The sequence below is a fragment of the Impatiens glandulifera genome, chromosome 8 (genome assembly GCF_907164915.1).
Source record: "Impatiens glandulifera chromosome 8, dImpGla2.1, whole genome shotgun sequence".
Classification (NCBI taxonomy): Eukaryota; Viridiplantae; Streptophyta; class Magnoliopsida; order Ericales; family Balsaminaceae; genus Impatiens; species Impatiens glandulifera.
This window is the reverse complement of record NC_061869.1, coordinates 12,848,915-12,915,767: the sequence shown is the minus strand read 5'-3', so window position 1 is coordinate 12,915,767 and position 66,853 is coordinate 12,848,915. Positions and strand designations below refer to the sequence as shown.

The window sequence follows — 66,853 nt, the reverse complement described above, 5'->3', positions numbered from 1 at the left end:
TTCTACGACCGCTTCCTTGTATATAATATGGGGACCGTCGAGGAAATATCCCAGACCGGTTTTAATCAGCCGGTCAATAACTTCCTTCGCCTCGGTCGTCCCATTCAGCCGGATTTCCTCGAAATCCACTTGAGAGTAGAGTTTGAACAACGCCGAATCACGACCCATGTTGAAGAGTTTGAGGATGAGAGAAAACGGCTTCAGAGAGTTTAGGAAGCTTAGAGAGAGAAAGTGAATCGCGTGAGAATGAAAGAAAAGTGACCGAAGGCCCCTTTTATAGGCACGGTTTGGAAGCCCAACCGTCCCATCATGAATGGGCGGGAATTTTCCCTCCAAGATGAAAGTGCGCCAAACTATGGGCGGTTAAGTATGAAAAGGTGGGCGGCAACTTTGAGCGGGAGATTTCCCTCCAAAACCCTTTGCCTATGTCATGGATGACGCATTCGTTTCTTTGAAACCGAATGATTGAGCGGTTTCTAAGTCCAAGCAGACATTTTTGATTGATCAAAGTGTTAACAGTTTTTAATCAGATTTTATGATACCGGATAAGAACGAGATTATTTTAAGATGTGAACCGGTTACTTAGATAAATGCGCAAAGAATAAAGAGAAACGGTCATTGAAACTAAGATGATATTTTATTCAAGAGACAGTACAGTGAGAAAACCGAAAGGATGATACGAAAGATAGGCACTTAAAAAGTAAGCACCATTCTGGAAAACTTCTCTTCCACCGCATCGGCATCAAGAATGTTTGAGGGGGAAGCCGGTGTACCCGGTCCAAACTCTGGCCGGTACTTGAGAATCAACTTGCTGATGTGAGGTGCATAACCGAGACCTTTCTTGGTCAGCACCATGTTCTTCAAGTTTTGAAAGAGGACCGCTGACCAATTGATGGTCGTTTTGTGGAAGATGTGGGTCATGATGTTGTAGGTGTTCTTTGAATACCGCTGATTTGGGGATTGACACAGAATGGACCGAGTGACAATCTCAAGAAGGAGCTGAGCACTACGACAGAGGCGGGTTTTTAACCCATAGGTTTCCACTGGATCAAGGGTTGCAGAGCAGAGTAATCCATAGTAGAATGCATCAAGTCCCTCCATAGTCAGGAAATCAAAGAACCCTTCTTTGGGCAGATTGAAAAGGATGGCAAATTCGGCTTCATCAAGCCAGAAGGTGTGGTCCCTTACCGTAGAGACAATGTAGTCGCCCCTGATGCAGGCACTTCTGAAAAATGCCTTGACATCCTCAATCAGTACATGACCGGATTCTTCGAGGAAGGTTTGAAGGTCGGTATCAATAAGGCATTCAAACATGTTTTTCTTTGGATGGTCATAGTCCCATTCTGCCATACATGAGTTGAAATCGATGCTTAGAAAGTTTCCCAAAGTTCGGCTCGGCATGATTATGGTATTGAGAGAGAGATTCAAGAAGAATACAAGTGATTTTGTGCTTTTGGATGTGATATAATGGGAGGAGGATGGCTCCTTATATAGGATCGGTTTTGGAGGGAAAATCTGAGCATTGATGGTCAGTTTTGTTTTATTAAGGAAGAGAATCTTTCCCTTTTCAAGATGCATGGGGAATCGGCAGATTGCGAGGCTCGAGGTAAGTGTTAGTTGGGAAGTGACCAGATTAGTTGGAAATTAAATGTGCGGGTGGTTGGGGGTTATCTCATTAATGGGGATTATCTCATTAAATGCATTTAACACATAACCGATATTGATTAGATAGAAACCGAAAATGATAGCGACAATGCCGAAAATGACATACAGAAATGATGAAGTTAAGAAAAACATAAGTAAAACCGAAGCAGACATGGATGAAACCGATATGATCAAAGTTGAGTTGATTAAGGATACATCCGGTACATGCTACAAAATGACCGGATGCAAGAAGGAGTGACTTAGCGAGCGCGGGAATTAACATCACGAGGGGGATTGAAGTTTCTCCTCCTCCATTCTCTTTCAAACTGTTCATAGAATGAATCAGTTGCTTCCCTTGTGAGCACCTGAGCATGGTTTAGACCTTCGCCGGGACAGGTCGGGACGCCAAGCTCCTCAAGAAGTCGGCTTACTTGGGGGATGAGGGCCACTGATCGGGTGCCGATTATCCAAATAAGGACGTCAAACAGCACCCTAGACCAGTTCACCGGCGCACCGGTGACAATGGCCGCCATCATGTTGAAGGCCGCCACGCAGTAAGTATTAGTGACATCTTTTCCTAAGATGCCCCTTCCTATTACATCGTTGAGTAGCTGATATTCAGCTCTCAAGTTGGCCTTGCTGCCGTGGTCATCCACCGGCTCATCCGACCGGGCTAGGTTGTGTGAGACCTCGGCCTTTAAGTTGGCCGGGGGATTGAGGTCTGTTAGCCCTTGTTTGGGCAAGCTGAAGCACCGGGCGAAATCTTGCTCGGTGAAGTCAAAGAGAATACCCCCCACTTTAGATTGAATGTGGGTGTCAAAGTGTGGTGTACCTCTGAACACTCTGGCATTTTGGAAAAACTCCAGAACAGACCCATGATAAATGGTGAGTTTATCATCAAGAAAGTATTGGAGGCCGGTATCCTCCAAGGATTTTATTATTTTATAGATGTCGTAATGATCGGTGTTGGAACACGATTCAAAATCAACCTGAAGAATGTTTGTGAACTGAGACATTTTTGCCTTAGTGATAGAGAGGGTGTTTTGTTTTTGTGAGTGTTTTGGTGAGTGAGTGCTTCCTTTAAATACTGGTTTTGGGGCTAACCTATTATCCGGGCATTAAATGAGATGATATGTATTAACCGCAGGATAAGAAACTTTGCATAAAATAGGCAGGTTTATAGTTCTAGGTGTCGGTCATAGGCCTGAACTGTGAAAGATATCAAAAGATCTTCACGTCTTTTTAGGCGCGACCTGTTTTACTTGGAAAGGGTAATGTTGCAGAGCAGATGTCCTTAACCTCTGATAACTATTCCTCTTCTGTTTAAAATTCAAATAATCTAGGGTAGCCTGCTTCCGAACCGGTCAGACATCAGTTGTTCATCCCGATGCGGTTATTTGGTGCATGCACCAAGTAGCCGGTCGGTTTACTCTATCTGATGAGCTGGGCGGTTCTTCCACAGACACCCCGAAGATTCGAAGTTCGACATCTTAGGAAGAGTTACCGGTTTGTCTGTCTGAACTGGTTTCCCTTTAAGCATCCTTTGGAAGGATTTGGCTAATGTCGGTTAAGCCGAGAGTAAGCCTGAATTGAGAAAACTTAGCTTCCTGCAGCGGCTTCGTGAAGATATCGGCTACTTGTTGATCGGTCGGTACGTATTCCAGCCGGATATGCTTCAGCGTGACATGCTCTCGGATGAAATGATGCCTTATGTCGATGTGCTTGGTTCTGGAGTGGAGAACCGGGTTGTAGGTAATCGCAATGGCACTTGTGTTGTCACAGAAGATCGGGGACTCTTCGGCTATGATACCGAAGTCCTTCAGCTGCTGTTGGATCCAGAGGAGTTGAGAGCAGCAGCTTCCGGCCGCCAGGTATTCAGCCTCCGCGGTTGACGTAGCCACCGATGTCTGTTTCTTGCTGTGCCATGACACCAGTCGGTCACCTAGGAACTGACATGTTCCACTGGTGCTTTTCCTGTCGATCTTGCATCCTGCATAATCTGCGTCTGAGTAGCTTGTTAGATTAAAGGATGAGTCTTTTGGGTACCACAGACCGACATCAGGAGTGCCTTTTAGATACTTCAGTATCCTCTTTGCGGCTGTGTAAAGAGATTGCTTTGGATTTGCTTGGAATCTTCCACACACACCAACTGCAAACAGGATGTCCGGTCTACTTGCTGTCAGATACAATAGGGAACCGATCATGCCCCGGTATGCAATCTGATCTACTGATTGGCCTTCATCATCTCTGTCCAGTTTAATGGATGAGCTCATTGGAGTGGCCGCCGAGGAGCATGTGTCCATACCGAATTTCTTTAGTAGCTCCTTGGTATATTTAGGTTGACTGATGAACGTTCCTTCTTTAAGTTGTTTAACCTGAAGACCTAGGAAGAAACTTAATTCTCCCATCATACTCATTTCAAATTTGTCAGTCATCATTTTTGAGAACTTGTCACAAAGCTTTGGATCGGTGGAACCGAAAATAATGTCATCTACATAAATTTGAACAAGTGGGATATGTTCTTTCTTTTCAAACTTAAACAAGGTTTTATCCACCGAACCGATGGTGAAATCATGCTCTAATAGAAATGCGGTTAGCGTATCATACCAGGCTCTAGGTGCTTGCTTTAGACCGTATAAAGCTTTGTTTAGCCGGTATACATGGTTTGGAAATGCAGCATTTTTGAAACCGGGTGGTTGTTCAACGTACACTTCTTCACGTAGATCACCGTTCAGAAATGCACTTTTAACATCCATTTGGAAAACCTTAAAGTTTTTGAAAGCCGCAAAAGCTAAAAAGATCCTAATGGCTTCAATTCTGGCTACAGGAGCAAATGACTCTTCAAAGTCAATGCCTTCTTCCTGTTTGTAACCTTGAGCCACTAATCTGGCTTTGTTCCTCGTGACCAAACCGTCCTCATTGAGTTTGTTTCTGAATACCCATCTTGTTCCTATGACCGATTGATCTTTCGGTCTGGGAACTAAGTACCAGACTTTACTACTCTCGAACTGGTTTAGCTCTTCTTGCATTCCCAAGATCCAATCCGGATCTGACAATGCTTCATCTATTCTTTTCGGTTCAATCTGGGATATGAAAGCAGAGTTAAAATATCCTTCCAGAAGTTGACTCCTAGTTCGAACGGGTTCTGAAGGGTCACCTATAATTTGCTCAGGAGGATGTTTACTGTTTCTTTTGAGATTCAGTTCAGGAGTGTCTACCAAGTTACCGTTTGTTTGATCAAGGCTAGACTTGTCGGTAGGCTGAACGAGATTGTCAGACCGACCGACTCCCTCGGATTGGACCGAAGTGTCAGCTTCCTGTTGTGGAACAGCTTGATCCGGCTGAGTATCAATGATACCCATTTGGTCATGGACAAACCGCCTGAAAACCGGAGTCTCATCTTCACTATCAGAATGAATATCGTTATTTTCCAGTCTGTTGTGTAGATCAAAGCATGAAGCAGTATTGCTTTCAACCAATTCATCGAAAACAACGTGAATTGTTTCCTCCATGGTTGCAGTTCTATTATTATATACTCTATATGCTTTACTTACTGACGAATATCCTAACATAATGCCGGTATCGGTCTTTGCATCAAAAGCGGTGAGTTGGGTTTTTCCATTTATAAGAATGTAACATTTACAACCGAAAATCCTGAGATACTTGAGTTTGGGAACTCTGTTAAAATAAACCTCATATGGTGTTTTGTTGTGAAATCTGTTTATCAGAGACCGATTTTGTGTATGGCATGCAGTGTTGATAGCCTCAGCCCAAAATTTCTGAGCAATGCCGGAGTCGGCTATCATGGACCGTGCGGCTTCCTTGAGAGTCCGGTTTCTTCTCTCGGTCAGGCCATTTTGTTGAGGAGTCCTAGCACTAGACAACTCGTGTCTAATGCCGGATTCATCAAGATATGCAGTCAATGTACTATTAGTGAATTCGGTACCTCGATCACTTCGAATGCTATTGATACGAGTTGATTTTTCATTTTGCAGCCTCTTAAGAAGTGTGATCAGGTTTGATACAGTTTCACGTTTAGATGGTAGAAATATTACCCATGTATATCTAGAATAATCATCAATAACTACCATGGTGTAAAGCATACCGCCTAGGCTAATGACCTGAATCGGTCCAAATAAATCCATGTGAAGAAGATCTAGGCATCGGCTTGATTGAATATTTCCATTACTCTTAAAAGATGACCTAGTTTGTTTACCCATCTGGCATGCTGAACAGACCTTATCCTGGTTAAATACTATATCAGGAATACCTTCAACTAGCTTTTTACCGCGAATGTAGTTTAAGGTTTTCATGTTTAGATGATTTAGTCTCTTATGCCACAGCCAGGTTTGATCAGTCTTAGCTATCATGCATATAGGATATTCTACTCTTGTTTTCCAGTCTACCTTGTAAATGTTACTTATTCTATTTCCGGTTAGTAGTACGATGCCTTGAGAGTCCTTAATTAAGCATGCATGTTTAAGGAATTCTACCGTGTATCCGGCATCACACATCTGACTAATACTGAGTAGATTAAAACGTAGGTTTTCAACTAGAAGTACATTATCAATAGTTAGATTACCATGGACAATCTTACCCTTGCCCACAGTTTTACCTTTTGAGTTGTCACCGAAGGTAATTAGAGCACCGGTTACTGATCTGATGTCGATTAGCAAATTGCTATTTCCGGTCATGTGCCTGGAGCAACCGCTGTCCAAGAACCATTCGGAGTTTCCTAGTCGTTTCTTTGGATCCTGCAAAATGTACATATTTACAACTGTTTGGTACCCACATTTACTTGGGTCCACGTGCGATTAGTCCCTTAGGTACCCAAACCTTGATAAACCGGACGGTCTTCTTTGCTAGGGTTTTAACTGTCCTTTTGACACTTGGTCTGGTGTATTTCGGCTTTCCTTCAAATGTCCTAAATGGTGGTGGTCTTTGGTTCGGTGATCTATAGTTTGACCTACGTGGTTCAGGAAAGTCTTTCTTATATTTGAGAATTTCGGCTTTTCTTTTCTCAAGGTCAAGCCATGAATCGGTTGGGCCAACATAATCGTATTTTAGCTTCTCTTCCCTATAATATGCGGTTTCCTCTTCTTCGGCTGTCCAGGTGCTCTTAAGAAATTTTATAAAGGGGAGATTTCCTTTTGTAAGCCTTGCTTTCTCTATGGGTTTTCGGTCTTTGGAGCTATTCCCTGTGTATCCTAGACCACGCTTACAACGAGGATGCCTATAGTGTTTATTCATATTCTTTACTATATCGATAGATCTCTTATAGGCGGCCATCGTATATTGAAATCGGGCATTCTCTTCCTTGGTTAGTTCTCTAGTCGGTTCACTAGGTTGTTCGATCTTAGGATCTAACTCGGTTTCTAGGGTGTGGGTATCATCAGATTGTATGACTTCCGGTTCGGTTATGATGGGTACCTCTGGTTCTATTGGGATAGGTACTATGGGATCGGTCTTGATGTTGAGGTGTTTAGGTAACATGGTCAATAGGTTCTTATATTCTTCTACCATGTCATTTAATGCTTCATATAGCTCGTCTTTAGTAAATTCATCATAGGGAGAGTCAAATACCTGTTCCTCATTGGCCATGAGGCACGTGAGTTCATCGTCACTGTCACTGCGAGCCCATAGACTTCCTCCATCGTCGGCTATTAGTGATTTCAGTACCTCACTTCCTTCACCGGTTTGTTGATAATTGTTTCTGTCATTTTGATAGTCCGGTTTCTGGGTATCCCTTCTTGGTTTCCTGCATTCCCACTTAAAGTGTTCCAAACAGTTACAGTTGTAGCATCTTACATTGGATTTGTCACCATAGTAGTTGTTTGTCGGTTGGCTCCTTTTCATGAACCTCCCAAACTTTTGTGCGAGCATGGCCATGGCGTCCTCAGTAAACTGTTCGGCTGTTCTGATAGGTGCGGGTGCAGGAACCGGTATCGGTGCAGGTGTAGGTACAGGAGCAGGTACAGCCGGTTCTGTAGATGTGATTAGTGCTCTGGTTGATGTTGAGGCCGAAACTTCCTCTTCGGTTCTAGATTTCATTTCGAACTCGTATGCCTTTAAATCTTCGAATACATCGTATAGTTTCATCTTACGTAGGCTCTTTGATTCCCTCATTACCATTGTCTTTATATCCCAAGCACTTGGGAGAGATCTCAAAGCTTTCATAACTACCTCTTTGCTCTCATACCTCTTGCCCAGAGTTGCTAGTTCATCTAACACACCAGTGAACCGGTCACTGTATTCCCTCATAGTTTCTCCTGGTTTCATTTTGATACTTTCGAACTTCTGTGTGGCCATCATTATTTTGTTCTCCCTTGTTCTTTCATTTCCTTCAAAGATCTGGATGACCGTGTTCCATGTCTCCTTCGCGGTCTTGCAATCTCTGATCTTGCAATAAGTGTTTCTGTCTACGCTGTTGGAGATCTGGTTTCTTGCATGGTTGTCCAGATTGTTTCTTCTCCTATCTTCAGCTGTCCATTCTTTTCTATCTTTATCAATGAATATCGGTCCTTCGGTTAGAATGGATTCCATTTCATCATCCAAGGTGACTAGGTGCAGGTGCATGCGTGCCTTCCAGTTGGCAAAGTCATCATCTTCTAGCATTGGAGGCCTATCCTGATACATGTTTGCTTGATTATTGAAACTAACTGCTCTGATACCAATTGTTAGGATCTAGGTCGCCGCTGGTGGACCGGGGGTTGGACCGGTTAGCGGTTCTCACTCGTAGGGTGGTGGTTAATCCGGTTAGAGATTAACACCGGGGTTTCAATACTACACAACCTGTCACAAATCCTTGAACTAGGTTCAAGCGCGGAAGAGATTTGCTTTCAGGTTGAAGCGGTACGCTTGTATGATAGGCGCTGTCGGTTTCGGATGATGAAGATTTGGAGATGGTGGGTCGATTTCGGTAATCTGGATATTCGGTATGGTTAGTATAGAGTCGGTTTGGAGCGGTATGGTTAAGTTAGTCGGTTATGTAATGAAGCCTGTAGAAAGTAAATAACACAACAGATTTTATGGATGTTCGGAGATAAAACTCCTACGTCACCCCTTCCTCTCGAAACCGCGAGAAGGATATTCACTAAGGAATACAAGTACAATCCGATCGAGACTTATTTCCTGCTAGATAATACTCTTACAATTCACACCGAAATTGTAGAACACACTTTAGCTTTCAACACTTAGGCTTTCTAGAATAGCACACTGTTATCACTTGTAGTAAATGCTCTTAGCTTTCGTTATCCCAATGTATGTCACTCGATGTCCCGCATTTACTCTTCTGCAACTGCCTCCTTTTATAGGTGAAATATGCCAACGGTCATATTTCACTGCCTTGAATCTGATTGGCTGATCAGAGGTGCAGTGATTCAGTGTCTCAGACCTGCGGTCGTCTCCTCAGACCTGATGGTCAATCTCAGACCTGGTATCCTGTCTCAGACCTGCCGGTCTGTAAGGCAAACCTGCCGGGTTTGTCTTTTACTTGATGTAGACACTGTCTGTTTGGACAGTTGTCTGTACTTTGAAGATTTCCTTTCTGCCTTATCCCGAAGTAGAAGGATCCGGTAGTACTGTTTTCTGCAGCCTACAGTCTTTTCTCAGACTTGCATGGATATGGAAGTATTCAGTCTGTTCCTTTGGTATCATTCTCAACAGATACCCAAATTGTCTTCTTGTACTGGTCGGCCGCTTGACTTGGCCGAATGTCTTTTGGTAGTGAAGTGACCGGACTTCTTCCGGTTATCTCTCTTATGGATGATCGGCTGTTTGATGAATCTGGTTTTAAGCTTTGGCTGATCCTTCCTTTGTGCGGTCACGTTCCGAATACTCTTGATCGGTTTGGTAGCTTGACCGGTTCGGTTTCTTCAGTTGGTTCTCTTGTTCATCCGGTCCGGTTCCTTGTTTCTGCATGGAAGGTTTGTTTAAGTTAGGTTTATTTGAACCGGTCTGAATTTATCTAACAGTCATGAGAAAAATACCCCCAATAAAGTATTTATACTCTAACTCGTTTTCATAACAGAAAATACTAACTCGTTTACCCGGAATTTAAAACCCACCCGCAATGGCAAGGAACACCTCAACACATATCACATTTAGTATCGGGTTTAAAGAAAGCCTTACATCAATGTGATGGATGGGAGGCATCAATCACCCACTTGAATGCTACTTCATCATAATTTTTAAGAGATTTCATTGTCTTGTTGTGCACATCTACATTCGCACTTCCAACAATTGTCCATAATATTTATTTTAACACCTTCCCTATATGTTTTTTTTTTGAAATTTCTATACAAATGTTGAACACAAAATCTATATCCAGCATTTGGTAATACCTTGGATAGGTCTTTTCTAAGTCCCTAATTTCATTTTCAAGTGTATTAGTATATTTATATAATATGTACATAAAATAATAATATAACCTTAAACATATTAGTTTCTTACCTTTTGTTGATCTGATATGAACATATACTGGAAAGAGTTAATTATTTATAGATCCTTTTCTAAAAGCTCCATAAACCATTTCCATTGAAAGGTTGCCTCTCGTTCTACAACTGCCCAAGCTATTGGCCACCATCCATTGTTAGGATCAACCCCAATTGTAGTCAACAATTGGCCTGTATATGGACCCTTTATATGACATCCATCCAATCCTATGATGGGACGACAATATCTAAATCCCTCCTTAAATGGGCCTAAACAACAATATAGGCGCATGAATATGCAGTTTCCATTTTTATTTCGAAAAGGAGTGAACTCAACCTCCATAGTTGAGTTTGGGTGAGTTCGCTTAATTTCTTCATAATAATTCCACACAAGTTTATATTGATCAGCTGCATTCCCTTTTATACTATTCACTACCATAGTTTTGGCTCTGTATGCTACAACTTTACTTATTTTGGAGTTATAATCTTCATCCACTGTCGGTCTTAATTCTCTAACCGAAATCTTAAGGTTTGCTTTGATTCTTTCCTCATATAGATTTGCCAAATATTTTGCAATGATGTTTTTATTTTTTTATGCATGATCACAATCTTTGTGGACATCATTTAGCATTTTAATTACCAAATTACTTGTTCCGCTATTCCTATTTATTGATGCAAAACACTCTCATTTATAAGATGGCTGACATTTAGCACGCACTCTATCTCTCATTGTAGGGAAATTTAATCGACTTACCCATGCATATAGAATAATTTCTAATAGCCTCTTTGAATTCCATAGAGTTACAAAATCGTTGCCCCAATTGAAATGATGGATTTCTCATGTTCCTTTCTGCATTGAAGTTAACATATGAAGGTCTTTGTGCTTCCTTCTCCTCATTAGATGATCCGAAATTGCTATAAAGTTCATCATTAACCATGTTTTCATCTAACACTTTAGTAAAAATGTGATCAAGCCCCACCTTATGCACATGTTCTTGATCAACATTTGGTTCCTTATTTTTCCTCGTATCATTCGTTTTTCTTATTTCACACTCTAGTGGACCACTACCCTGAACTTGAGTCACTGTTTCAGTTGGTTGGGTAAACCCTATTGCATCATCATTGCAATAAAATTATCCTTATGAAAAGTTATCACTATTTGCATCTTCATTACTTGTATCATCACCAGTTTCAAAATCACAATTTTCTTCATCATTCTCATCTTCCTCGTGTACTTCTTCTTGTGTAGTACTATTTGAGCTTGTGTACTCTTTCTTACTGAAATTGTTGCAATACCCCTTGAGCCTTGTGCACTCTTTCTTACTAAATTGTTGTAATACACTTTGAGCCTTGTGCACCCATTGTACTCCTTTTTACCACAATTGTTATAGTACGACTTTGGCCCATTTTCGTTCTTTTAACTAGAGTTGGTTCGGTTGAAAGTTCAATTTCAATCCAACAGTAAACCTCAATCAATCTTCCCTTGTTTACCCATGCACACATATTCATAACATCAACATCGTTTACAATGTTCCTTATGTTACATTTTAAAGGATCACCTGGTTCCATATACGAGAAGAACATATTATTGTTGTCATACCCTAGGTCTTTAGCCATTTTCTTAATCTCTTGGAAAGACAATTTATTAACATCACAATAATCAATGTAATTAACATCACCACCAGCGTATGATAACCCATCTCTTCTTCCTCCATGATAAAGTTTAATGCTGAAAAATTCAGATTCAAGTCCTCTAACCCAATATATGTACATTGAAATAGTATAGAAGTTAGAAGAATATATGAATATTATAAACTTAATATCAATGCATAATTAGAAAATGAGGGTTTTAATTAGAGAAAAATGTTTAAAATCTTATCAAGTATATTATATAAACTAGTAACTCTGTATTACTTAAACAAACAGTCTCAAGTTTAAGTGCACTTCCAACTGAAACAGTTTCAACATAAAACTGAAGTTGTCTATAAGTTACTACAGTAATAACTAGTTCAAATGACCTTTTACCTAATTAGAAGAATCATTATATCACATAAGAAATATACTATTTTCTTTCCTCTATAAATCTCTTTTCTTTAATAAAGATAAATATATAGCAAAAATTAGGTACAAATTAGATAGTTATAGCTAATACATGGAACAATATGTTTAAAAATAATATATCTTAAAGAAGAAAACTAAGAACTAGGTATACAACAACAAGTACTTAGCGTATACTCGATTGGAACTAAAATCGCAATTTCTAGGTCTATTCATCCAAGCCATTGTTATGATACTATGAACTTTATCTTATGTCTCTCTTTATCCCTCTAGCAGACACTTCTCTCACACCGATCGTAATTTAGGACTTCTCTACTTCTCTAGCAGACCCTTCTCTCTACAAATCTATGGAAAAGAAGAAAGGCAATATTAAGTAGGTAGGTGGTCGTAAAGAAGATGTAAAATCGAGAATGATGGTTGAAAATGAAGAGTCGTGATGATGATTGAAAATGAGGGTTTTAATTAAAGATGTTATGTTGTAACGGAAAAATTGACAGAAGGGCCTTTAGTGACCCTTTTTGATAGTTTGAGGGCCATTGGTGACATTTCAAAAAGTTTAAGGGGTAATTTGTTTTAAAAAGTAATTTGAGGGCTAAAGGTAAGCAATGGAAGTATTTTGAGGGCCACCCAAATAATTTTCCCTAATAGTTATAATTAATGCATTGTATGTGTTAGAATATATTATGTGGCCCAAGTCATCTAAATGTTCCAGCCCATTTAAAAGTTGCCTTAACTTGGGCGCTAAGATAAATCTTATATATATATATATATGTGTGTGTGTGTTATAACCCTGTATTATCAATTTTTTTAATACAATCTTCTTTTTGATATTCTTACATGGTATCAGAGCCGCTACCATCAGATCTTGATGTCATCCACCACAATCAAGTTTAGCTTCGATCATCGACGCACCAGTGTAGTCAGATTTTGATTTTGACTATTTTTTATTTTCAGATCTGATTTGATTTTTTGAATTATCTACTGCTTTTTGATTCGTTGAGTTGTCTGAGTTCTTTTCATATTTTTCCTTTATGTCTCTCAATATGGATCGTGTGGAGGCATATAGTATTACGGTTATGTTGTCAAGAGAAAACTATGATTTGTGGTCCGCATCTATGAAGAGTTTTTTAATTGGTAAGAAGTTGTGGCGATATGTCATTGATAACTTCACTGCACTAGTAAAACTTGTTGGATCTTCCTCTACTCCGCCGACTACAAAAGAAATTGACGATTATTGTGTGGCTATTGATGACTAGGATAGTAAGAATCATACTATTCTTACCTGGATTCGAAATACGTCATCTAGGAATATTCAAATCCAACTTCGACAAATGGATACCGCCAAGATGGCCTGAGATTATTTAAAAGATCGATTCCAGGCTACTAGAGGAATGTACCACTATCAATTGTTGAGTTCGTTACATGCACTAAAACATGAGACAGGATAATTCATAGACGATTTCTTCTCTACTATCTAGTCACTCTGGGATCGCATTGACGAGGTCGGCATTAATGAGAAACACTTTAGGGTCATTCAACTACTGATGAAGCTTGACCATGAGTACTAGTCTGTTCGTGGATCATTGTTTCATCGTCATCCACTACCTTCGTTAAACATAACTATGAAGGAGATCTCTTTTGAGGCTACTCGTCTTGCCATACTTCGATCTCCTACTATTGCATCTGTTATGATTGTTTCATCTTCTTTGCTCATATTTCCTCGTAAGAATGAGCAGAAAGATGCTCGATCAGATAAGTCTGCTAGATGTCGTCGTTGTCCGAATGTTGATCATGTGTACACTCATTGACCCAACATTAAGTGTCGTTATTGTCATCAAAAGGGTCATGTCCTTTAGAAATTCCCAAAACTAGGTCATTCATCTTTTTTAGTTGGTTCTTCCTCCTCCATAGTCGCCGCCAGAAATGATTTGCAGTGGACTCAGTCCACTACTTCCACCCTTATGGATATTCATAAACTACTCACTCAGGTTTTATCTATCAATCATTTGATAGACACCACATCAGGTAATCAATCATGGTTCATAGACTCATGGTGCAACTATGCACATCACACATACATGTCATGCCACTTCACCATCTCTCCAAGATATCTACTACATTCCTCGTTTAATATTAAACCTTATTTCTATTAGTTAGTTGGTTGAGCAGGGACTTACTATTACTTTTACATCTTTTGGTGTACATGTTCAGGATTCACAGACAAATCGGATTCTTGTGACGGGATGCAAGACGGGTCGCCTGTTTGAGTTTTTCTTCCCTTCAACCTTTTCCTTTAATTTCTGATGTTGTTTATCCTTCCTCCATTTATCAGTGGCATTTTAAACTCAGGCATGCTTCATTAAATAAACTCTGGTCTCTTGTTGCTAAAGGTTTTTTGGGTCCTATTCAATTTGAGTTATTTGATTATGTGCATTGTAATCTTGGCAAACAACTAGTACTTTCTTTTTTAAATAATCATTCTATTGTTGATAAACCTTTTTCTTTAGTTCACTCAGATATTTGGGGGCCTTCCCCTATTGGTACATTTCATGGTTATCGATATTTTGTGATATTTGTTGATGATTATTCATGTTTTACTTGAATTTATTTTTTAAAGAATCGTTCTGAACTTGCCTCTACTTATTCATTTTTGCGAAAATGATTCAAACACAATTCTCATGCCCTATTAAAACACTTTGTACCGACAATACTCTAGAATATAATGATTCTACCTTTCTCAATTTTCTTTCGGCCCAGGGTACTGTTATTCAACGCTCATATCCTTACACCTCACAACAAAATGGTAGGACTGAACGTAAACATAAACACATTATAGCTAATATTCGTGTCATGCTTCTTTCTGCTTTATGTCCAGATCGATTTTGAGGGGAAGCTGCTCTTACTACTGTTTATACAATCAGCCGAATGTCATATTCTGTACTTATGATGTCACTCCTTACCAAAAACTCTTTGGCCAGCCACCAAATTACTCCATTATTCGACCATTTGGTTGTGTCAGTTTTGTCCACCCCCCACATGAACGAAACAAATTGGAGCTTCGGAATCGTCTGTGTTGTTTTTTGGGATATGGGGTAGAGCATAAGGGCTATCGTTGTTAGGATCATGTGTTAAATCGGATTCGTATTTCTCGTCATGTCACCTTTTGGGAACATAAAATGTTCTCTTCTAAGTCCAAGTTTGTCACTCTTTTTTAGACTGATTCCACATTTTTTGTTTTAAATCCATCCTCTTCTTTTATAGGTTATGAGATCACACAAAATTCTATTGACACTATCGTTTCTCCCCCATCACCCCCAACTGACCCACATGTGTCTCTTGAACAAGTACTTGACCCACCTGCGTCTCTTGAACAAGTACCTAATCAAATAACTCAGGTCCCTGCTGTCACTGGTCGACATTCTACCCGGGTACGTTGTCCTCCTCATAATCTCCAAGATTACCATTGTTTCTTTATCATTCTAGTTAACCATAGGCCTAAGACCTTTTGTGAGGCAAATTATGATCCATTGTGGCGTGAGGCTATGTTAGAGGAACTGCAGGCTCTTGAGAAGACTTGGACTTGGGATATTGTTGATCTACCACCTGGCAAAAAATCTATTAGTTGTAAATGGATTTACAAGATTAAAACAAATTTTGATGGATCTGTTGAGCGCTACAAAGCTCGTCTTGTGGTCAGGGGTTTCTTACAGGAGTATGACATTGACTATGAAGAGACTTTTGCTCTCGTTGTCTGTTTGACTTCTGTTCGTTGTCTTTTGGCTATTATTGCTGATGCTCGTTGATGGTCTCTTCACTAGTTGAATGTAAAGAATATTTTTCTTCATGAAGATCTTTTTGAGGAGGTTTATATGAGTTCACTGCCGGGTTCAGACATTTCGGGGAAGGTATGTAAGCTACGTCGTGCTCTTTACGGTCTGAAACAAGCACGACGAGCTTGGTTTTCCAAGTTCAGCTCAGCACTTATTCAATATGGGTTTACTGCCTCTCCCTATGACTCTGTTTTATTCATTCGTCGCTCTTCATCTGAGATTATTATTCTATTATTATATGTTGATGATATGGTGATCACTAGCGATGATGCCTCTGGTATATCTGATTACAGACTTATCTTCATCAACATTTTGATATGAAGAGTCTTGGTAAACTGCGTTACTTTCTAGGTCTTGAGATTTCCGACACAGTAGATGGTATTTACTTGTCTCAGGCGAAGTATGCTTCTGACCTCATCTCCCGTGATGGCTTGGCTGATAGAGAAACTACCTTGACTCCATTTAAGGAAGATTATTGTTTTACTCCTCTCGATGAAACCCCTCTTAAAAACCCCACGCTCTATCGTTAGTTAGTTGGCTCCCTAATATATCTAACTATTACTTGCCCTGACATAGCTCTTGCAGTTCACATAGTTAGTCAATTCATTACTAGTCCTCATACAGCTCATCACTATACTGTGTTACGTATTCTTCGATATATTAAGGGTACTCTCTTACATGGTCTTCACTTCTCAGCTGATTCATCATTGGTACTCACTAGTTACTCAGATGTTGATTGGGCATGCGATCACACTGACCGACGCTCCAATACTGGTTATTGTTTCTTCTTGGGTGATTCTCTTGTTTCCCAGCGAAGCAAGAAACAGACTGTTGTTTCCCGTTCTAGCGCTGAGTTAGAGTATCGTGCGCTTGCTGATTCTACTTCTGAGCTTCTTTGGATTCGACGACTTCTCTCTGGTCTTGACGTTCCTCAACCGCCAGCCACTGATCTTCATTGTGTGAGTTAGAGTGCTATTCACATTTCTCGGAATGATGTGTTTCATGAGCGCACTAAACACATCAAGATCGATTTTTACTTTGTACGACAACATGTTAGTGCTGGTACTATACAATTACGATACGTGTCTACCGAACACCAGACTGCAGATGTCTTCACGAAATTGAATATATTATGTAGCCCAACCCATCTAAAGGTTTCAGTCCATCTAGTTGCTCTAACTTGGAAACTAAGATAAATCTTATATATTATAAGATTCTATTATCAATTTATTTAATACCATCTTCTTTTCTATCTTCTTATAAGAAAATATCAATAACTAGAAGAATGATTAATATGAAAAAATATGAAAAATAATATTATAATCAAAAATTAAACAACAATTTTTTTTATTGTTAGATAGAAATTAGTAGATTAAAGATAGAAAAGATTGAACTAGCTATAAGAAACATTTGTGAAATGTTTTGGTATTAAGTTGAATTACAATCTTGATTATTTTTATTATGCTATAAGTGATGATTTATTTATTTTATATTTGTTATGAAAATAAGTTTTTTTATAAATTCAATTTTTTTTGCACAAAGGGTTGGATTTATAAATTTTTGATATTAACTTTTTTTTTTTGTAACTAATTTATTGTTAATCCTATGTATTATTCATGAAATTGGATTTTTATAATTATTATTATATATATATATATATTAAGAATATACTATCAAGTATAAAAATTATGTCAATCCTATCAACCCTATCAATGGTGATCTCTTGTAATTCATTTATTTTTAATTATTTTTTTTTGTATGCAAGATTGTAGGTTGCAAAGAAAAGTCAAACCCAAAGTATCTTAGTTCGAATAAACTATTTCTCATATTTGTATTTGTTGATCTTGTATTTTTTTTGTATAAGAATTTGTTTTGAAGATTTAAGAAATGAAAACAATGTTTGGATTCTTTTAAAAATTAAAATTGGTTTACAAAAGAAGAGAGAAACCTTAAGAAAGAAGAGTAAAAGAAAAAAAGAAATAACTAATTCTCATGATTTCAGTTTATATATACAACACTTTCTTTTAGCAATTTCGTATACACATATAATAATTTTAGTCAATATATTTATATGAAAGCTAGGTATTTCTATTTTTAGAATGGAAAGGGTCATAAATTATCATTTTTGATTTCTTTATCAAATTATTTTGCTTATCTTGATTTGATATAATTAGAATAGCTTGATTTTATTGCCTACTAGTTTTTTTCTTCTTTCACTTTGTCCATTTTATCACTATTATAGTCAACATTAATTAGTATTATTTGCTTACAATCAATCAATTTTAATGTGTTAATTGGTCACATTCACCAGATTCAAACATTTGATTAGAACTTATTTAATTAATCACATTAACAAAGTCCTACAAGATTAAAATTGCAAATTGGCAAATAAAAATAAGATATAATCATTTAATTGATGTTAAGTAATTTTTTTTTATCTTTAATGTGAAAATCTTATTAGTCTAACTATATTTACTATAAAAAAAAACTATTAAAAAGTTTAGAAATTGAATTCCTATAAAATATATAAAAAGTAAAGTAGGCCATGCTTTTTATCATTAATTTGATTTTTTTAAGACACTTAATAATCTGTTAAATGGTTATTTTACAGATTTTGAAAATAATATAATTAATGTATTTTAAATTTTATAACAAAACAAATAACTTGTAAAACTCATCACAAAAGCTAAACAAAAAATTGTAAATTCATAAAATATAGTTTATTGAAATTATAAGAATACATTTTAAAAGAATATTAGTTATATATAGAATTAATATAAAAATATTTTTAAAAACAATCCTAAACAAATAACAAAAAAATATAATTATAAAAACAATTACATACATTTATTTAATAAATAATATATATTTTAAAATATAAATATAAATTCACTTTGAACAATATAAAATCAAAATAATTTATAAACTCTAAATTTAAAACCAAACGTGTTTAACTAAAACAAAATTGATAAACATCCTTTAAAATTAATTTTTTTTACAATAAACCCATTTGAAAAACAAAAACCAAAATGAAAAAAACTTTTGATTAAAACAAATAATTAGAACTTATTTAACACATAAATCAATTCATTAATCATATTATCCATTAAAATAATTCTAAAAAATTCAGTTTTTCATCTAATATAAATTAACTTTATTTCTGTAAAATCATTTAAAATCAAAATAATTTATAAACTAAAAAAATGTAAATCTTAAATTCAAAACCAGAAGGGTTTAACTAAAACAAAATTAATGAACATCCTTAAAATTATAAAATTTTACAATAAAAACATTTGAAGAAAAAAATCAAAATGAAACAAACTTTAGATTTATACAAATAACTATTTCACACATAAATAAATCCCTCCATTAATCAAATCATGAACTAAAATAATTCTATAAAAAACATTTTTTCATCTATCAAAATAAATAAGGTAATCTAAAAAGTAAAAAACAACATAAAACAAGGTCTGTCAATAACATAAAAACCAATTGTGCTCAATCAACATTGCCCCAACAACTTAGGGACTTACTATGCAAATGTAATCAGTAAATGTAGCACCAAAATATTAACCCTTGCCAATTGATTATAAATTCAAATCTATCTATGTCAAATTGAAACAAAAAAAAAAGAAATTCAAAATCTAAATTTTTTTAACCCTCCTAAAACCTTTCAACTCACTACTTTACAATATCCAAAAAAAAAAGTCACCATCAAAATATGGTCTCCTAAAAAAATTACCCAGACTCCACACTAACCGCTTGTTAAATCGTCATTTTCAGCCGTCTGACCATGTGAGGGTACCGACTTATGGAGCATAGATGTTCCTTTGAAGGTCAACATTGGCCAACACTTTTCCCTGTATTCAGCTAACTGCCAAAACATCAATGAGAACTAATTAGATTAAAGATAGACAACTACATTGAAATCAGATAGTTAAAATGTAAAATTTATTTTACTTGGTGAGGTGGTATTTTATCGAAATGAAACTTCTCTGTCCATATAGACATTGCTTCAGCAGCAGCAGGGAGAACCAATTTCTTTACATTCAAAGATGACAGCAGATTCTCAATGCAAGAGAATAGAACTTTGAAGTAGCCCTTAAATGATTTGGAGACAAAAAAGAGAAAGGTTAGGTAGAAGAAAAGAGCATATGGTTGAGAAATCTTAAAACTGATTGAAATAATATAAATTTCAATGATAATTTGCCTTACCTTGCCTTGATGGGCATTACTTGTTGCAACTAGGGGGAGTTCAGCAATTTCCTGGCCGAAAACTCTGAATATTCCAACAGATACAATCGTTGAGCTGCATCATTTAGAAAAAAAGTCATGTGATTGTGTTATTGAATAACAACAAACATATAATTGATCTCATCTGCATGTACATTTGAAAATAGAACTTAGACAGATATACAGATTTAGAAATTTATGACAGTTTCTCATCTAGATCTGGTTTCAAATACAAATCCAGAAATAGGAAGCATTCCAAATAAGCAACAGCATATTCATTTGGTCATCTGATTTCTAAGGCACTAACGATTCAAAACTGTCATAATAATTAGCAGCCAAATGGAAAAAAACTTAATTCATCTGTTGTGCCAAACAACCAACAATCATTCAATAAAGAGAGAAGCATTAAATAGAGAAATTCCAGAGATAGTAAGTGTTTCCAAATAAGCCCACAACGATTTGGTCATCTGATATTAAACTAATGACCTCTTCATTTGGTCATCTGATTTCAAAGGCACACAACGATTCAAAACTCACAATAATTAGCAGCCAAGTGGAAAAAAACCACTTAATTCAACGGTTGTTCCAAACAACGAACAACCAATTGATCAAACATTGAATAAAGAGAGACTAATTGAACGGAAAAATTACAGATAAACATAGCATACACATGGGGGAATGTTGAATAGTTAGTAGAATAACTACAGAAGTGTACGGTCACACGCCCAGTCCCAGGTATTTTATTTTTTCCTTCCTAAATCTAGCCCTAGAAAGACTAATTTAGCGCAGTGGTTTAGCGCAAGAACTCATGTCTGCGAGGACATGTGTTCGAATCTGCGTACACGGACTATTTTTAAATAAAAAAAGTCTAATCTAGTTATTAATCTGTTACTAACTTAGTTACTTGCTTTAAAATTTTTAATTTGTGAATGCCTAATACAGTAATTCCACAAGTTTCACAAACAAAATGAGAAAATGATGCATTAAATTAGATGCCTTTGTTAAGGAGCTGGAGGGATGAAAAGCAGTATTTAAGATGCCATAATAATATAGAACTTTAGGGAGACCCTTACTTGACTGTTAAGAGTGCACAATACATTCCTCCGAAGTCTTGGCCCCTAAAACTCCGCCTGTTTAATAAGAAAGAAACAGATCTTTATCTTACACACAACACAAAGAGACATTAATCAGCTGAAAATATGAACAATGTTATCAGGAAATCGACACCTACCCATAGACCATAGATGGAATAAAGTCTCGACCAGTCGCTTCATCAACAATTGGGTCAAAGGAATGCTGAAAAGAAGAAATAGTAATAATGTTAAGACAAGAAAATCAAATTGAAGAGTCAACTTAAAAAGTAGATTCCAACATTCATATACTAGTATACCCATTTGGAAACACTTATTATGTCTAAATCTAGATTTGTTAATAGATTTAGAAACAAAAATAAAGTTCTGAATGATTGCAAACATTTGTGTTTAAAAACAGATCCAGATACATAAAAAAGTGTTTCTAAATGAGAGTAAATGCAAATGCGAACATCTATTTTTCGCTATCGGCAATCGCCATAACTAGAAGGCTTAATAAGAGAAGAGACAACTATCAGACGTAGTACTTACATGGAAGATAGTCACAATTTTTGAAAGCAGTGATTTAGTTTCAGAAGAAGAAACTTTTCCACTAAGAATCCTCCATCTCACATCAAAATTAGTGAAACCATCTGGAGATTCATTCTCATGCTTTTTCTTCATGATGTCTAAAAGAGAATCTGGAATGTTCTTTTCTCCATGTGATGCGAAATTTTGTAGAATCGAGTGGACCCTATCACAATCAATAGAGCAGAACCACTTTCCCTCTGGCAATTCCTGAAACATTAGTGGGTATAAATTTTAATTCACAAGTACAGTAAAAGCATATGGCAGTAACAACAAAAGAAAATTACAAAGCTAACCTTTAGATCATCCATTTCATGCTCTTTCAAACACCCAATATGATATTCCTTTTCACACTGTGGAAGAAAAATAATTAAGTTTCTCAGGCTGTGTTTGGATGAGGGAAATTGGAATTTTAACTAGAATAGATTGTAATTCTTGAGATTTGTTTGATTTCTTTCTTCTTTTCTCTTACTTAATTTAAGTGAAATTTAAACTAAATACATATATATATACTCGTTTCAATTCCATAAGATTGAAGTTCTAAATCAATTCCTTCGTTTAAGTTCTTAAAAATAAACAACATAATTGGAATTTGCCACTCCAATACCAATTCACCTCTATCCAAACATTTTTTTTCTATTGATTTGAGCTCATAACAACCAAAGATGAAAAATGAGGGAAAGAGCATGAATAACCAACCTGGTCGCAAACAATGACTGTTCGGGGTCCAAATCCTGTTTTGCTAAAGTCATAGCCTCTACATACAAGTGAAAATTGATAAAATTGAGAAACTAAAAGGGGCAAAAGAGAGAGAAGATAAAGCAGCCGTTCAAAGTATTAGATCTAATTAACAACCTGCATAAAAGGCATGCAACAGACTCAGCTTCTTCTTCAGTTTTCACAATGCGAATGCACCTCTTTGTTATTTGATCAATCGGATCATCTCCAGCAACTCGGCCAGCTGCTACAGCATTTGCATTATGGCCCACATACTTCTCTCTTTGAAACATATTCTGGCAATAGTTACAGAACCATTTACCAGTAGGAACACTAGAAAGGGATGCACATTCTGCAGGATCAAAGAATGTGTGATTCAATTTGTCAAACTCCAATTAGTTTGATGTGGGTTATTTGTAGTTATTTCCAAATAAGCTAATCCAATCAGCAATTTACTTTTCAATCACATCATGCAAATCATTAAGCCAAAAAAAAGTATTTATTCATTTTATATTTATACCCCTCGTATCTTTTTACTGATATAACATAGTTCTTAATAACCTACATCAAACAGGGTTATTTGAAAGTAGTACAGTTTTTTCTCTCTCTCTGTCTACCCCGCGGAGCATAAGAAAAAGATGAATGAAATACAGATGCAATTAACTAATTAAGTGAGTGAGTGGACTATACCCATGTGGAAGGCCCTTGGACAACCATCACAAAACAAAAGATTTCCATCATCAGCACAAAAGATGCAAAGGCTATCATTATCCTCTTCTTCTTTATTACGACCATTTTGTAGTATAGATATTGCGAACTCATGAAGAGATACCCCATTTGATGTGTAAATGTTCTGGTATCTGAAAATTACATATATAGAGGGAGTTAGGAAACGGACAGTAAAATAGAAACAAAACTAATTGGATGAAATGGAGACTGACGGTTTTCTGCGTGTCGACCAACCTGCATGTGCTTCAAACTGAGAGGCGCTAATCTGCACTTACATATAAACATAAATAAATATGACACAAAGCTAGGTACATCAAAATTCCAACAGAAACACACATACCTCAGAACTGCAGCAACGACAAAATATTCCATGGCCTATTGTATATCCCTCCAGTAATTTCTGTTAACACAGATACATTTAGTCCAATAATTTGAATAAAAGGATCCAAAATTAAAATATAGGCAGAGATCAAACTGATAACCTGTCCACGAGAAAAATATGCCACTTCAGTTCCATTAGGCAATCCTCCTTCACCAAAAACAACCTTATGCATCCCCAAATCTCTACATAATATTAAAAAAGGGGCAGATACACTATTAGTTTGAATATCGCATGGTAATGTAAGAAGCACTTCAATTTGAGGAAATTATACTGAAACTGTACAAACTTTTTTGTTATTTTTCCCAGACTCTTCGCCACCGGAGGAGAGACACAGATGATTCTAGAGGAAGACTTTATAGATCCTTTCTGAGACCTGATAAAACAAGATAAAAACATATATTAAAGAGTTGAAAAGAAATGTATGTGGTTAATAAACAACTACGAGCTTGTTTGATATTGGGCTATTTGGGGAAAAAATTGGGTTATGAAATCAAAATCTTGTTTGATGAAAAAGTGGATAATTTGAGTTAAATTACTAAAATGTCTTTTTGCATTGAAAATTTAAACTGGATAAAAGTAAAACAAGGGTATTTTAGTATTTTTGTTGCTGAATTAAGTGATTTGATTGATCAAAATATTGTAATGTGAAAGAGGATTATTTAGAAATAATCCAAATAACCCAAGATCAAACAAGCTCTAATGGAAGGTACCAACTTTTTCATAATCTTCTTTTTAACTTTGTAAGCCGAAGATTTGCATGAAGATGCAGGTGTAGAGGACTTTGGACGACCTCGTTTTTTTGTGGAAGGCCTGCAAAAAACAACCTTAAGGAACAATAATAGAAAGTAGTAGTTGGTCTTATGCAACTAAGCAATGAATCCCAATTAATTCGCAAGCTTCCGCTATTGGCTAGACCATATACAAATAAAGTTGCGCACCAGTTTTGCCTTAAGCCAACATGATTGAAAACACAGACTGCTCATGCTCATTTCAGATATAAAAAGCAGAAAATGATCAAAATCCAGTGCAGACTATGAATGGATACCATGAAATCAATCACAAAGAAGGGTTGTCCATGTTGCTGACAGGTTCTAAATCAACCAGATGGATAACACCATTAATGCTGACAAGGTCAATTTAAAAGACTCTGACAATGTGATAAAATAAAATAAAACCACATTTGGCTCAAACATGTCATCCATAAAGAATTCTAGACTACAATCTAAAAATATAGAATATGTGATTTGTCCTAAATACAAAGCAGTAATAAATATATATATATATATATATATATATATATATTAAGGGTAAAATTGTAAAGATCCAAATAAAAAATGGATATAAAGTTCCCAAAAAATTTATACTGAATGAAGTTTTCACACTTTATTATTCCAAATGCAAAAATAAAAATGAAAAATATAAACACTTCCAATTTTCACTTTGGGGATTTTCCAATGTGATTGTGATGTGGATTTGACAAAATAAAACTTTTAAACTTACTCAACATGTCCGATATCTCAAACACATTAGCAGGATTACAATGCCAAACAAAAAAACTATGGTCAAATCAAGGAAGGCAGTAAGAAATTTGAGCATCAACATAGGTCAACCACATATAGCAGATCAAGATTATACATGGTTAGAAAAATGGATTATTCATTACCGCAAGTATTCTATCAACTGAATACTTCACAACCTTCTAAAATTAGTGAATTTAAATCTAGAGAATCAAAGCTAAGACAAGTTCAAAGTCATGAGATAGTACTAAAGCCAGATACAAAAGTATACCTAGCATTAGGGGTGTTTATAGGGGTTGCAGTTATCTCCAAGTTCTTTACATCAGCACATGAGTCACAACATTGCTTCTCTTGATCAGAAGATACTGGTATGCAAGAGCCTAGAAAATCAAGAAGAATCAAAATGATTAACTAATGATCACCTTAATCCCCCATGCAGCCTCACAAATAGACTCAATAGGAAAAGTTCACCTTTGCATATCATACAAAGCGTTGATTTCTTAACAGACTGATCGCCAATAATAGTTTGAATTGTATCTATCAAAACTTCAACAGAAGTATTTTGGCAAGCAAGTAACACATTATGCAAACTCATACCGCTGTCAAGACGTATGTATTGTTGTGGATTTCTGCTCTTATTACAAGCATGAATCTCAAATTGACAAGGTGAAATAACCTACATAACCACAACAGAAGTCAAATTATAGGGCAAAGTTATCTAGTGGAACTAACTGCATAAGGAACATAAAACTTTGGCCAACTTGTACACACAAATGACAGGAAACAATACTCACTGTTGAGCCCTGGCACAACCCACATAAGCAAGAGATGCCACCATCCTTAATCACTCCATGCAGGACATGTTCCTACAAATTAGAAAACACAAATTAAGCAAGGATAAGGAACAGTTTTCAAGCATAAATAAAAACATCAACTGTAAATTATATAACCGGGCCTCGTTAGCAAGATCCAGATCAGAGTACAAAACAAATCTAATTTGAATATGAAGCAAGAAATTATGAGAAAAATGAGAATTCTAGAAGTTTACACACAAACACATGAACTCAAGCTGGGATTTGACATTTCCTAAAATTCTTGAATTTTAACATAATAGCTATTTATAAATTGATCATCTAAAATTTATGGTTGACATCACTAGTTCTTTTTTAAAGGGTGAAAAGTGGCGAGTAGGGGTCAAACCCTCAAATTCCGCTTAAGAAGCATACACTCTAACTAGTAAAATACACACATTGGCATCACTAGATATTACACCATTCTTATCAACGGTAGAAAGTTAAGAACTGAATTTGAACTCTTCTTATCTCCTTGACATGAATCTTAACTACATATTAGTTTGTGTGATATATTTTGCTAACCTAACATGCATACACACATTGGCCCTACAAATATAAATCTTCTGACACCAGCTTATATGAAGGTTTCTACTTTTTAATTTGTTCCTCTCATGTTTCAATCAAGAAAAATCATATCCAATGCATAGACCTGATACCATGGTATCTCATCCCAGAAATCTTGAACTAGATAATCCAGAACTAGAGCAAATAAAAATGCTTATACCTGATACCATGGGTTGACAAATGTTTGATAAAGTTTATCAAATGTATAAAGATACAGGAGAGACAATTAAAGGAAAAATAAAAATGCATGAAGAGTTTCGAAAAAGAACCTCTATAGAACTGTAATAGAACACTTTGTACCCATCAAGCAAGCCTGTGGCCAAAAACTTTTTCAATGTCCAATAATTGCCTTGCATCGTAGGCATTTTGCTCTCAATCTTTGTCAATAGACCCTCCCCTAATGCAACATCCTCCTTTCTGTTAACCTTTATAACACCATCCACTGCACCATCCAGTGCATAATCAATGGCTATTGGCACAGAAACCAATCCCACATCCAGCTGCTCCACCTTCTGCTTCAGAGCTGATCTTGTGAACCTTTTTGGAGCCTTCACTACCACAACATTCTGGGCATCAGCATTCTGGGCCTCAACTTTCTCACCATTCATTAAGCACTGCAGACCTTCTCCTGCGGTTGCTTCAGCAGATGGACCTTTGATCTCTTCTCCAGAAATATCTTCAGATATTTCTTGGTGAAGTTCAGTACCGTCCCTTAGCCCTTCTTCCACTAAACCTTCGGCAGGAACATCTTTAATCTCATTCCCAACAATATCTTCAGATATTCCTTGGTGAAATATTGATTGTTCAGTAGTGTCCAGCAGATCCTCTGTTGCTGAACCTTCTTCACCAGACACCCCTATAATCTCATCCCCAAAAATATCATCTAATATACCTTGGTGAGATCTTGGTTGTTCAGTACTGTCTCTCAGCCCTTCTCCTGCTGAAGCTTCAACATACACACCTCTTATCTCATCCCCAGAAGGAGGTAACACAGTCGTGCATTCCATCACCTCCTGAGTAGTTGTTTCCATCGACCCACTTTCAATTTGATCCTGATTGGCAGTTTCAATTGATTCAACCCCACTTACCATGTCCTCCTCATTAGCAACTTTAGATCTTTTGTTTTTCCCATAATCAGCAGCACCATTACTCAAAGCGAGAACTTCCTTATTGTATCGAACATTCCCTGACTTCTCCCGAGAAGGAGTCATACTCACACGCTTAGGTTTCTTCCGCCGGTTTTCAGAAGAACCATTAAGTCTATTGCTTCTTCTTGTCCCCTTCGCCCTTTCCGATCCATTCTCAACAGGGGTTCCTCGCGTTCGACCGAGAGGACTATCAAACTGAGATTGAACTTGCAATGCGAAAGCTAACTCACGCTTCATGGTTGTCTCTGCTCGCATGCAGAACCGGGTAAGAGATCTTCCAGATATAGAACAGCCGCAGAGTATAACCCACAAACCCTAAATGGGTTATCGATATTCGCTGCGGCGTTCCTGTTTCTCTGACTACAACACCTATAGTCGGAATGGGTAAGTATATAATCAAACTATGAAGCGGAATTTGATAAGGAAAAAAAAAACCTAGGGTTTCCACATGATAAGATGAAATTGGGCCTAAGCGATTCCAAGAAAATTAGGGTTTTAAGGAGATTTTATTGAAGAATTGAGGAATCGAAGCGACGGCGAATGAAGGGATTCACATAATCAGTAGAAGAGCGAGAAGGGTTCGTCAATGTATATAGCAAGAACGTATTCATTCAAGTGTATATATAGTAGTTTTTTCTTTACTTTAAATTTAACTTTACAATAAACAAATAATATATATATAATAATATATTATTATTATTATTATATTTTTTCAAATAAACAAACAAAATATATTATATGTTAGACAAAACATTGAGATCATAATTGAACCATCTTCAAATCAATCCCACTTTTTATATATTTTATTTTAAAAAAAAGGATAATTTTCAAATTTATATTGATGAGTTTCAAAAAATTGTAATTATACTATTTTTTTTTAAATATGCAAGATAATAATTTAATAAGAAAATAAAACAATTATTATCTAGAAAGGATAAATCGGATAATAAGATTTAACTTAACTGACATCGGATTCGGATTACGTACGACAAATCATGTGCTCAATACGAATCAAATTTTGATTAGATAGTACAAATCAATACGAATTAAATTCTGATTAGATACGATAAATCAAGTGTTAAATACGAAACAAATTCTGATTAGATACAACAAATCAAGTGTTAAATACGAATTAAATTCTGATTAGATACGAAAAATCAAATGTTAAATACGAATCAAATTCTGATTAGATACGATAAATTAAGTGTTAAATACAAATCAAATTATGATTAGATACGACAAATATTACGTGTTAAATACGAATCAAATTATGATTAGATACGATAAATCAAGTGTTAAATACGAATTAAAGTTTGATATGATTAATGTACGACAATAATGAGTTTATCACGTCACATCATATTGAATAACACGTGGCCAAATTCGGGCATCCCTCAATAATTCTTGTTACACCATATCGAGTAACACATGGCCAAATTTGGGCATCTCTTAGCTTTGTATTTATTTTGTTCGAAAGAAACACAACATAGTTAAAAAGAGAAAAAACATGTTTTATAATTAAGTAGATTAAAATTTTATTCTTCAAAATTTGAGAATCAATTAAACTCCTTCCCTTTTTCGATTTGTTTGGTACAAATATAATGTAAAGTTTGTTATCTTGTCTTTACTCCTCAATATTATCAATAAGACATTCTTAAACAAAATTGCTTCTAATTGAAAATAAAAAATAAATATAAATGTATATTAGTAGTTGTTTTTGATGATTTACAAACAGTATAGAGACATTATTTATACAATAAGATCAACGTTGTTAAGAATCATAAATGTGATAGTTGAATAATTAAGAAGATGTTTGAGAAACCAATATAATAAATTTTATGTGGATTCTTCGACTTCTGTAGATAAATATGTTAGTTTAACATATTCATGTAAACATAACGAGGTGACACAATGTAAATTTGTCACGTAGAAAAACATTTTGTGAGAATAACAACAATTTCATCATGAGTAGAATTGAATGATGAGAGTCTTTAGAGCGACTCGTTCGCGAACAAAGTGGCAGTCGATTTCAATGTATCTAGTCCGGTCATGGAAGACCGGATTGACGAACAAGAATGCAATTTCAATGTTGTCACATCATAGATAGACTTGGACATTGAAAGTTGAAGTTCGCCGAGAAGATATTGTAACCAATAATTGAGTGGAGGATGAGCTAGAGCCCAAAATTCATACTTTAGTGCGAGAAATAACAACTAGCTATTGTTCCCAAAGATTAAATTATCAACAAAAATATGCAATAGTCAGTAGTGGATCGCTGATAATCAAGACAACTAGCCTAATCAACATTTGAGTAGGCAACGAGAGAAATGTGATACGACACGAATCAAGAGCCCATAATACGAGGTATTTCAAAGGTATCTTAAGATTCATTTAATTGCTCTCCAATCAATAGTGGTAGGGGAATGCATAAACTAACATTATGATTAACAATTAACAACAAATGAATACTTCTTTCTCTTATAAAACATGTTCGTCAAGGAATTTCAGAAATTAGGTCATACGGCTCACAAACTCAAATGGAGATATTTTATAGGGACAAAAGGCAGTTAATGAGGAAGCAGTAAATTTCTACAAAAAGCTGATTGGAACAAAAACGAGCACAATAATAGAGGACAGCCGAAGATTGCTTCAACATATTATGCAAAGGAAAATTAGTGAAGAAAGTGGTAACCAATTGATTACAAAAGTCAGTATGGAAGAAGTCAGAAAAGTTGTGTTTTCGATGAAAGAGGATAAAAGCTCATGGCCAGATGGTTTCAACGCGAACTTCTTCAAAGAAAACTGAGAAATAATGGGTAAAGATGTAAGCAAATGGGTTTTGGAATTCTTTTCAAAACAGGAAAATGTTGAAGCAATGGAACATCACAGTGTTGAATTTTATTCCTAAGAATTCAATTATGGAAAAAATTCAGGACTTTCGTCCTATTTCATGCTGCAATGTTATTTACAAAATTATTTCGCAACGTTTGAAAAAATAGCTATTGATAAGTTTGTGGGATTAGGGAAATCAACATTTATTCCTAAACGCTCTATTTCTCATAATATCCTACTCATGCAGAACTTATTGAATGGATATGGCAAGAAAAACATATCGCCATGTGTAGTTTTCAAAATTGACATTAGAAAAGCTTTTGACTCGATCAAATGGGGATCAATCCACGAATTCCTCCTTGCTGCAGGTTTTCCAATTATTTTTATTGATTGAATTATGCAATGTGTTTTCACTCCTCACTTTATTGTGAGCGTGAATGGTATTCATGGAGACTTTTTAAGGGTGAAAGGAGAGTAAGGCAAGGAAACCCTATATCTCCTTACCTATTCGTCTTAATAATAGAAATTCTTGACTGCATTTTTAAAATCTTTCTGAGAAGCCATCATTTCAAATTTCATCCGTACTGCAAAGAAGAAGCAATAACCCATATATGTTTTGTAGATGATCTATTTTTTGTGGTTTATGCGAATATTGAATCTGTTAGTATAATCAAAGAAGCTTTAACAATCTTTTCGAGTATTACAAGTTTATACATCAATGAGGACAAAAGTCAGGTTTTCCATGGAGGGGTTAATGAAGAAAAGAAAGAAAACATATTCAATATTATGGGAATCAAGGAAGGTGAACTACAGTGAAATACCTTGGAGTACCCCTATCATCAAAACAACTTTGATATAATCACTTTAGACAACTAATAAAAAAAGTTAGAAATTTTGTCTTGGGTTGGGCTACGAAAAGACTATCTTATGCAGGTAGAATTGAACTCGTTAAAAGAGTAATCTTTGAAATTATTGGCTACTGGGCACAACAGATAGTCATCCCAAAGAAAGTAATGACTGAACTCAATAGAATCATGAGAGATTACATCTGGGGAACACAAGGCAGAGGAGACAAAAAAAGTCAAATGGGAGAATGTTTGCACTATCATAAAAGAATGCGGACTAGGAATAAAAAGTTGTGCTGAATGGAATAATGCTCTCACCATCAGGAGCTTATGGGAGTTGGAGCAAAAATCGGAATCCCTATGGGTCAAATGGGTACATACAAGATTTATGAAAGAAGAATAGAGTATCTGGACACAAAGCATCAATGAAAGAATGACATGGTCATTGAAGATCCTAAAAACAAGAAAATGTGTCTTTCAAATGGTGAAAACCACAATTGGAAATGGAAGAGGGGTACTATTTTGGAATGATCATTGGCTGGATAATATTCTCATTATATTAAAAGAAGATATGCAAAGAAACAAAATTAGAAGAGAATACATCAAGTACTCATTGTGAGACGTCTATGAAGGTAAATGTGATTCACTTTTGAGGCGTATTCTAGAAGGTGATAGAATCCTAAACCTAATGAGGCAGAATAAACTCAATAAAAAAAATGATGAAATATGCTAGAAAATAGAAAGCAATGAGAAGTTCATTACAGAAAAGACATGGGAAATGGTTAGAACAAGAGGACAAGAGGTAGACTGACATAATGTGGTGTGGTCTCTAAAGATTATTCTCGTCACCAATTTATTCTTTGACTGGTATACAGGAAATGTTGACAACAAAAGACAGAATTCGAAAATACATAAACATTCTTGATATCAAGTGTGTCCTATGTTTGGGAGTTGAGGAAAGTATAAACCATTTATTTGGGGAATGCTCTTTTGTATTACAAATCTGGAGGAGGTATGCTGCAAATATGAACATCATCAACTTTCCAGGAACATTAGAAGAAATCCAAGAGTGGATGATGAATAAAGCAAAAAGAGATCATTCTATGTAAGTATGTTGAAATGTTACTTTGGAGCAATAATCTATATTATTTGGAAAGTAAGAAATTCAAGAACTCGCAGTGGAAGAAGTAGAACCGCTGAAGATATTTGGGGAGATATAACTTCAGATGGAAATGCATTCATTCAATCTTAGAGAGAAATCGAAAGGAATGAAGATAATAGAAAGCGTTGTCAAATATGAGATATTTCGTTTGAGAAAGTCACATGTAGAATCAAAGTAAAAACGCTATAAGCGCTAATTGATTATTGTTGTTGTTTGTAATTTAATTATTGTTTCATTGTCAAATCTACAAATTGTCTAGATCTGATATTAAATTTTTGTATTTTTTTTCCCTTCTTTTGAGTTTTTTTAATGAAATGACACTAAGATGTTTTCCAAAAAAAATTGAATGGATCAACAAGAGGGTCTGCATCATGTTTAGAGATAGAAGATCCAACAACTGTAATAAGAAGATGTTATGCATTGTACATATAAGTATGATTCAAGATGTTTGAGATGTAGTTAGTTTGGCTAAGATATAAGGCAACATGTGTGTTAAAGTGACCTCAATCCCAAGAAAATATTGAATATCTTCGATGTCTTAAGATTGAAACATGTTTTTGTAATTGAATTATAAAGGAGAAGATATGAGACGTAGAGTTAATCGTAAGGATGATGTCGTCCACATAAACAAAGAAGTAGGCATATATATTACCATTATGATACAAGATCAAAGATGTCTCTAATTTGGATTCAACAAATCAAATTGAAGATAATGCATTATGGAGAGTGGAGTGTCATGTACAAGGAGTTTGCTTGAGTCCATACATGTTTTTTTTATTTTATAGATAACACACATGATTCGATAGTTTTAGATGAGTGAAATCAAGGGTGGACCATAAATACATTTCAAGTAATGCACCATAGATATATGCATTGCTGACGTCGAGTTGGTGAATAGACTATTGATAGGTAACAACAAAGGAGAAAATTGTTCAGATGGTCGTGAGTTTGATAATTGGACTAAAAGTCTTTTCGTAGTCAATATTAGATTATTGTTGAAAGTATTTCGCAACTAGTCGTGCTTTGTGGCGTTCAATGGTTCAACAAGTTTTACGTTTTAGTTTAAAAACTTATTTGTATCCATAACATTTTAGTTTACTAACGATTTGAAAACAATTGGAGCATAACATGTTGTATCAATTGATAAGCTAGTATGAAAATGGAGGAAATAAATTATGAAACATATGTTGGTTATTTGTTTGTGCTCCCAACTATGTAATAAAAAAGTACAACCTATTTAGAAGTCCATTTGTATTAAATAGGAACATGATTGTCTTATTGAGCTGTCCTCGTCCTGCTATAAAAGTTGAAGGAAACAGGCTAATCTAAATACATCCAAAAGACATCTAAGTATAAACTTATAGAGATAGTGAGATCCGTTATTTGTTAAACTATTATCTTCATTTATTTTGTGTTTAATATTTGATTATAGTGAAGTTTCTTTTGGACGAAAGTTCCGTGATTTTTACTCCTTGATTTGAGAAGTTTTTTCACTTAAAATTTTTGGTGTTCTTGTGTCATTTATATTTCCGTTTATGTTTGTTGTTTTCCGCTCCTAAAGATTCAATCAAGTGAGAAATAATTTATTATCACAAGTGTGATTATTCTGCTTATGTTTTTTGGATCCATGGACTTGAAGTTCTCCAAGAAAGTAAGACCAAATTAGATGGAGGAAGAAACTTTTTAACTTAAATCAAGACAAATATTTGTTAAGATTATAATATGTAAATTTAGCCGCAATGTTCTAGACAAGAGTTAAGACAAGAAGAATTAAGAAGAAACAAGATCAAACGATTTGGAATCAATTTAGAAAGTGAAAAAAATGTTACAACTTTGCTTAAGTAGTTTAAGTGATAATAATGGTTTTTAAAATATCAAAGATCACCGGTTCAACTATGGAAGTGAAAATCTTAATTATAGAGTGTCATGTTAGTTTTTTAACCATTGGAAACAATTGGAGCATCAAGATAACATGTTGTATCAATTGATCAAGCTAGTATGAAAATGGAGGAAATAAATTATGAAACTTCTTGGGAATAATGTTTTGAATTCAAATCTTAGCATATCCTCTTATTGGACGCAGGTCAGCTTCGACCTAACCATTCTAAAATCCTGTGTTGTTTCAAATTTTGTTTTTTTAAATGGTCATGTATGAAGACTTTATCTCATAACTTTATATAAACGAGCTTATGTGTTTTACCACTTAGTTATGAGTTTCTACTAGTTTTTGTTTTGTTTTTTTCTCAAATTTTTCTAAAGTGTTATTTGATTGTATTGGTGTTTTTACTGCTTTCAATTTTTTTTACTTTTGTCTATTTGATTGTTTGTGTCTATTCCTTATATAATTAACAAAAAATAATAATAATAATAATGTACAAAATTGAGGATATTTTCATTGTGCTTGTTTATCAAAAGGGTATCCAGGTATAACAAAATTCACAAGTCAAAACATCCACCTTCTTTTAAAAACTATCTATTAAGAGCAAACAAAGTTTTCATAAGATTCAAACAAACATAATGGGGGACAACAACAACAACAATCAGTTGATTGACCATTCAAATCTAGACCAGACGTATTAACAACAAAGAAGAATTCAGCAAAAAGCATTTCTTCATCATCCTCCAAATGCCTCAAGGAGACACCATTAATTTGAAATCAGGAGACTGAATCATCAATGAATCTAAATACCTCTCATCTTCTTCCTCTTCCAATTGCTTATAATAATAAGAACAATCTCGAGATTTTGGTCTTTCAGGACTTTCGGGTATTTCCATAAATTCCTCCAGCCAGGTATCTCGATCATCCAACTGAGAAAATTATTGTACAGCATTCTATCAATATCAATCTTAAAAAAGAACAGAATTCGAAAAGAACAAGTAAAATGATCATTATATAAACCTTGAATGAATTTGAGAAATGAGACAGGGGTGGAGCCAACTTAATATCTGTTCACAAGAAAGGAAAAAAAAAACAAACATAATAGTTAGATTTTCCTAGGCTGAAACAAAAAAAAACATAATAAATAAAAGGGTAGTTTACTGATCTATTTCATACCACTCCTTCCAATTGTTTTCCAAAAACAATCCAAATCCATGACTTCTTCTCTCTTCTTTGCTTTTATGCATTCTTCATGATTATGCATAAAGCCTTCATCATGTTCATCAAAAGAGTTACAAGATTCATCTATCTTCACTGAATTTGAGATATCTGTGAGAGCTTTTCTACCCCCTGTTTGCAATTTTTCAGAAACTTTTGGAACAACAACTTTCTTGCCTTGTTTGAAAGAAGAAACTTGTGAATGTGGGTTCTTCGAGTTTGTAAGATCACCCAAGATTTTCCTTACAGATTTCTTGGATTTTGATATGTCTTTATTCTTCTTTTGTGCATTTGAGACACTAATCTTTCCACAGGCCAGAGTTCCTTAAAAAAAACAGTTCTTTAACATCAACTAACATAAAATGGAAGAAAAACACTGTTCATTATTCAATAGATCAAATTACCATCATAAGGGAGGTGGTTGTTTCGGTCTTGAATCAGTCTCTGCATAATGTTTATAAACACGTATTCTGAAAAAACAAAAATTTGATTTTACAAAAGTTCCTTATCAATTGAAAACTGAAATAGTGATCTTGTTCAATGATCTATCTATTGGGATATCATCAAAGAACTAGTTCTAGATACTTATAAAAATATACTACTATAGAATAATTGGAAACCAAACCACCGAAAAGTTAAGATTTTCAGTGATTTTTGAAAGAAAACCCAGAGAAGAAATGGAGGATGATGCTTAAATGCTTACCGTTGGTGGGAGATGCTAAGAACAAAGAAAGGGGAAGAAGACAGAGAGAGAGCGCAGAAACTGATGAAAGGAAGAAAGAAAAGGGAAGTTAGTTTTTTTAAACCTGTATGTGATCAATTGGACCGTTGGATCGAAAAATGTCACAACGGTCTTTAATATCAACCAATTTAAAGAGTAATCCATGTGATGTTTTATTAAGACCGTTGGATTAGGAGGGATAATAATATTTTATTATATTTTATATTATTATATTCTTATTATATTTACTAATTTAACTAAGGTATAAATATATATATTATCTTAAATATATACACAATATTATTCTATTTCTCTATTTTCTAACCTAGTACAAGAATTTAGCCATTAGATTTGATGGCTGTTTAGAGTTTGTGTATTTATTTTTGAATATTAATGTTTATATTGATTCAACTTTAAATGAATAAATTTTTAAAATTTGCATTCTCTATCTATATACTTCATTAAAGAGAACTTTTATCGGATCATGATAATAATACATCATGTACTTTTACCTCAAGTTTTTTTTATTCAGAATGTTATAATCATATAATTTCTGAATCTTATTTTCTCACATTTACAAAAAAAAAGTTTATTATTTCGCATGTTCATATGGCTGATAATACTACTTTGAACGTTCAAACGGTTAGGGAAAATCCTGACAAAAACACAAAAGAAGAAAACAAATAAAAAAAACACTCTAATATAATTTGATAATACATACGTCTCCAAGATACAAGTATTTGGTGCAATAAACCAAATATGGGATAATTTTTTTTATACACTAAGAAACTTCCCTAACTCTCATCATCTTCCGATGTGGGATTCTATTCTAATTGTGAATATAGTTTCTTTTATATATTAAGAAACTTTTGTCACTCCCATCATCTTCCGATGTAGGATTATAATTGTGTCAAAAACAACAAATCTCCACCTTGACACAATATCCAAATACAAATCTTCATTATTAAAAATAATTCTTAAGTGCTTCCAATTGGCGTTCTTCAGCGCCGACTCAAACGCGGAATATGTTTACCAAATCTAAACAATGTTTAAATTTGGTTTCCCATGTCTTTCATCTTGAACTCTTTAATCAATTGAGAATTCAATTTGTCAATTTCATATTGGCTCTTTGATGCTATCAATATATCATCAACGTACAAGAGTAGATAGATGTAAGACTCATCTTGCAATTTGCGCAAATACACACATGAACTGAATCTGCTTCTTATGTACTTGTGCTCCATCATAAACTTGTCAAGTTGCTTGTACCATTGTCTCGACGATTGCTTCAATCTATACAATGATTTGTTCATCATGCAAACCCAATTTTCTTTATCATCAACTTTGAATCCATCTGGTTGATAAATATAAATTTTCTCGTTTGTTAGATCTATCATTTCTCAAATTTGCACTCTCCATTATGTCACCCTTCTATATATCGTTTGAGTTCTTTAATTTCTAGTGGTTCCTTAGGCCCTATTAAGACTCAAACTTTTGATTGTGTTTCTTGTGAGCTTTTTAAAGGACACTTTATATTTTTTTTTTCCTAATGATTCTAATTCCTTAGCTGCTTTTGATATGATTCACTCTGATATTTGGGGTCCTGCACCACATAATACTATGGGTGATTTGAAATATTATGTGATATTTATTGATGATTTTTCTCGTTATACATGAATCATTTGGTACGTAATAAGTCTAAATTGTCCTCCATTTACATTCGTTTTACCAATATGATTCATACTCAGTTTTTCTCCAAAATTAAAATCTTGCGTACTAATAATTCCATGGAATACAAAGACACAAAATTCATAAAGTTTCTAGCACAAGAGAGCACAATTATTCAAATATCTTGTCCTGAAATTTCTCAACAAAATGGTCGGGCATAACAAAAACAAGACACAATCTTAATGTTGTTCGAGCCCTTCTCATATCGTCTTCTTGTCCCGATAATTTTAGGAAGAAACAACTTTCATCGCTATTTATACTACAAGTGTATTCCTTTTTCTATCACAGGTAACATATCTCCTTTGAATGTCTTTTTCATCGAGCTACAAATTATCAAACTCTCAAAAAGTTTTTTGATGTGCTTGTTTTGTTTTATTACAACCTCATGAGTACACTAAATTAGAAACTTGAATTTGATTATTTTGTTTCTCAGGTTATGGAATCGAACACAAAATGATATAGGTGTTGAATTCATTGTCTCAACATCTTCGTATCTCTCGTCATGTATCATTTTGGGAACATAAGATGTTTTTCAACTATATCTAAATTTAGAGTCAATGAACTTTCTACTCAATTTTTCTTGTGATCATACCAGACCTTTGTTTCAAACCACCCATAGTATTATGAGCATCTTTGTTTTAATGAACCTTCTACTATAGAGTTATGAGCATACTCTGATGCTGACTGGGCAAGGGATTCAATTGATCGTCGATCCACTATTAACTATTATTTTTTCTTGACACATCTCTAATTTCATGGAGAAGTAAGAAACCAATTGTTGTTTCTCGCTCTAGTACATAATCTGAATATCGTGTTTTTGCAAATACTACCCCTAGCTTCTCTAACTATAATAGTTATTTCAAGATATGGGTGTTCCTTCATTCGTATGCTATTTCTCTCTTCTAGATAATAATAATAGTGTAATGCACATCATGTCATTAATGGTACCATATAATTGATTCATATTTTTTCGCAAACTTAGATTGCCTACATTTTTACCAAATCTCATCCTTAGCGTATTCAAAATTTAGTCTCAATCTCAAGTTATTCAATTTTGTTTACTATAGAAATCCAAAATCTCATATATATAATTAGATATATATATTTTTTTGTAGACTTGAAACAAAATTTCATTTTCTGGCTCAAGCTTTTGGAGGGATACATTCAAGACTTACAAGAAGTCAATAACTATTACTCAACCTAATTAAAAAAAAATCAGTACTATAATGTGAAAATTTAAAAAATAAAAAAAGTAGAGATGAAGACACTAGTAAGTTTATTGGGTCTTGGTCCATTTTCCCTTCTTCCATAAAGAGTAAAAACAATAAAATGTGAATGTCAAATTTAAATAACATTTTATCATTTATTGGGAGATTGAGTAATACTTCCCACCATCTCAAGTGAAACACATGGTTGTTCCACTGGTACCTGCATACATCAAAATATCAAATCATTTTTTTTATTAAATACAGAAATTATGATCAAGACATAAACATTATCACATAAAAAAAAGCATAAAAAACACGGACATTATCATCATTAGCTACCTATGAAAGAACGAAAAATGTGACAAAAACATCTTAAAACATCGTCACATTATCGCAAAGATTAGATTGCAACTCCTACTTAATGATTTTAAAAACAACATGAATATAGATAAACCCGGTTTAAAAGTAGACACTTACAAAATGGCCTGCACCGAGTATCCAATAGAAGAATAGGTTTTTATAGGACCGGAAAAACCCTTTTGTGACCTTGCCTTGCCCGCAGTACAATGGAGTTCTGCTCAAATTCAAGAAATTGTTCAAGCCATCCCATCTGTTTGCATATATTATTTAATTAGTTGTAAAATAAGTTAAAAACAAATTGATTCCATCAAAGTTTAAAATGAAGATTCTAATTATTATTACTAAAAATCAATATTTTTTAAATTGTAAGAGAAAAACTAGAAAAGTATATATACTTGAGTTTTTTGACCCATGCTTCTGTTCCTTTGGTTGAGCATATTAAGTCAACCTGTCATTGGTTAAATGTAAACATAAAAAGTTAGCCTATTTGTTATATTATATGAAGGTTTTACCATTGGTTAATATAACCCAATTAAGAATTGTTGGATGGTTTATATTGATTATGAAAAAGTTACACATATATAAAAATAATTACCTGTCCATTGTAAATGGTCACATTTATGCCTTTGGCAAGTAACTCGTCAACCTGATAAATATAAAAAGAAATAAATCGACGTTTTTTAAATATTCAATAAAAATGTCATAAATAAATTAGACACATGATAATTCAAATCGACCACCTCATGGATTCTTGGCTTCATGAAATCACCCATCATAGCTGTGAACACAAGATCGCTTTGTCCTCCCCACCTATCATGGTCATCTCATTGCGATCATGTTACAAAATGAAACATATAGAACAATATACTCGGTTTAGTTTACTCACGTCACGCTGGATGGAATAATCTTGAGTTTTTGCCTTATTGGTCCATTCATTAAGCTTCCGAGATCAACAGAATTGGTTCCAGGATTTGCATGATTTAAAGAAGACGCGACTTTTTTGTAGTAGTAGTTATTTCCGAGGGATTTCTTGTAGTTTTGAGACTTAACAATTTCAACAGTACTGACACCTTCCGAGGAATCCAACATGAAGTTATAGAAATCCTGCGATATTGAAATTAAGTTACTCAAAAATCTTCAACATTACTTTTCTTTAAGAGGAAAAAAAGAAAAGAGACCACAAAGTTGCTTCTAGAAGAAATGTAATCTTCAAGATCTCCCCAAGTTTGTGTGGCATCTTCATACTTTCCAATTGCAAGTTGTTTCTTGATCTTTCGTGCCAAACTATTCATAAAATGAAAATCAAATGAAAGACCGAAAAAAGTGTCTAGAAAATGTATAATTATATCCATTCCCTATGACTCGAGAACAAACATAAAACATGTTTCATCCCATATCCGATGATTGATTCAAATGTGATGTTAAACGAGCATAAACATTGTTTTAAAGTGTCACGACCATGTATTTGTGTGTCACGGGTCACATTTATGGCAAAAGAAAGTCTTATTTGTTAAGTTTTCTCGCAATTGCAATAACCAAATCTAATTTATGTAACATTTGATTGAATAGGAGAAGGTACCTAATAGATTGCTTCAAGCCAATGTCATCAAGTCTTGACATGTCCTTAAGAATAGGTCCCCAAGAGAACTGCATTATTATAGACACTCTAAAATAAATTCAATTTCACTCTAAAGCACCAAAAATAATGGAAATACTAAACCATAACATTAAAGTTTGAGGAATATGCTTTGATTATTATATGGACAAACAAATTGATCATGTAGAGAAAGATAGATTTAAATTGTTTTAATATATTTTTTTGTAACTAAAACCTTATAATATTGAATTACAAGTTACCAAACTTAAAAAGTAATTATTAGGTACCACAAAATGTTCAGGAGAAATCCAACTATCTCCCAAAGCCACCCCTTCAAGTACAAAAAAATGTCATTAACATTCTCTATGTATAATGTATTAAATTAGTTACAACATTTTATTTTTTACAGATTTATTTATTTTCCTAACCTCCGAGACGTAGTTTTAGCTGTCCATTTTCGATTGCCTTGGCAGCCGAAAGTGCGAGAGTAACTGCAAACTTTCCCCCATATGACTCCGCGACAATAAAAACCGGGCTCTTTTGAAGCGTTTCATTTCCATTGAATAACGCTTTCAACAGTGTGGTTAGATCTTGTGCTGCCTCCTCGTCAGTTTTCACGACTAAACTCGTGTCATCCACATAACTATATCCCGTTCCAACAGGATTATCCTGTTAAATCACGAGTTATAAATAGATGGAACAATTTATATTTAAAAATCTCTAAACATATAGTTAGATTAATTAATTACCACAAACAAAAGATCTGCCTTGGTGAGCCAAGTTGAATTTCGAGGCTTCAATTCTTCATCAAGTGGCCCAATTTCCCCGAAGTTTCCAAATCCTACTCCCGAACCTCCCTGATTTCAAGAAAATATCAATAAAATCAAAACTTCTAAAAGTTTGAGGACTATGTTTTGAATGATTTAACATTGTAAAGACAAATTTATAAAATAATTTACAAGTGTTTGATACTTACAGGGCCTCCTTGAAGCCATAATATTATTGGCCATGGATTAGAAGGATCTTCAACTCTTTGAGGACTTCTATAAAGCCACCAGAACATATGTGCTTCTACATTAAATATATAATCCACAAAAATGAAAACTCAATTAGAAACCATCAATAAATATTACAATTCGAGTTTTCGAATGAATCAAATATGAAAAAACATTAGAGAAGTGACAAATTTATAATTTACGAGAAGAAAGGAGCTAGGGCGTACTAGGTCGAACTTCGACGTAACCCCATTGTTCAGATCCATCGTCGGTTCCTGAGGAAGTATGAAATGTTGCATGGACAAATGAATTGGAAGCTATAATGGCTAGGGAAAGGATGAGGATGAAATTATACATGGATGTCATTTTGGAGGTTCAAATGAAGAAGAAGAAGAAGTAATGTTGAGTATGTGTTTATATAATGAAAATGTAATGAAAGCTTCTTGACCCCATTGCAATTGGATAATGATAAATAGAGACATTAAACTTATAGATGAAGATGACAAATCCAATAATTCATTATTTTGGGGAAAAATCCAACAATTATTTGATTAGACAATTAAGTGATCAAAAAGTTGAAAATTCCTTTGCTTAAAGAAATACAAAGATTCTCTATTTAAATAAACAAACACAACAACATGTAATTTTGTTAAAAATAGAAAATTATTATCCAACAAAAGAATTGTTTTGCTAGCATAGTTATGCTCTTAATAAACCTAGACAATTAATGGAAACAAAAACTTTATTAGGATAGTTTAAATGATAAGAGTCTTGTTTAGAGATAAAAAAACAAATTCGAATTTGTTTTATGATTTGAAACGCATTAAGTTGAAGTGAATGATGAATAACTATCGTGTTCAACCGGATTTGAACAGTCACTAAGACCTTGATTTTGAGTCTATACTAGTTTGTTTTGGTCATGGGCCGGTTTGGGACATGGTTACGAGAGTATTTTAGATTTGCCGAGAATTGAACCTTGGCGTGAAATCATAAATATATAACACTAAACACGATTAGCTAGGATACTCTAAACTGAAACTTAATTTTTCATTCCAATCTGGCACTAAGCTCCAGAATTCTTGCTGTTTGAACATTGGGATTGACTCCATAATTTGTACATTTGTGATGTCCCTTGTACCATTTATCTTTTATTATTGCAAATAAATTAATCATTTGTTTTCCTTGCTTATTAGCAAGAACAACTTAAATTGTTTTATAAGAGAATTTTCTTGACCTGTTAAAGAGCAAACAAGATATGAGACAAAATGAATAGGTAGGACAGATATCCGGCTGGCTGGAATGATGCATGTCACATAAACATTCTGGCCAAATTTGGACTCATTATTCAGTCTATTTAGAAACAGCGTTAGCAAGATTGCGACACATGTGAGAATATATGTTATATATAAACTAGGTAAACAAAAATAATTCCTAGGCTGCAGGTGAAAACCGTAAATTAGTTGAGTCACCACAGTCGACGATTTAAAGCCGAAAGGTAGTTGAGAACATAATTATAGTACACTAACTTTAAATTTGTCTGCCCTTCTTTTTTCATATGAATTGGCATTTCATTACTAGTCTAAGTCTAGTCCTTGGTTAAAACTCAATGTATGGCTCACATGCCACTTTGTTCTAACAATATTCAAAAGGTGACTCTAGCTAGTTGCACTTTGTTCCGACATCGGGTTGGATTTTGATACAATTTTTAACATTTAGACCAGCGATTTGGGCAAAAACCAAAGACTCGAGGTTTTGGGTTTTACACGTGTTTGAAGATTCTCAACATCTATTAAAATAGTGTTAATACACTGTCAAAATTTCATCTCGTAGTTTGAAGGGTTCAAATTATTTGAAACATGATTTCTTGTGTGTAACACACTTGTGTTGTTGTTGGTAGTCGCAAAACAAGAGATCACACAATTTATTGAGAAACTATGAGAGCTTTATGATGAATGAATCATGGACTACATCAAAATCAAGATATATTCTTCATAATCTCATCCTAATAAATTAAAAGTGATTGTTATGTTGGGCAATTGTTATAATCTATTTGTTTTTTATGAGTTTTCTCTATTGGGAGAAGTTGTAAAAGTTTGAGATTCCTTCATTGTTGAATTTGAACTGGCGACAGATATATAAAACATTAATATAATATGATTAGTCCGTTATTGGATTAATTTTAAAAAGTTAAAATCGATGTCTCACCTTCTTCTATATTGTCGTCAGGGTGACAAATATTTAGAGCATACTACGGAGTATGAGCATATGACTGATATCCAGTTAGTGATGTCTGAATCTTTTTGAAAAAATTGTCATAATAAAAAAAGAAATGTAAAAAAGAACGCACTAATAATTTGATAACGTAACTCGGTCAAATGTTATCTACATCTCTAAGCACTAAGGTTATCAATTAATAAGGAAGAAGATATACAAGTATTGTTTGTAATAAACCAAAGAGGGGATAGTTTCTTTTATAGACTAAAAGCTTCGCCCACTCTCATCATCTTTCGATTTGGGATTCTAATTGTATGCCAAAAACAAAAAATCTCCACCTTGACATAATATTCAATACAATTCTTTGTTATTAAAAAATAGTTCTTAAGTGCTTCCAATTGACACTCTTCAGCGCCGACTCAAACGCGAAAAATGTTTACCAAATCTAAACAATGTTTAAATTTGGTTTTTCTCATGTCTTTTATCTCGAACTCTTTACTCAATTGAGCCTTCAATTTGTCAATTTCTGCTCTCTAGATAGGCACGATCGAATTGTTCTGCACGTCAATCGATTTATGATACTCTAATCTTTTTCTTCTATACCATATGACTTTCTGAACTCAATAGCAATATCTAGACCCTATTAAAAAAGACAATCTAGAACTTCACATTGCCACATGCCGAAATACCCAATTCCATCAAATATTTCCACCGCAAACTTCAAATTCGACATTTGAGACCTCGTCTAAGATGACGAAGGAGTTGATGTCCCTTTTGAAGACTCAACCACCATGCTAATGACGAACCTTCGGCTTTGATGCCACTTGTTAGAAAAACCAACAGAATAAAAGAAGAAATGTAAGAAAGAACACACTAAGAATTTGATAACGGAGTTCAACCAAATTTTGCCTACGTCTCTATGCACTAGGCTATCAATTAATAAGGAAGAAGAGATACAAATATTGGGTGCAATAAATCAAAGAGGGAGAGTTTCTTTTATAGACTAAGAAACTTCTCCCACTCCCATCATCTTCCGATGTGTCGGTAGTTGTTGGGAGATTTCGATCGAGGCGACAAATATGACAGACCTGAATCGTTAAGTCACTATCCATATTATCTTTCAGTGGACTATTTAGTGAGAAAATAATCGATGTATTTTCAGTGATCGTATTCGACTGATACGTATCATTCACAACGCTATTATTATGACATTTTTGAAATTTGTTTTTGATAGACTTTTAGAGTTGGTTAGGGAGTTTATCATCCTTTGAAGATATTTTTGCTCATTTTCATGAATTTTAATTTTTGATTTGTTATGATGTCATATTTAGTTTTGTTGTCGAATAGGATCTTAATAACATAAACTTGGTTAAAATTTTATATTTCACACTTTTCCTGTAATATATATTAATCTAATTTACCAATAATGTAAAGGTGTGAAGATACTATCTATTGGGAAAGGTTTTTAGGCTTTGTATAATGGACAAACATGGATGTTTTGGGGCTTTTGGAGTAGATGTTGCAAGAACCCATAGATTGAGATAACAAGAAAATGCCCATTATACAATGAATGTGTTTTTTTTCCTTTGTAAGAACAAAAAAATGTATGAAGTAGAAAATTAATATAATAATTTGTCAAAGGCTACCTAGTTAATTGATTTTTTAATAGATTTATCAAACCTATATAATATTTTCTTGACAAATTTGGGTAGAGTTTCATTCTTGATTTTGAGTTGCTACACATGTCTGGGTGATTAGGGCTACCTATATATATATAATTTTCATTCTTATTTGGTTTAATCGTGAAGTGGTTAGAACAATCTTACAATTATAACTTTGTTTAATTAAAATGTTTTTAGTGAGAATTTAACTTCAGATCGTCTTAAGAAAGATTATATTGGTCATAAGAAGTAGATTTACAAATACTCTTTTTTTCATCTGGAGATTTTAGTTGTGTTAGAGAGGCTTCTTATTGTAAATTATGAACCCTTTATTCTTCAATTTTGCTCTAAGGGATTTACTTTTATTTCTTTTCTTATTTCCCTTGAAAGATAATTTGCACATTTCCTCTTTCCACTTACTCTGCCTTTTCTTTGACATTGACTTGATAGACTTTATAAAGTTATTTACTTATCAGGAAAGAAAAATCATATTCTCCATATTATAATGTTTGCTATCAATTTTATTTATTTATTTACTTACTAATTACTGCAAATAGGCTTTCACCACTTTCTAAGTCAGAGTGGTCCATCTTCTTCCTTTTTCTTTTCTTTTTTATTTCAGAAATTTATCATATCTAGTTTACATATGATTGGAGCTTTGTAACTAATTATTCCCAATTTGATTTCCAATACAATTTCACTATTGGTAAAATAAACAAGATTTCTTAATCTCATATATTCAATCAATTTAAATCTAATTCTTAAGATCTTATTTATTTTGAATATCTTACAATGATGGTGAAAGTGAATTTTAAAATGGCTGGTGACAATTTGACGAGCCTCTATGTATATAGGGGTGATGTAAAACCATTTGTTAAAATAGTAAATTCCTCATGGAATTAATGCTGAAAATAAGTAGCTAAAAATTAAAGAAATTGTTAAAATACTAAGAACATCAGCAGCACACAAGACCTCTGCCCTCTCATTTTGTCAAATCTATATTCCACCTCAACAGAAAGCGGGCACATATTGTACTTGGGCAAAACACTCTAATGCTTCCCCCGCCCTCTTATCTAAATAATTTAAAGGTGAATTTTATTTATACTATTTTAAATAAATAATTAATTTATACTATTATAACTAATATTCCTATATTATAGGAAAATTAGAATTTAAACCCTTAAAACATGTTAATGTAATTAATAAAAAAATATATTTATTTATTTAAAATATATATTTATTAATTAAATATATATATAACTAATATTAAATAAATTGAAATATAAAATATTTTTATAATTTAAAATATATTATAATATTAAAAACAAGAATAAATTTAAGAATATATAACTAATATTCTTATATTATAGAAAAATTTGAAAATATATAATTAATATTTCTATATTATAATAAAATATAAAATATTTTTATAATTTAAAATATATTATAATATTATTATAATTAAATATATAATTAATATTCCTGTATTATAATAAAATTTTAGAATATATATTTATTTAATGTTATTATAATGTTACTTACAAATAGTAGTAAAAAATATTATAATTAAATATATAACTAATATTCTTATATTATATTATAGAATATATTATATTATATAATTATAAAAATGTTAGGGCATGACCGGTATAGAGGACACCCTCCTTTTGCTTTTATACAATGCAAAAAATGAAAAAAAAAACAATGAACTGCCATTTTCCACGTTGTCTGATGCAGGCACAGATCATACGCTGGAAATGCTCTAACAATATTAAAGGTATGATAAAATTAAATATAAATCTTCACCACCATTCACGCCTCATCTTCAACATATATTTTTATTATATATCTCACCCAAATCGGGACGGATTTTCCTGTACTAAATATTCAAATTATTTTTTAAATGATATAAATTATTTTTAATATTAAATATTATTTTTTAACTTTTAATTAATATACTTGTAAAAGAAAATTACATGGAAGAAAAAGAGGAGAGATGAAATCTGTTTAAATTTATTTTAATTAAAAACTAGTTTGAATTTTTTTAATTAAAAACTTGTTTGATCGGTAGATAGGAGGAAACTTATGATTTTTTTTTTTTTTTTATTAATGATGATTTCAATTGGGTCAGAAAAACTAATTAAGATTTGATTAGTTAATTTAGGTACATATTTAAATTTTTTTTTTATCTTAAAATTATAACACAAATATATTTATTTATATATATATTCGGGCGGGGTGGGGAGCAGACCAAAGAATTACCATCGATCCCTGCCCTAAATTCCGACTAGGGAAATTCGCTTCAATCAGTTTGGATCAACTCGATTAATGTTGGAGCGGTTTTAAATTGTCCTCCATAACCAAAACGTTGTCATATAATATATACTTACTAAGATTCCATAAATACACTAACAATTGCTTTACAAAAAATGTATTTTTCTAAGAAACGGTTGATAACTCTAATATTTATTTGTAGAATTCTGAGTTCCGCTTTTCATTCAAAGTGCGACTAATTCCCGCGAGTTAAGCACACGGTCAACAAACACATTTAACTAGGCAAACGAAACTTGTTGCATTCGAGCTCAAACTCAGGACTGAATTCACACTTTTTTTTCCGCTAAGATAGAAGAATGGATAACTTCAATATTTTATAAGCATTTAAAATATAAGTGTAACAAATTTCTCAATATCTTTTCAAAAAAAAAAAATATATATATATTATCAACTTACAAATTGGGACAAACAATCAATTAACCAAATTTGTAAGACGAATAAACGACAAAATAATAAAAACGACAAAACAATAAAAACGACAAACTTCATACCTATAAACATATCTACAATTATTTGCATGTTTATTTCGTGCTTAGACTCTAATTACGCGTGCTTAGTCTCAATTACATTTAGATTATTTTCTCAAAAATTGCATTTCGTTGCTGAAGCAAAAAATTCGATGGTTCAAGGTGTTTTATAGTTATAAACATTCATCCTCATCCTCCCATGCTAATAACTAATTAATTGTAAATTAATTCATTAGGATATAATAATTATTTTTATCTTAAGTTTTAGATCGGGTCTTAAATTATATAGTCCGATTTTTTATATATGTACTATTAAAAAGCTTTGAAATACATTCCTCACTAATTTAAATAATGTTAGTATTTTTTTTTAATTTTTTAATATATTCTGAATAAATTGTTTTATTTTAGTTTTTTTATTCAATATTTAATTTAATAATAATTTTTTTTTTGTTATAAATAACATATTTGAACCCAAGTTTCACTTTTAAGCCCAAATTCAAAGGTATTATCAAATCTTTAAGGTAACCTATTTTAAAATTATAAATCTCTAATTCTGAAAAAAATAAATATTAATAATTCAGTATTCATATATCAAAGTTTTTATCCACAATCTCACAAGTCAAACACTCTAAAACCATCGTTGATACGACAAAATCATCGTCACGAAGATAAATTTGAATTCGAATAACAAACAAACGATGGATCCGTAAACTCCACCACTTCATGTCTGAAATGGAAAGAGGACCAAAGAGCCTAGGTCAATATCTAACAGCCAGATATCATCTTAATTTCCTTACTATATTATATAGAATGTAGGAATTGTATATATAAAAATTAAGAAATAGAGTAATCATAAAATCATTTTTGGTACATATAGTATTTATAATCAATAGATTCCCATTTAAGCTTATCCTTATATGCTAAGTAATTTAAGATAAATTCTCTAAAATGAATATTATATTAATTTTGATATTTTTTTCCTTTTCTTCTTTTCTTTTCATTTTTCTATATTTAAAAATAACATTTAATGATGTAAAGAATATTGCTATAGTGGCCGACCTTGTGACAATGTAGAGACGCAAAGAAGATTCAAAAAGTAGCCCAAGCATCAAACATTATCGAACGGTCATAAATTGTCAACAGGAATTAAAGTCAATATAAGCCGTCGATTGACCTTTTTAGTCCAGGCAATGCTTTGTTGTTTATTTCAAAGGTTCGGTTTGTATTAGGCCCCCTTCCTTTCTCTCTCTTAAAAATAATTTATCAGTTTCTCTCTCCTCATCATCATCGTCACTTTGAGGAATCTAACAGTTGTGCCCAACGCAAACAACCACATTGCATTACCTCTTTCAACAATGGTACGTTAACGCCTTTTACAGATGAAAAGATTGGATCTTTTCATTTCTTTAAATTAGTTAAATGTCTAATCTTTGTGGGTGGATTTCGATTTTGGGTTTTTGTAGGAGACAACAATGGCGGTCCCTCCGTGGCTTGAGCCGCTTTTTAAGGCCGATTTCTTCACAGTTTGTCGGAGCCACCGTGGCGCCACCAAGAGTGAATGTAATATGTACTGTTTGGATTGTAATGTCGATTCATTTTGCTTACACTGCCGATCATCCAAACATAAAGATCATCGGGTTATTCAGGTTAGTAATTCTCTTTCTCTCTCACACACAACAAACATGTTTTTGTGTGTGTGTTTTTGTATTGGTTGCAATGGGAATAAGAAGCAACCACCGGTTGGTTTTCAGACAATGAGTGGGTTTTAAGCAAAATGGTCAAATGTTTTTTTTTCAAATGTATATATAATAAGTTAATATGAGTTATTTTGAGCTATTTTTAATGATTTTTGTTGTTGTTGTTGTTGTTGAGAAAATAGACATTGGTAACTAGGGATGAAATCAAATCACATCAATGAAATTTTCATTTACAAACAAGCTAGGGCTTCAAGGAAAAACCTTGTACAATTATTATTATTGCTTTAGAGTATGTCTACATTTTGAAATTTAAACTATAACCAATAGCTTAACATTGAAATAATTCACCACCAATCTTACATCTCTTATTTTTCATGTATTTCTGTTAGTACTAGCAAATGTGAATGACCTAATGAACATATATTTTGCTTCTTTCTAAGAACTTTAAAATGGTCTTCAACTTCTCTTTTAGGGTTGAATCTTACATAACAATGCATTCATTTGACGCTGTAAAAGAAAGTTTCTAGAAAATATGTAATCAACAAAATGGTAAAATGATGTAAAAGTGACATTTTGTTGTTGGTTACATGCAGATAAGAAGATCATCCTACCATGATGTGGTGAGGGTTTCGGAGATTGAAATGGTTTTAGACATAAGTGGAATTCAAACATATGTGATAAACAGTGCTAGGGTTTTGTTTCTTAATGAGAGACCACAGCCCAAGGCAGGGAAATCAGTTTCACATATTTGTGAAATATGTACAAGGAGCCTTTTGGACACTTCTCGTTTCTGCTCATTGGCCTGCAAGGTATCTCTTATAATATCCATCCTCTAATTAGCTATATTAACTTCTCTTATTTGCAAATTAATCATCCATGATATATATACACACATTAGCCACACTGCTTATAATTAAACTAATGAGTAATGATTGTCTCACATTGATAAATTTGTTATTCAATTTTAAAACCCATGTCACTAATGAACTTTAAAAAATAGTTGTGAAATTATTTGTTAGTTCATGATAAACATAATAGTCATACTTTTTGTGCAAAAAATAGGCCATTTATGTACAAATCAAGTATAAAAGGATTATAAGATAGTCAAAAGTTGAATTAGAATAGCAAGTACAAATAAATTAAGGAATGATATGAATATATAGTCAATAGTGGATGTCTATGTTCTACAAAAACAAATATAAATATGAATGTTATATATGGTCCATCCCATTTTAGTTAAGTCTCTTTAATTAATTTGTTATGTTATTCACTAAGGATATTTTATTTGTCTCTTTCATATTGCAATTTGACTTTTCCTCAATGTCATTTTTCCTCATTCTATTATTCTATTTAATTTTTTTTGATATTGTAGAACTTTTTATTACACTTGATAATTTGGTGTCTAAGGAACTGAGTTGATTGTGTTGATTGTTTCTGTGACATCAATGTTAGATGTGAAGATTACGACTTGATAGCTTATAGTTTTGAGGAAGCTAATATAATACAAATATAAGTACACATGATGATACAAGTAGTATGTTGAAAGATAATAAACATTTCCTAAAACATAAGACATGAGATGATACTAACAAAGCATTCAAATATATGCTTGAACATTATACACAATAAACTAATTTTCCCCTTAACCATCTCCCAAATGATCCCACATTTGTCTCAAACCCATCAAATATAACCAAGAATTAAGATGTAGAAATGCACCTCCAATCCAACTTCTCTATCTTGAACCAAAACCCATAAATATGAGTAAGTCACAAATATATGTACTTTTAATTAATCCTGTCAAATGTTTTTTTTTTTGTGAATTTTCAACCCTCAAGAGATAATTCCCCTTTGAAGTGTATCAATAACCTTATTTGAGTTGGCATTAGTATCAATTGTATTTTGACCCACATGGAATGTAGGCTGTTCTTCGGAAATTACATTGACAATGACTTTTTTTTAGTATGTTAGCTAACCTTATAAAATACTTGAATAGAGTAACAAGGTTAATTGGGCAAAATGCGAGAAACTAAATAACTCTGGATTTGTCTTGATATGTAAATTAGTTTGGGCACAAAAATGGTGACAAATTTCAGTAGTAAAGAAGCCTCGAAAGAGGCATGTCAGACCATATAATAGGAAATATGCGCTAACTGAGCGTAAAAAGATGTGTTAACCTAGGCTCACTCGAGATTTGAGAATTAATTTAATGATGTTTTTGTATGCGCCTTTGAACTGTTTACTTTTGATTTGGTGTGAAATTTATGATAAGTCATAACTTATTCTTACATTTTTTGGTGAATTTTCTCACATGATTTTGGTTCAGGAGACAAATGTTGTTTAAATAGGGTTAAAATCAAAATATTTTTAATGGTTTATATAAAATAAATCACAGTCTAAGTAAAAATTGCAATTGTTTTGAGAAAAACATATTTTAAAAAATAGCAAATACTCTTATTTATCAATTATTTGCCAAATGGATGGTCTTTTTTTTTTTTTATGTTGATTGAATGTTAAGTTTGATCATTTATTTTAGAATCTAATATATTGTGTATAATGAATTAGCTTGAAGGGATAAAAAGAAATGGTGATGCAAGCTTTGTCTTAGAGGGCAAGAATATTGATGCAGAAGTAGATAGAAGAAGAAGAGGAGGAGAAGGGATGCCTAGAATGACAATTTCATCATCAAGGGAAAATGAAGAAGGATTACAACAAGCCATATACCCTCCCACAACTCTTTCTAGTTCAAGGAGAAGAAAGGGCATTCCTCATAGAGCACCATTTGGCTCTTAATTAATTTGAAGTAATGATTTAATATAGTGAAGTACTAAATTACCCTTTTGAAAAAAAAGTGAAAGGAATTCTTATGTTTATTCAAATGATCATGTGCATATTGCTCTATTGGATTGTTTAGTAGGTCCTAGATGGATTGCACATTATTGTTGCAGGGGCTACATATAATTTTATAGATCATTTGTGCTGCTTCTTAAAATCAAATTCAAAAAAACTTTTTAATTCAATTATTTGGACATTTATTGTGGTATGAATTATGATGCACATAAATGATAAGAAAACTCCAAAATTGGTGATCATTGTAATAGGAAGGTGTGAATTTGGGGGTTTTCTTGAAGAACTTTTTAGGAGGTCAAATGGAGATTCATCTTCGTGAAGGAAATGAATCTATACATGACAAAGTATTTTTGAATTAAATGATTTATCATAAATAAGTGAGATACAATTTTTTTTTATCTATATTTAAAAAGGGAATGATACTCCCCCAACAAACACTAGTTAAAAAAGGTCTACTTCAACTGAATTTTCAGTTGGTGTAAAGTAAAATCCTGTTGAGGTTGAGGAGAAACAACATCGTAGAAGTTGGTTGGTATCCGTTGCTAAAAATACCGTAGTTGTTGGTAGAAAGGAAAAAAATTGTTCTAAGAGCGGTTGTTTTTTCTCAACAGATACCGACATAGGATAGGAGTAGTTATTTTTTCTCAACAAAAGGCCTAGGAGTAATTATTTTTCTAAATACAAATCGGCCTAAGAGCAAGTGCTCTTTCTCAACAGAAACCGACATAAAAGTGGTTAATATGGTTAGAATAAAAAAAAATGCTAGTAATTTGTAAATAATAAATTCAACATGTTTTAAAATGCAATTTCAACCTTTAAACTAGACCATTTCAGTATAATTCAGTCAATAATTCAACCATTTTTCTTTGTAATTACAAACAAAACTAGTTAATCTCATCATCTACAAAATTATCCCAAAAAAATAAAAAGTCCAACTAATTATTACCCTTTCACTTGTGTCATACACAAAATAATACTTCAACTAATTTTATTTCTTTTCTGAATTAATTTCTCCGTCATCCAAATTTATTGTACCAATCAAATTATTAACAAATAAAAATGATCAAAAAAACTAGTAACTTGCATTGACATAAATAATTCAAATTAATAATTTGACCTATATTAGAAGGTGTAGTTGGTGGCATTCATGTAGATAAAAGTGCCTGAAAAATGTGTCATCAAAGCTGTAATTTTCTGATCCATTTTAAGTTTATCTCTTAACCTCAGTGCTTCAACATTTTTCATTCTAGTCTATCTTGTAATCAACCACCGCGCAAAAGGCAGTTTGCGTGTTTGGTTGGTATTAACGTTTTGGAGAAGACAACTCAAACAAAATGTATTTGTTCTTCTCAAGACTAAATGATATATGTAAGAAAAAATATGATGAATTAATTATTCAAAAAAACAATAAAGACCTAAAGAAAGATGCATGTGGAGGTAAGGATCAATCCTTAAGAGTGAATCAAAACCATCTTTAATGAATGTAAAGTTTGGATAGGATTCAATGAGTTTTTGACTTTCTTATAGAACTTTTAATGTTAAAAAATGTACTGTGAGCACTTTAGGTGTAGTGGATTTAGATTCATAGCTATTAGTTTGAGATTTTTTTTGTAAGGGTTTTGTTTTATTAATGTAAATATTTAATTTAAATTCTTTTTTACTAGCATCAATACCTTTATTGTCATGATCCAATTTAAATAATAATGATTTTAGTATAAATTTTAAAGTTGTAATCTTGTAAGATCATAAAAGAAGACATTCCATTTTAAAAATAGAAAAACAACATAATATAAACATCAATCTGAAGATTAAACAATTAATTTTGTGTCAAAATAATCAAATCATAATATATATCCAATTGAAGAAGCTTAATGAAGTCCTTTGAGGAGTCTTTCTTAATATATAGATAGATTGGACCCACAGCCACATGGGTCATTTATGTAAAGAAAAACATCTCCTTATAAATTAATATTTTATTATTATTTATTATTAGTACAAGGGTGACCAAAAGAATAATAATGAAATGGGGTCACCAATTGGATATTGATTTATTTTACTCTTTTTCCTTTTTCTTTTTTCAGTTCCAATCATCTTCCAAGTATATAAGAGGAGAGGAAAAGATGAATAGATATGTATGATTACATTGAAATGTTAAATTTTTAAAGGATAAAACATGTTATATTGATTCATTTAATGGTAAATATCTTAATTAAACACAAATCATCATCTTCTTTAAACACAAGATCGAATTCGCATTTTGTATGAAGTAGAAGAGTAATACAAAAAATTTTACGTAAAAAACCTTTCCATATTCAAAAACTAAAAATTATGAGACCTCGTTGAGACAAAGAATGTGATGTGCATCCCGAATGAAAATGATGTTTGGATTGCTCGTTGAAATGAACATTTTTTCTTTTTGTAATATTAATATAAACTTTCAACAAATTATATTTGTAAATATGATATCAAATAATTTTTTTCTAAATCTCAAATTTAATTTATTATGAATTAGTAGTCTAATTAACTTATTTATTTTTGAGAATTAAATATTTTTAATAATTTAAAAGTGTGGCATAATCAATGTCTTTCCAAGATGGAAGGTTATAATTTTATCATTTCACATGAGTAAAATTGTTTGAATATTATATCTAGATCTGACTCAAAAATCGAAAATAATTTGTATATCTAAACTCGGTTAATTTTAAGTTGTTACAAAAAATGTGTTTGGATGAAATCGATTCATATGCATCTATCGAATTTTGAAAATGATTTTTTATTTGGTTACTATTTGAGGCATATAATACTTAAAAGTATGGTGTTTAATTATTTACAAAACAAGAATAATGATTAAAACAACTTATATAAGACATTTAAGTCCAATGTGTAACACAAGACAAGATGAAACCGTTTTTCAGCCAACCCAACAAAAAAATAGTTTGAGGATGAAATATGAATAAAGAAACAAAAATTGACAATATTCAAAGCTGAATAAAATTGTAAGGATTCTCTAAAATGATGAATAAAGCAAAGTTTTTGTCAATATGTTTCCTTTTGTGATTACAGAGAAATTTCCACTCTTGTTTTGTTTATCTTGGGATACTTATATAACACATGTATACATACATAATGCATTTTGATTATATATAAGATGAGATATTTGCATTTTTAATTGTTTTTAGTGAATTAGTTCACTATGATAGATTTTTGTTTTAGAAATACTTATAGTCATTTAATTAAAACCTAAAAATGTAAAAAGATACACGAGTTTATGAATTAGAACAAATAAAATTTGCCATAATTAAAGAAAAACAAACAACAAACAAGAATAAACCAAAGCAGCCTACATCTAAAAGGAAACAAACAACCAATCACATTACCTTAATTTTCGATAATTTTGACTTTACAAAGGTCCTAACTATCTGGAGTTAAGAGGATTCGCCTCCAAGTATGGTCATCAAGAACAATTTCTCTCCAAACTTGTTCTTCACTGCTTCTAATTCTTGAAAAAATCTTTGCGTTTCTTTCTATCAATTATTGATAAACAATAGTACTATGATAACATTTGAAAACATTAGAGGATAACGTTTCACCTTTGAATTTAAACAACGTCCATTCCTTCACAAGAAACCAATCTTTAGGAAAATAACAAATCCTAAATTATTAGCAAACTTCTCCCATATTACTCGGGAAAGAGGACACTCACCAAAGATATGATCAATCATCTCCTCACCATTACCACAAAGAACGCAGGAAGTGCTTGGAATAGTCATAAACTTACTAATTCGATCCCTCGTTATCAACCTTTCATAGAATATAAGCCATAGGACTACCTGATGTCGGGGAATAATTTTGTAGACCATATAAAAAAAACCCCAAACCACTATACCACCCCCGCCCCTTCTAATGTGAACATTTTAAAATTCAACACTTAGCCTAAGCTTGAGTATCTTTTTTAAAGACCATACCATATCCTCTTTGATCCTCTATCACGAATAAGATTCCAAGTTAAATTCGAATTGAACTTAGATTGAATGTCAAGCTTCCACACATAAAAATCTGCACGGTCATTACAAGGAATCTGATTAACCTCATCAATAATCCACACCCCATTTGGCATTCGCCTTAGAACAATATTGCATATCCCTTCCTTAACATCCATAACATTAATATTTTGGTGTTCCCTATTAATGTGAACATTTTAAAATTCAACACTTAGCCTAAGCTTGAGTATCTTTTTTAAAGACCATACCATATCCTCTTTGATCCTACACATTCAAATGCTACTTTCTAATTTCATAAACTTCGAATGGACTCACCGAACCTAGAGAGACTTGCTTCTTTTCAATCGAAATGACGATATGTTAATGCTCTATTACATTTAACGCAACTCTTGATATCAAGCCCTTCCTCATCCTTCGGTTTACAATCATCCTCTCACTTGATTTTCTTTTCGCATCTTCCTTGATTGTCTCAAATGAAATCTCTAATAAGCTGATCAAGGTCTTTCATTATCTTATTTGGAAGGAAAATTTGTTAAGCCCAAAACTCAATGCTGCCCATAATCACTTTATTGACAAGTTCAATACGACCCGCATAGGAAAGATTCTTGGACGCCCAACCATGCATACAGTTCTGAACATTCTCAATAAGCGAGACATCTACTTTCTTTGAAGAAAAAAAACACCAAGATACCCAGGGGAGGAGCCACGCTTGGGCTAGGGTGGGCTCCAGCCCCACCTAAATTAAAAAAATGTTTGGGTTGTAGCCGAAGATAAAGTTTTAAATATATATATATTAAGTTCAAACATGTAACAATTTGTCTTGATGGCTTTGAATTTAATTTGACTAAGGGAAGGTCAAGTGATCAAACTCTGCCCTCCCACTTAATTTTATAAAAATTATTATAATGTTAGTTTCTTTATTATACAATAATACATAAATAAATTTATATATTATTTAGTTTTTCAAAACAGTTTACATTAATATTTATTAATCATCTTCTCCATTTTTTTATATTCTTACCAAATATGCGAAAATCCACTAAATTAGATTTTTATATTTTCTTTATTTATATATTTAGTTTTCACTTATTTAAAATCTAATTAATTTATTTTTTCACGTTTTCTTAACTTATTTTTTCTTTAACATGTATAGTTTTGTTTTTTAAATCGAGTATTCTAATCACTCTTAAAATTCCATTTATTTATTTTATTTTAGAAAGGGTTGGCTGAAGATCTATTTAGTAAGGGTATTTGTAGAAAAATTCGATTAATATGTTCGCGTATTAATACACGTAATAGTATAATACCAAAAATCTTACATTCCAGTGAAAAATCTAGATTCGCCCTTTGGTTAGGGTGGGTTCCGCCCCACCTAAATTTTTTAAAAAAATGGGGCAAATTAAGTGAATAAACCAGGCAAATGAGTCAGCCCCAGGTAAATTTTCATCCTGGCTCCGCCCCTGAAGATACTTGACTGGAAGTGATCCCTCTTTAATGTCATCAATTGAAAAATGTTAATCATTGTTCCATCGTCCACTCCACCATAGGAAGACAAAATTTATCCTAATTAATGTATAGACTTGTAATACTAGAAAAGATAGTCAGGTGATCAAACCCTGCCCTCCCACTTAATTTGATAAAAATTATTATAATGTTAGTTTCTTTATTATATAATAATACATAAATAAATTTATATATTATTTAGTTTTTCAAAACAATTTACATTAATATTTTATAATCATCCTCTCCATTTTTTTACATTCTTACCAAATATGCGAAAATCCACTAAATTAGATTTTTTTATATTTTCTTTATTTATATATTTAGTTTTTACTTATTTAAAATCTAATTAATTTATTTTTTCACGTTTTCTTAACTTATTTTTTCTTTAACATGTATAGTTTTGTTTTTTAAATCGAGTATTCTAATCACTCTTAAAATTTCGTTTATTTATTTTATTTTAGGAAGGGTTGGCTGAAGATCTATTTAGTAAGGGTATTTGTAGAAAAAATCGATTAATATGTTCACGTATTAATACACGTAATAGTATAATACCAAAAATTTTGCAGTCCAGTGAAAAACCTAGATTCGCCCTTTGGTTAGGGTGGGTTACGCCCCACCTAAATTAAAAAAATAGGGCAAATTAATTGAATAAACCGGGAAAATGAGTCAGCCCCAAGTAGTTTTTCATCCTGGCTCCGCCCCTGAAGATACCTGACTGGAAGTGATCCCTCTTTAATGCCATCAATTGAAAAATGTTAATCATTGTTCCATCATCCACTCCACCATAGGAAGACAAAATTTATCCTTATTAATGTATAGACTTGTAATACTAGAAAAGATAGTTAGTGCTTCCTTTAGAGTTTTGATAGATTATACATCTACATTAGCAACAATAAATATGTCGTCAACAAAACATATATGAGCAATTTTCTCCCATGCAGAATGGATGGTGGAGGAATGGTTGACTCATTACTAACGTTTTAAAGACACAATTGAATATCTTCATGATAAATAAAAATAAGTATAAAGAGAGAGGATCCCTTTGTCTCACTCCATTTTCATCCTTAAAAATCTTCTATGAACACCATTCACGCTTACAATGAAATGGGTGGATGAAACGGACTACATAATCCATTCTATTGAAAAATATGATATGAATTTGAGACTAATTAAGATAAAGAAGATGTTGAAGTATGAATTAAGAAAACACGATAAATAAAACAAGTTTTACGTGAAATCCAAGGCAGGAAAACCACAGGCAGAGGAGAAAAAATTCATTATAGTTAAAATAGAAGATTACAACTTAGAGAGAGAAAGAAGAATAATGAGAAACATTCTTTATGTGTTTACTGTAAATAAAACTCTAATTAAGACTATATATTTATAGGTTACATACTTGGGCCTAATGAGCCAAATATCAAACAGTTAGGATTTTATTTATATTATTTTATTACACCGCGAGCCTATGCCCATGCCCCGATCAAACCCCATATGGGTCAATATAATCTCAAAATCTCCACCTTGACACGGATTGAGTATGTCAAAAGAAAAATTGTTCTTTAAAATATAGACAATAACCATAGTAGTCTCCACATCTTACAAAAGCCCTATGGGATTCAACAACCAAGACCAACTAAGTTCGAGCAATGCTCAAACTTAGTAATGAAAAGCGTCTTCATCATCATATAACCAGGATTATGAACAATACTAATTTTGTTCACATCAATATCACCACGAGCAATAACATCACGCACATCAACGTACTTCGTCAAAAAAATATCATTTTGACTATCACAAAAAACTATCGTCATCTGTAAATCCTTCTTAAATTCCTCGAATAAGTCTTTTAGCCAAATATCAGCTTTACAAATTTCAATAATGATCATGTATTCTACCTCAATAATAGACCACACGACTGCACTCTATAGAGTAACTTTCCAAATAATCGCAAAAAAAATATGTGGTCGATCTTCTTTTGTCAAGATCGCTAGCATAATCAGGGGCGGAGTCAGGATTTGAAACCTACCCGGGCTAATTTTTTATTTAAAAAATCTATCCGGGCTGGTTTTATAGTTTGCTGTCACCAATGCCTTTTAGCGACGGAAAATAACCAATAACTACGGTAAATTACCGTCGTTATTGATAAAAAATACATACATGTTGTTTAAGGCTACCCGGGCTACAGCCCGGGCAGGCTTGTACTTGGCTCCGCCCCTGAGCATAATTAAAGTCGACATAATCGAAAACTCCATATGTAGTCCTCCCTAACTATAGTTGAACGTCCATTGAACTTCTTAAATAACGTAAGATCCACCAAACTGCTCTCCAATATTTTTTACCTAAATTTATCAAGTATCTACTAGTGCTAACTGCATTTATTGAATATGTCAAATATAATCGAGTACAAACCATTGTATACATAAGTGAACCAATCACAATGAAATATGGAGCTCGTAACAAATATTCGATATCCTCATCAGACTGAGGTAACATAGTTGAAGAGAGTTTAAAGTGAGTTATAAATGGAGAACTCACAAGACTAACATACAAAATGTTGAACAAATAAAGAACTTTAAAGTAGACGCAACTATCAAAATCACTTCTCTTGAAGTCATGGGTGGTCATAAAAGAGTTAAAAAATTTATACCACCACCTTGATGATTGCTTTAAACCATAAAGGAATTTCTTCAAATAAAAAATATAATCATCTTCTCTTAAGACCGTAAATCCTTTAGGTTGATGCATATTGATGTCTTCACACAGTCTTCACATCTAACTGATCAAGCTCCAAAATATGCATCATCACGATGCCAAATAACACTCAAATCAAAATATGTTTCACAACCGGAGAAAACACTTTAGTAAAATCAATCTTCGAAATTTGACTAAGTCGAAACAACCAGGCTCGATCTACTCGATCAATAAATCCGGAACGATGTATATCTCAAACAATACCAATCAGCAAACTAAGTCAATATGTGTGCTCACGTAAACACAATCAGCAAACTAAGTCAAGATGTGTACTCACGTACAATCAAAAGGCTATGCGAGGTGTGTAGTCATATAGTCGAAACAACCAGGCTCGATCTATACGATCGATAAACCCGGAATGATGTATATCCTAAACAATAAACATAATCATCAAACTAAGTCAAGATGTGTACTCATGTACAATCAAAAGGCTAGGCGAGGTGTGTAGTCATATAGTTGAAACAACCAGGCTCGATTTACACGATCGATAAACCCAGAACGATGTATATCCCAAACAATAAACACAATCAGCAAACTAAATCAAGATGTATACTCACGTACAATCAAAAGGCTAGGCGAGGTGTGTAGTCATATAGTCGAAACAACCAGGCTCGATCTACACTATCGATAAACCCGAAGCGATGTATATTCTAAATAGAGGGAATCGTCAACGAGTGAATAATAAACCAACTTTTGAAGAATGAAGAGTACATTACACGAGTCTCCCGAGAGACTCGTTAGGTTTGTTCTCTTTTCATTCAATGGAGCCAAAAATAAACTATAAATTAGGTATTTTCAAAACGCAATGCCTATTTCCAAGCTTGGACATGCATTTTTCTAAACCGAGTGTTTTCTACAATTTTGTCCAAGAGGGGCATTCTGTAGACACTCATTTTTTTACCTCCCAATTTTATAGTTTATGTTTTTCATAAATCTGAGTCTATACAATTTTCTCGAATTCATTCACGGGCTCATTGCACGATTTATTTTAAAGACGATTATTTTTAGAACAATTGAGTTTTGAAAATAATTGATTTTGGATTCTTAATAAAGTTAAGGTAGTAATTTGTATATGTTACAACACTTAGAGAAGTTATTATACTTAGAATATTTAAGGTTTTATTTAATTAATTACCTTGACTATTTATAAAAAAATATATATATATATATATTTTACAAAATATATATTAACATTTTTATAAAATTTTGTTAGATATATTTTTTTTTCTTAGATTAGATGTTAGATTAGTTTGTTAGATTAGTTTGTTAGATTAGTTTGTTAGATTAGTTGTTAGATTAGTCAGATTAGTTTTGCGATTTGACTTTTGAATAAGTTAGTTAGCATTTTATTTATTAACTAGCATTTAGCCTGTGCATTTGCACGATTAATAATATAAAACCCGTGAAAAAAATTATTCCACAAATGAAACCCTAAGAAAACACCAATCATTCTTGGTTGTGTCACAAGTTTTACTTGAGAAATTTCGGTTTTGATTCCAAAAGCAAAGGAGCAGCCCATTGTAAGCCATTCTTTTATGAGTTCTTTTGAACTAATTTTTTATAAAACCAAAAATAATAATAATAATAATAGAGCCTCTAAAATAATTATTAATTCACATTCATAATAATCTTAAAAATCATTCTAGACTTAAGCCAATTAAGAGAAAACTTTTTTTTTGTGGATTATGTTAGGATCGGGGACGCCCTTGGAGGATCGGGGACGCCCTTGGAGGACCGGGGTGTTTCCGGTTTCAAGAAGGGGTGGCCGCTTACAACACACACACTTTGGTGATAGTCCGGTTAGAGACTATAACCGTTCTCAGCACTGCACAAACTGTCACAGACTCTTGAACCGGGTTCAAGGGCGGAAATGTCTGTTTCAGGTTGAAGCAACGTTTGCGACTTTAGATGATGTTTTAGGAGGAGTCGGTTTTATGGATGTGAGTGACCGGTTTTAGGAGTATGATTAGTTTGAGGTTAGGCTGAATAATAAAAGCAAAGGAAAGAGCACGAGACAAGGATTTGTTTATGGATGTTCGGAGCAAACCCTCCTACGTCACCCCTTCTTCTCAGATTATGAGAAGGATCTCCACTAACTTTTATAGTTACAACAACACCTCCGGTCGAGCCCAACTTCGCTACTCGCCGGTTACACCAAACTCACACTTTGATGTAATACAACAACTCAACAAAAACACACACAAAAAGCTTCCGGTTTTAGACACACCGGTTTTACAGTATAGGACTTTATCTCTCTAGAACTTTAATGCTTTTCGTAATTCGTAATGTACAACTTTCAGAACTGATGATGCTCACAACTGCTGATGCATTAAATGAAGACGTTTGATCTTCCTTTTATAGCTGAAAGTAGCCAACGGTTACTTTCTTCTCTCTCCTTTGGATTGGTTGATCGTTATCACGCCGGTGCAGAGAGGTTGTTTGCACGCTTCATTTTCCTCAACACCTGGCAGTCATGCAGGCAGCTCTGAGCAGAAGATGACGTAGCCGGTTTTCAGATTTGGACACGTGTTGGGCATGCACCTCCGGTTGTCAACTTCGGATCAATAAAGCATCATTGCTTTCCTCGCATGCTTCCGATCGGATCTGATCTTCTTTTATTCTTTCAAGACACGTTTCTTTCGTCATGGTGCGTCACTCTTGAAGTTTGAATTTTCCGGTTTTTGTGTCTTGTGCTGTATTATCCGGTTGGTATGTAAGTTTTTGTCTTGGCTAACCGGTCGCTTGAGTTAGTGAAAACCGGTTCCTCTGATCTTTGACTTGATCACTTGAAACTGGTTTCTTTGAAGCATAGTAGCAACCGGTTTTGATACTCCAACCGGTTCATATGGTTTTGATCTGTACCTGCACATGAAGGTTAACGCCTGTTTAGTACGTCTGACCGGTTTTCCAAAAATTAACTTACTTTATTTTTCTATCAGATTATTTATCTAGGCCCCTTTTCTTAAATTTTCTTTGTCTATTTCCTTCATTTTTTTCTCATGCAAACCCTCTAAATGTTATAAATGGATAAATTTAAAAAGTAAAGCGTAAGAATATTTTAAAGAAATGCCAAAATTAACTAGTAGAGACCTTAGAGGCGTTGTGGGACATAGCGTCTAAAAAACTATTTCTCACACGTAACTAAACGCCGAACTTACATCTCTTAATTTCCTATTTTTTGAAATTAGGTGGCGACTCCTAGTCGTGAGGTTAATTAAAATTGAAAATTTTTAAGTAGGCCTATGACATACTTTTCATTAAAAAACTCTCAATCTCTCCCAGATTCGATAGATGGTTAGATATGGAGTTGTCTATAAAGCCTCATTTTTTTAAAAAACTTAAATTTTTTCAAACATTAAAATTAATTTCATTCACATTTTCAAAATAATTTTTTTAAAGAGCGTGCCGGAATTTTCAAACTAGTCGATCAAAAAACATGTTTTTAAAAATCGATCACTGCTCGATTTTTAAAAAACATTTTTTTGATCGACTAGTTTGAAAATTCTGAGACGCTCTTTAAAAAAAAATTATTTTGAAAACGTGAGGGGAATTAATTTTAATGTTTGAAAAAATTTAAGTTTTTTTAAAAAATGAGGCTTTATAGACAACTTCATATCTAACCATCTATCGAATCTGGGAGAGATTGAGAGTTTTTTAATGAGAAGTATGTCATAGGCCTACTTCAAAATTTTCAATTTTAATTAACCTCACGACTAGAGAGTCGCCACCTAATTTCAAAAATTAGGAAATTAAGAGATGTGAGTTCGGCGTTTGGTTACGTGTGGGAAAGAGTTTTTTAGACGCTATGTCCCACAACGCCCCTAAGGTCTCTACTAGTTAATTTTGGCATTTCTTTAAAATATTCTTACGCTTTACTTTTTAGATTTATCTATTTATAACATTTAGAGGGTTTGCATGAGAAAATAAAAGGAAGGAAATAGACAAAGAAAATTTAAGAAAAGGGGCTAGATAAATAATCCACAAAAAAAAGTTTTGTCTTAATTGGCTTAAGTCTAGATTGATTTTTAAGATTATTATGAAAGTGAATTAATAATTATTTTAGAGGCTCTATTATTATTATTATTATTATTTTTGGTTTTATAAAAAATTAGTTCAAAAGAACTCATAAAAGAATGGGCTTACAATGGGCTGCTCCTTTGCTTTTGGAATCAAAACCGAAATTTCTCAAGTAAAACTTGTGACACAACCAAGAATGATTGGTGTTTGCTTAGGGTTTCAGTTGTGGAAAATGTTGGGCAGTCTAGGGCAAGTGAATGTGAAAAAAAGAAGAAAAAAAAGTGAGAGAAGAAGATCTTGTGAATGTGAAAAGAGGGAGAGAGAGCCAGATAGAGTTAAAAGGGCCCAAAAGCCCACTTAACACACTTGACCATTGAAAAAAATTATTTTAAACATTTACCAATGTTTAAAATGATAGAGCAATCTTCACTTGACATTGTCACTAAATATCTAAATATCAAGTTTTCATCCAATGAGATTTAATCTTAAGTTTTCATCCACTTAGATTCAATCTTTATTTAATAATGATTTAATACATTGTCATTTTAATTTTATAATAAAAAAAAAAAAACCGAGCCTATTCTTCTTGAGACACCGTTATCTTTTTTATTTTTGCATCATTATCCCCTTTAAACCCCTTCATCTTACAAAAAAATATTTTGTTAAAAAAAACAAATAAGTAATTTTATATTTAATTATTCCTATTTTTAAGGAACATTTCTAATTAATAAATAAAATGCTAACTAACTTATTCACTTATTCAAAAGTTCGCAAAACTAATCTGACTAATCTAACAAACTAATTAACAAACTTATCTAACAAACTAATCTAACAACTAATCTAAGAAAACAAAATATAACTAACAAAATTTTATAAAAACGTTAATATATATTTTGTAATATATATATATATATATATATATATATATATTTTATAAATAGCCAAGGTAATTAATTAAATAAAACCTTGAATATTCTAAGTATAATAACTTCTCTAAGTGTTGTAACATAGACAAATTACTACCTTAACTTTATTAAGAATCCAAAA

General features: G+C 33.0%; 4 protein-coding genes across 4 annotated transcripts; 1 reads left to right on the top strand and 3 right to left on the bottom strand.

Moving 5' to 3' along the window:
• Positions 1-19,423: 19,423 nt before the first annotated feature.
• LOC124911982 lies at positions 19,424-28,342 on the bottom strand. The gene is made up of 19 exons (XM_047452530.1): positions 26,888-28,342; positions 25,995-26,066; positions 25,672-25,876; positions 25,472-25,580; positions 24,398-24,493; positions 23,970-24,056; positions 23,784-23,865; positions 23,642-23,701; positions 23,514-23,566; positions 23,263-23,432; positions 22,711-22,924; positions 22,555-22,612; positions 22,152-22,208; positions 21,820-22,065; positions 21,429-21,493; positions 21,271-21,327; positions 20,180-20,273; positions 19,925-20,065; positions 19,424-19,838 (listed from the first exon to the last, which is right to left on the bottom strand). The coding sequence occupies exons 1-19, from the start codon at positions 28,019-28,021 to the stop codon at positions 19,719-19,721; spliced, it is 3,120 nt and encodes a 1,039-aa protein (XP_047308486.1). The 5' UTR covers positions 28,022-28,342; the 3' UTR covers positions 19,424-19,718.
• A 6,698-nt stretch (positions 28,343-35,040) lies between these two features.
• Positions 35,041-36,594, bottom strand: LOC124912820. Its single transcript, XM_047453464.1, has 5 exons — positions 36,406-36,594; positions 36,107-36,172; positions 35,661-36,026; positions 35,505-35,551; positions 35,041-35,413 (listed from the first exon to the last, which is right to left on the bottom strand). Exons 2-5 carry the CDS (start codon positions 36,150-36,152, stop codon positions 35,237-35,239), a joined length of 636 nt encoding a protein of 211 aa, XP_047309420.1. The 5' UTR covers positions 36,153-36,172; positions 36,406-36,594; the 3' UTR covers positions 35,041-35,236.
• Positions 36,595-39,375: 2,781 nt separating this feature from the next.
• On the bottom strand, positions 39,376-42,750 carry LOC124912184 (serine carboxypeptidase-like 51). Its single transcript, XM_047452746.1, has 13 exons — positions 42,539-42,750; positions 42,293-42,387; positions 42,066-42,173; positions 41,745-41,985; positions 41,604-41,647; positions 41,299-41,366; positions 40,898-41,003; positions 40,606-40,823; positions 40,460-40,529; positions 40,315-40,365; positions 40,115-40,167; positions 39,837-39,969; positions 39,376-39,579 (listed from the first exon to the last, which is right to left on the bottom strand). The coding sequence occupies exons 1-13, from the start codon at positions 42,675-42,677 to the stop codon at positions 39,511-39,513; spliced, it is 1,395 nt and encodes a 464-aa protein (XP_047308702.1). The 5' UTR covers positions 42,678-42,750; the 3' UTR covers positions 39,376-39,510.
• A 7,456-nt stretch (positions 42,751-50,206) lies between these two features.
• Positions 50,207-53,511, top strand: LOC124912624 (protein RGF1 INDUCIBLE TRANSCRIPTION FACTOR 1-like). The gene is made up of 4 exons (XM_047453267.1): positions 50,207-50,345; positions 50,451-50,633; positions 51,278-51,493; positions 53,250-53,511. Exons 1-4 carry the CDS (start codon positions 50,343-50,345, stop codon positions 53,475-53,477), a joined length of 630 nt encoding a protein of 209 aa, XP_047309223.1. The 5' UTR covers positions 50,207-50,342; the 3' UTR covers positions 53,478-53,511.
• Positions 53,512-66,853: the final 13,342 nt, after the last annotated feature.

What these genes read in the sequence shown, in the direction of transcription:
- LOC124911982 (XM_047452530.1), bottom strand. Translation starts at nt 28,021, where the DNA reads ATGCGAGCAGAGACAACCATGAAGCGTGAGTTAGCTTTCGCATTGCAA. An exon ending in CTGGGAAAAATAACAAAAAA is followed by an intron (nt 23,866 to 23,969) that starts GTTTGTACAGTT and finishes AATATTATGTAG; the next exon opens with AGATTTGGGGATGCATAAGG. An exon ending in GTCGTTGCTGCAGTTCTGAG is followed by an intron (nt 23,567 to 23,641) that starts GTATGTGTGTTT and finishes ATGTAAGTGCAG; the next exon opens with ATTAGCGCCTCTCAGTTTGA.
- LOC124912820 (XM_047453464.1), bottom strand. Translation starts at nt 36,152, where the DNA reads ATGCAGAGACTGATTCAAGACCGAAACAACCACCTCCCTTATGATG. An exon ending in CAACCACCTCCCTTATGATG is followed by an intron (nt 36,027 to 36,106) that starts GTAATTTGATCT and finishes GTTTTTTTTAAG; the next exon opens with GAACTCTGGCCTGTGGAAAG. An exon ending in ATTTCTCAAATTCATTCAAG is followed by an intron (nt 35,414 to 35,504) that starts GTTTATATAATG and finishes TAATTTTCTCAG; the next exon opens with TTGGATGATCGAGATACCTG.
- LOC124912184 (XM_047452746.1), bottom strand. Translation starts at nt 42,677, where the DNA reads ATGACATCCATGTATAATTTCATCCTCATCCTTTCCCTAGCCATTATA. An exon ending in GCTAAAACTACGTCTCGGAG is followed by an intron (nt 41,648 to 41,744) that starts GTTAGGAAAATA and finishes TTGTACTTGAAG; the next exon opens with GGGTGGCTTTGGGAGATAGT. An exon ending in GGCTTGAAGCAATCTATTAG is followed by an intron (nt 41,004 to 41,298) that starts GTACCTTCTCCT and finishes TTTTATGAATAG; the next exon opens with TTTGGCACGAAAGATCAAGA.
- LOC124912624 (XM_047453267.1), top strand. An exon ending in AAGATCATCGGGTTATTCAG is followed by an intron (nt 50,634 to 51,277) that starts GTTAGTAATTCT and finishes GGTTACATGCAG; the next exon opens with ATAAGAAGATCATCCTACCA. An exon ending in TCTGCTCATTGGCCTGCAAG is followed by an intron (nt 51,494 to 53,249) that starts GTATCTCTTATA and finishes ATAATGAATTAG; the next exon opens with CTTGAAGGGATAAAAAGAAA.